At 38.4% G+C, this 53428-nt stretch overlaps 1 protein-coding gene across 1 annotated transcript; it reads right to left on the bottom strand.

Moving 5' to 3' along the window:
• Window positions 1–19206: 19206 nt before the first annotated feature.
• LOC130732138 (uncharacterized) lies at window positions 19207–23572 on the bottom strand. The gene is made up of 7 exons (XM_057584249.1): window positions 23389–23572; window positions 22374–22460; window positions 21065–21319; window positions 20821–20985; window positions 20104–20157; window positions 19812–19955; window positions 19207–19660 (listed from the first exon to the last, which is right to left on the bottom strand). The coding sequence occupies exons 1-7, from the start codon at window positions 23545–23547 to the stop codon at window positions 19274–19276; spliced, it is 1251 nt and encodes a 416-aa protein (XP_057440232.1). The 5' UTR covers window positions 23548–23572; the 3' UTR covers window positions 19207–19273.
• Window positions 23573–53428: the final 29856 nt, after the last annotated feature.

Genomic DNA, 53428 nt, shown 5'->3' on the forward strand with positions numbered 1-53428 from the left:
GGTTCGAATATTGAAAAGATAGACTGGAAAGTTTCTTTCTGGGTTTCGATGCAGATCTCTGGGATATTATTGTGGATGGCTACGAGCGTCCAGTTGATGCAGATGGCAAGAAGATCCCAAGGTCAGAGATGACTGCAGATCAAAAGAAGCTGTACTCACAACATCAAAAGCAAGAGCAATTCTTCTAAGTGCTATTTCCTATGAGGAGTACCAGAAGATTACAGATCGTGAGTTTGCTAAAGGCATTTTTGATTCTCTGAAGATGTCTCATGAAGGAAACAAGAAAGTCAAAGAATCAAAGGCATTGTCTTTGATCCAAAAGTATGAATCCTTCATCATGGAGCCAAATGAGTCCATTGAAGAAATGTTCTCCAGATTTCAACTGCTTGTAGCTGGCATACGTCCTCTCAACAAGAGCTACACAACAAAAGATCATGTCATAAGGGTCATCAGTGTCTTCCTGAAAGTTGGATGCTTTGGTGACTTCAATAGAGCTCACGAGAGACGTTGAGAATATGAGTTTAGAAGAACTCATCAGCATTTTGAAATGCCATGAGCTGAAGCGCTCAGAGATGCAAGATCTGAGGAAAAAGTCCATAGCCTTGAAATCCAAATCTGAAAAGGCTAAGGTTGAGAAGTCAAAGGCTCTTCAAGCTGAAGAAGAAGAATCTGAAGAAGCATCAGAAGATTCTGATGAAGATGAGCTGACTCTGATCTCCAAGAGACTCAACCGCATCTGGAAGCACAGGCAGAGCAAGTTCAAAGGCTCTGGAAAGGCAAAAGGCAAGTATGAGTCCTCAGGCCAGAAGAAGTCTTCAATCAGGGAAGTCACATGCTTTGAGTGCAAAGAATCGGGGCACTACAAAAGTGATTGTCCAAAGTTGAAGAAAGACAAGAAGCCAAAGAAGCACTTCAAGACCAAGAAGAGTCTGATGGTGACATTCGATGAATCAGAGTCAGAGGATGTTGACTCTGATGGTGAAGTCCAAGGACTCATGGCCATTGTCAAAGACAAAGGAGCAGAGTCAAAGGAAGCTGTTGACTCTGACTCAGAATCAGAAGGAGATCCAGACTCTGACGATGAAAATGAGGTATTTGCTTCTTTCTCTACCTCTGAACTGAAACATGCTTTGTCTGATATCATGGATAAGTATAACTCTTTATTGTCTAAGCATAAGAAGCTGAAAAAGACCTTATCTGCTGGTTCTAAAACTCCTTCTGAACATGAGAAAATCATATCTGATTTGAAAAATGATAACCATGCTTTAGTTAATTCTAACTCTGTGCTTAAGAATCAAATTGCTAAGTTAGAAGAAGTTATTGCCTGCGATGCCTCTGATAGTAAGCATGAATCTAAGTATGAAAAATCTTTTCAAAGATTCCTGGCTAAAAGCGTAGATAGAAGCTTAATGGCTTCAATGATCTATGGCGTAAGCAGAAATGGAATGCATGGCATTGGCTATTCTAAACCAATTAGAAATGAGCCTTTTGTGTCTAAAGCTAAATCCTTGTATGAATGCTTTGTTCCCTCTGGTACCATATTGCCTGATCCTGTACCTGCTAAAGTTGCTAAAAACCCTCTTAAAAAGGGATCTTTCTCTATGACTAAATATCATGCAAATATTCCTTTAAAATATTATGTTGAGACACCCAAGGTGATCAGAACCTCTGGGGTAACTAACAAAAGAGGACCCAGAAAGTGGGTACCTAAGGACAAGATTATCTATGTTGCAGATATCCTTGATAGCTCCACTGAAACACCAATCATGGTATCTGGACAGTGGATGCTCGCGTCACATGACGGGAGAAAAGCGTATGTTCCGAGAGCTGAAACTTAAGCCTGGAGGCGAAGTTGGCTTCGGAGGAAATGAAAAGGGTAAAATTATTGGTACTGGTACTATTTGTGTAGATAGTAGTCCATGCATTGATAATGTTTTATTGGTAGACGGCTTAACACATAACTTATTGTCTATAAGTCAATTAGCTGACAAGGGTTATGATGTTATATTCAATCAAAAGTCCTGCCGGGCTGTAAGTCAGATCGATGGCTCTGTTCTGTTTAACAGCAAGAGGAAGAACAACATTTATAAGATCAGATTATCTGAGTTGGAGGCTCAGAATGTGAAGTGCCTTCTGTCTGTTAATGAAGAGCAGTGGGTATGGCATAGACGGTTAGGGCATGCCAGTATGAGAAAGATTTCTCAGCTGAGCAAGCTAAACCTTGTCAGGGGCTTACCCAATCTGAAGTTCGCTTCAGACGCTCTTTGTGAAGCATGTCAGAAAGGCAAATTCACAAAAATCCCTTTCAAGGCAAAGAATGTTGTCTCAACCTCAAGGCCGTTAGAACTTCTGCATATCGACCTGTTTGGACCAGTGAAAACTGAGTCTATAGGTGGCAAGAGATATGGGATGATTATCGTTGATGACTATAGCCGCTGGACATGGGTAAAGTTTCTAACCCGCAAGGATGAGTCTCATGCTGTGTTCTCTACCTTCATTGCTCAAGTGCAAAACGAGAAGGCTTGTAGAATTGTGCGTGTCAGAAGTGACCATGGTGGAGAGTTTGAAAATGACAAGTTTGAGAGTCTGTTTGATTCCTATGGAATTGCACATGATTTCTCTTGTCCCAGAACTCCTCAACAAAATGGTGTTGTTGAGAGGAAGAACAGAACTCTTCAGGAGATGGCTAGAACCATGCTCCAAGAAACTGGCATGGCTAAGCACTTTTGGGCAGAGGCAGTAAATACAGCATGTTACATTCAGAACAGAATCTCTGTGAGACCAATTCTGAATAAGACTCCTTATGAATTGTGGAAGAACATAAAACCCAACATTTCTTATTTTCATCCTTTTGGCTGTGTTTGTTATGTTCTCAATACTAAGGATAGATTGCATAAATTTGATGCTAAGTCTTCTAAGTGTCTATTACTTGGTTATTCTGATAGATCTAAAGGTTTTAGATTTTATAATACTGATGCTAAGACTATTGAAGAATCTATTCATGTTAGATTTGATGATAAGCTTGACTCTGACCAGTCAAAGCTAGTTGAAAAGTTTGCAGATTTAAGCATTAATGTTTCTGACAAAGGCAAAGCTCCAGAGGAAGTTGAGCTAGAGGAAGATGAACCAGAGGAAGAAGCTGGTCCCTCTAACTCACAAACTCTGAAGAAGAGCAGAATCACTGCAGCTCATCCTAAGGAATTGATTCTGGGCAACAAAGATGAACCAGTCAGAACCAGATCTGCCTTCAGACCCTCTGAAGAGACCTTGCTGAGTCTGAAAGGATTGGTGTCCTTAATTGAACCCAAGTCCATAGATGAAGCTCTTCAGGACAAGGATTGGATTCTGGCCATGGAAGAAGAATTGAATCAATTCTCCAAGAACGATGTTTGGAGCTTAGTGAAGAAGCCTGAGAATGTCCATGTTATTGGAACGAAATGGGTATTCAGAAACAAGCTAAATGAGAAAGGAGATGTAGTCAGAAACAAGGCAAGGCTAGTTGCTGAAGGCTACAGCCAGCAGGAAGGAATAGACTACACTGAAACATTTGCTCCAGTAGCAAGACTGGAGGCAATCAGACTATTGATTTCTTTCTCAGTAAATCACAACATAATTCTACATCAGATGGACGTAAAGAGTGCCTTCCTAAATGGTTATATCTCAGAGGAAGTCTATGTTCATCAACCCCCAGGTTTTGAAGATGAAAAGAAACCAGACCATGTGTTCAAATTGAAGAAATCACTCTACGGTCTGAAGCAAGCTCCCAGAGCATGGTATGAGAGACTTAGCTCATTCCTTCTGGAGAATGAGTTTGTAAGGGGTAAAGTAGATACAACTCTCTTTTGCAAGACTTATAAAGATGATATCTTAATTGTGCAAATTTATGTTGATGATATTATATTTGGTTCTGCTAATCAATCTCTATGCAAAGAATTTTCTGAGATGATGCAGGCTGAATTTGAGATGAGTATGATGGGAGAATTAAAGTACTTTCTGGGAATACAAGTTGATCAAACACCAGAAGGAACATATATCCATCAGAGCAAGTACACTAAAGAACTTCTGAAGAAGTTCAATATGCTGGAATCTACAGTGGCCAAGACTCCAATGCATCCAACATGCATTCTGGAAAAAGAAGATAAAAGTGGTAAAGTATGTCAGAAGCTCTATCGTGGCATGATAGGTTCACTTCTATACTTAACTGCATCTAGGCCAGACATATTATTTAGTGTTCATTTATGTGCTCGTTTCCAATCAGATCCAAGGGAAACTCACTTAACTGCTGTAAAGAGGATCCTAAGGTATCTGAAAGGCACCACTAACCTTGGCTTGATGTATAAGAAAACATCAGAGTATAAGCTTTCAGGTTATTGTGATGCTGATTATGCTGGAGATAGAACAGAGAGAAAAAGTACTTCTGGAAATTGTCAATTTCTGGGAAGCAATCTAGTCTCATGGGCAAGCAAGAGGCAATCAACCATTGCACTATCAACTGCAGAGGCAGAATATATCTCAGCAGCAATATGCAGCACTCAGATGCTCTGGATGAAACATCAGCTGGAGGATTATCAGATCCTTGAGAGCAATATCCCAATCTATTGTGATAACACTGCTGCAATCTCATTGAGTAAGAATCCTATCTTGCATTCAAGGGCAAAGCACATTGAGGTAAAGTATCATTTTATTAGAGATTATGTACAGAAGGGCGTACTTCTTCTGAAGTTTGTTGATACTGACCATCAATGGGCAGATATCTTTACAAAGCCCTTAGCTGAAGATAGATTTAATTTTATTCTGAAAAATCTAAACATGGACTTTTGTCCAGAGTGAAGATGGATCAGAACCTCTGACTATGATACTTCTTGATCAGAAGATGTCTAGTCCAGAAGGTAACTCAATCAGAGTGTGTGTGCCCACTGGTACTGACTCTGAAGCTGAGAAAATAACACGTGCGTCAGAATTTCTGATGCATAGTTCCTTGTGCCCGTGTGACAGTCTGTTATGATTGCGTGTAGATATGCTTATCTCCTGTGTGTGATTGTGTATTTTACTGTTACTATCTATCTTTAATTTTCAACCGTTGATCTTAAAGTGCTTTTTGAATCAACAACGGTTATTTGATAAAACCCACTATACACACACGTTCTCTCTCACTTCCGGTTTTCACTCTCGCACTCTCTGCTTTTCAAAACCGCCTCCTTCTTGATTTCTCTCTCGATCTCTCTTCATCCTTCAAACTTCATCTTCTACCTCAAACCCTCAACCTCTTCAAAATGGTGAGACAAACCAGACGATCTACTGCAGATGCACCTCAGTTCCCTCACATGGTAGTCGGTTTGGCAACGGGTCAACGAGGCTCTGAGAACCCGGCACAAGAACAAGTTCAAGCTCAAGAGCAGGTTGTTCCTATTGCAGAACGGGGCTGTGCCGTTCACTGTGTATTTCCTCCTGAGGAACTCCAAGTCCTGGCAGAATGGAGATTCAACCTCGACAACTTGGCTGCAAATGGGTTTGATCTTCGTCCTGAAGTCCAAACTCAAGGTTGGGGAAACTACTTCAATCGACTTCGAGGACCGGTGTATGAGAAATTGGTAAAGGAATTCTGGAAGCACGCAGACTGCGATGACACTCAGGTGGTCTCTCACATTCTTGGCAGGAAGATCATCATCACTGAGAAGTCATTCGTGAATCTGCTAGGAGCAGACACTGCTTATGGGTATCGGTTCCAACTGACGGAATCCAAGCTGAAACCCAGCACCAAGGACATCGTCAACAAGGCCCTGTACACCACCTTCAAACCGGGCAAGACGAGTTACAAGGTGATGGACCTTCACCCCAAACTGAGAATCTGGCACAAGATCCTACTCAACTGCATCAATCAGAGACCGAAGGGTAGTTCTCTAGATTACATCAACTTCAACCAGAAGGCGATGCTGTTTTTCATTCAAGACAAGGAGAAGATTTGCCTTCCCTACTTCCTGTTCTCCTATTTGAAGGAATGCATCCGGAAGTCTCGCACCACCGCCTCCATCAAGTCTGCAATCAAATATATCCCTTTTGGGAGACTGCTCTCAGACTTTCTCATTGAAAGCAACTTGGTGCAAGATTTGATCAATGCTGGTTGCACAGAGGACTTGAGCACAATTGTCAGTGATGTCTTCACTGCCAACTCTCTGAAGAAAATGGGCTTAATCCAGAAGAAGATTGCTCCTGCTCATGAAGACACATCTTCTGAGGTCAGAGGAAGAAGAATGCCTCTGAATGACTACCCTCTGTGGACTCAAGCAGACCATCCTGACGCCATCAGATGCTATGTTGAAGACCTCAGGGCTCAAGGATTCGAGATTGACCTTGATGATTTTGTCAGCAGACTTCCACCAGCACCAGAGTGTCCTTCTCCTCCCAAGAAGAAAACCAAGAGGAAGATGGTTCTGGAAGAATCCTCAGAGGAATCTGATGTCCCTCTGGTCAAGAAACCGAAGAGCAAGCCTGCTGATGATGATGGTGATGATAGTGAGGATGGTCCTCCAAAGAAGAAGCAGAAGAAGGTCAGAATTGTGGTGAAGCCTACTCGGGTGGAACCAGCTGCTGCAGAGGTCAGAAGGACTGAAGCTCCTGCCAGAGTGACTCGATCATCAGCACATACAAGTAAGCCTGCACTTGCTTCTGATGATGATTTGAACTTATTTGATGCACTTCCTATTTCTGCCTTACTTCAACACTCCTCAAATCCCCTCACTCCTATTCCTGAATCCCAGCCAGCCGCACAAACCACCACTCCACCACATTCCCCAAGATCTTCCTTCTTTCAACCTTCTCCTACTGAAGCACCTCTCTGGAATTTGCTTCAGACCCAAACCTCTAGGTCAGAAGATCTAACCTCTCTCCTTACCATTCCATACGACCCATTACCTTCTGAACCCATCATCCATGACCAACCCGAGCCCAACCAAACAGAACCACAACCCAGAACGTCTGATCACTCTGCTCCCAGAGCATCAGCACGTCCTGCTGCCAGAACCACGGATACAGACTCTTCCACAGCCTTCACCCCTGTATCCTTCCCAATCAATGTCATTGACTCTCCTCCCTCCAATACCTCTGAATCAATTAGAAAATTCATGGAGGTTAGGAAAGAAAAGGTATCTGCCTTGGAAGAATATTACCTTACCTGTCCAAGCCCTAGGCAATATCCTGGCCCTAGACCTGAACGTCTAGTTGACCCAGATGAACCTATCTTGGCCAATCCTATCCAAGAGGCAGACCCCTTAGTTCAACAAGCTCATCCTGTCCCTGACCAACAAGAGCCCATTCAACCAGACCCTGAACCTGAACAATCAGTGTCTAACCAATCCTCGGTTAGATCACCTCACCCTCTGGTTGAAACTTCAGACCCTCACCGTGGAACCTCTGAACCCAATGCTCCCATAATTAACATTGGTTCTCCACAAGTGGCCTCTGAAGCTCATAGCAGCAATCACCCAGCCTCTCCTAAAACCAACCTCTCCATCATTCCCTATACTCACCTCCAACCCACATCTCTCTCTGAGTGCATCAATATTTTCTATCATGTAGCCTCCTTGAGGCTCCGCAATGTGCACGGTCAGACTGATCTCAGTGAGAATGCTGAACATGTGGCTGATGAGTGGAACAATTTGAGCACTTGGCTAGTGGCTCAGTTTCCAATCATGTTGCAGCTCCTGCATGCAGAGGGAAGTCAGAGGATTGAGGCTGCCAAGCAAAGGTTTGCTAGACGGGTGGCTCTTCATGAACTAGAACAGAGAAATAAGCTTCTTGAAGCTATTGAAGAAGCCAAACGAAAGAAAGAGCAAGCAGAAGAAGCTGCACGTCAAGCAGCAGCTCAGGCTGAACAAGCCAGACTTGAGGCAGAGCGTCTTGAAGCTGAGGCTGAGGCAGAGCGACTTGCACCAGTTATGTTTACTCCTGCTACTTCTGCTTCCATTCCAGAACCTCAAGCTGCTCAGAACGTTCCTTCCAGCTCTACTCAGACAAGCTCATCCAGACTCGACCTCATGGAACAACGTCTTGACACTCATGAATCCATGCTGATTGAGATGAAGCAAATGATGATGGAACTTCTGCGACGCACTGACAAACCTTAGTCTTAGGATCTCTTCTTTTTCTTCTTTCGTTTCCTTTGTTTTCCTTTTTGTTAAACTCTGTTTCCTTTTTTATTTACTTATTTTCATTTGTTCGTTTGTGATTCTATCTGCATATATCTATATATATTTGTGTCACATATGTTTGCAAAACTTGTTTTATTCATAATTGTTCTATGTTCACATCATAATTCTTTCCATCATACATTATTCCCTACATCTAGAATGAAGGATCCTTCCTCATTCTTCTGCATTCTTGGCGCTGCTCCACTCTTTCCTTCTCCAGACGATCCAGTGTATACTCTATGTTGCCGAGTTTGATGCTCAGCTCATCTCTCTCTAGACTATCTTCTGTCATCTTGAGTCTCTTTTCCACAGTCTCCTTCTCTTCCAGCAGATTCAGCTCCCGCTGGCAAAGCTCCTGAATCTCCTCCACGAAGCAGAGGAACTCCTTCAGATCTTTCTCCATCTCTAGACCAAGATCTTCTTCCAGCAGTGTCTTCGTCAGCTCTTGTATGGTCTTTGTACCATCGGGATGCCTAATATTGAGGAACATATCTTCCTCAAAAGCCTTCCTTCTGAGCTCTTCTAATGTCGTTCTGTATGATGCCATTTTTTTTTCTTACTGAAAATTATTCGAGGTGTGAAGCTTACCTTTCTCTCCAACGTTTTTTATAGGCTTCACTTTCTCTCTGAAAGTTAATGCTCCTACAGTTTCTCGAGGTTAAGTTCTTGGTAACTGACCCTTCTATTTACTCACTTGACCGGTGGTAAACGTTCATCCCTTGCATTAACTCTTCTATTTATTTTCGCCTAACTCTGATTCTTGCATCATTTTCATTTTCTTTCAACTTAGACCTTCTCTAAGGGGGAGTACCTTGTACTTCAAGCTAAGTTTTTCACACCCCAAGCTTTTTGCTTATGACAAAAAGGGGGAGTACACCCAGTTTTTGATGTGTAAGATGTGTTAGTGTGACTTATTTTTCTTTTGGATAATTTAAGAGTTCCACCTTCATGACCATAGATGTGTCACTGGGCAAATACAAGGAATACATTTCACTTCTTCTGAAGTGATTCTAAGTTGACTCTGATACCCAAGACTCTGATACCTTGTCCATGACTCTGATCAATTATGCGCTCTGATTATTCGTTTTTCATCTATGTCATAAGCTTTTCACTCTGAACTCTTATATGTTTTAGCTCAGAATCTAGACTTTACTAACGTTTTCATCAAGTATTAGATTCAGGGGGAGCTAAGCTCAGAATCAAGCAGTGACTTGAATTCAGAATGAGCAAGATAAACTATTCACATCAGGATAAGTCTTATTCTATATCTCTAAACTCTGAGTGAATTCAGTTTAATGTTTAAGAATTGTTCATCAAAAATCTTAGTTTTGTCATCATCAAAAAGGGGGAGATTGTAAGATCAAGTTTTGATCTAGTAGTACAACTCTATGTTTTGATGATTACAAGTTAACCTTTTGATATGAACAATTGTGGTACTCTAACGTGTTTTTCTGAGTGTGCTATTTACAGGCTCTGACCTCAACTCAATCTCACACAAATCAGAAGCACTGTGTATAAAGGGTAACCCAAGCAACGCTTTCGCATTCACCATGTTCAGTATGAACAGTGGAAAAGCTTCAGAAGTTCTGAAGCTACACAAACTCTGATGTGGACTCAGTCGCTAGAAGCTCTGAAGATCCAGAAGTTCTGATAGCCAAGAAACACTGAAGGTTCAGATGTTCTGATGGTGTAGAAGACTCTGAAGATCCAGAAGCTGAATAGTGGAAACTCTGATGTCCAGAAGCAAGAAACTCTGAAGGCCATGTTCTTCCCTCTGAGTTCAGAATCAGAAGATACAATGGTCAGAGGATCTGTGCTTTCCCTCTGACTCTGATCAACCGGCTTCACAAGTTCCAATATGAAGTATTCCCCTGATCAGAAGTCTCCTAGGTTAAAAGGTCAAGTCGCTATCCAAGTACAAAAGCAAGTGTACCTTCCTGACGACCTACCTAACGTTCTCAGCCACAGCAGAAGCTGGATTTTCCAGAACTGCCCTCCAACGGTAGCATTTCCCATGCAACGCTCAACCCTAATCCTTGGAGTATATATAGAGGCTGAAGATTGAAAGAAGCGGCAAGAAGAATAGCAAGAAGCAATACACACGCGCAAGACATATTCAAAAATATTCTAAGCTTTCTTTCATCTTGTAATTTATTTAGTTTACACTCAGCTTATTTAGAAGCAAACCCTTGTAAACACCAACCTCAAACAGTTGTTTGATTTTCCTTAAGGGACCGGGTAGGTCAGTATCCTTAAGAAGACTAAGAGAGTGAATCTTAGTGGTAGTTCCTTTAGGAGATCAAGGTTGATCGGATCCTAGAGAAGACTAAGAGAGTGAATCTTAGTGTGAGCTAAGTCAGTGTAATTGTTAGTCACTTGTAGGTTTCAAGTGCAGTTGTAACTCTTACCTGATTAGTGGATTGCCTTCATTCTAAGAAGGAAGAAATCACCTTAACGGGTGGACTGGAGTAGCTTGAGTGATTTATCAAGTGAACCAGGATAAAATCCTTGTGTGCTTTTCTATCTCTTATCTTTAGCATTTAAGTTCTCGAAAGATTTGTCAAAATCTTTAAGGTGGTAGTTTTGTACTGAAAACGTTATTCAAACCCCCCCTTTCTACCGTTTTTCATACCTTCAACCGTTAATGGTGCGGTTATGCGTTAAAGCTATTGAATCTTGAGCTTTGCTAGATATGAAATTTTAACTTTTTGTGGTAAGATTTGGTGGGTTAAGCTTGGGAAATGCTATTAATGAGTGTGGCGGGGGCTTCCTTTGGTAATTTGAAAAAATGCATTGGTCAAAAGAAGGTTGCTCTGAAAGATTTAAGCTCATGGACCAACCTTAACAGGTGCTGGCCGAAATTAATGGGGTGGAAGGAACAGGAGCTAGATAAACTTTTGGAGTTGGAGGTAATTAAATGTTGTCAACATCAAGGGAAGATCAGTTAAAATACGGTGATAGAAATACTACAAATTTTTCAGAGGAAAGTTCCCAACGATGCAAATGTAATACCATGAAGTGTCTCGTGATCATGTTCAAATCCTCTCTTCTCCATTCACTAAAGAGGAGGCGGTGCAGCTCTCTTTCGAATGCTTCCAACCAAGGCACATGGGAAAGATGATTTACCGACCTTATTTCATTAGGAGATTTAGAATGTTAATGGTGAGGGTGTCACTATTCTATACGTTCATGTGCTTTTTTGTATCCCCAAGTTTTAGAATATTAACTGTGAGGGTGGCACCCGCACAGAGAGGGAGTGGGGAGTGCCTCCTTGCCCCCGCATGCCGCATCCCTCATTTGTCCCCATCCGCATCTGCAATCTAGGTGGAGAGGTGGATTTTTACCACAACCTCGTTCCCCACCTCTGTAGGTCCCCGTGAGGACTCCGAACATGCCGTTATAATTTTTCAAAAATAAATTAAATATATAAATACTTACATGTTTGCAATAAATTTAAAAATCATAAGGGATAGTGCAGCTACACCAAATTTAATACAAATATGTAATTGTTATGAATATTTGGATGCCCATCAGAGTTAGGAGTCCATGGGCCAGGCCCACATGTATACTTGTTCAACACTCTAAACCTAATAGTATAAATACAAGGGAGTCTGCACCTAGCAGAGCATCCTCATCACATTATTCTATATCTCTTGTTCCTCTATTCTCCTCTCTTATTTACTTGCTTACTCTTTATTCATAACACGTTATCAGCACGATAGTCTCTCCATAAAATTCTCAATTCCTAAGTGAAAGAGTAAGTACCACTTCCAGAGTAAGTACCACATCCATGTGGAAGGTTATAATTTTACAATTTTTCTTCTTCTTTTTTCTTCTCCTTCTTCTTCGAATCATTTATCTATGAGTCAAAAGAATAAGCATGAATCCTGAAGATTCATAGCCTTACAGTCCATAAGCACTGTATTATTTTGCATGAATCAGAAAGATTCATAGCTTTACAGTCCAGAAGCACTGTAATTGAATTATTTTGCATGAATCAGAAAGATTCATAGACTTACAGTCCAGAAGCACTGTAATTGAATTATTTTGCATGAATCAAGAAGATTCATAGCCTTACAGTCCAGAAGCACTGTAATTGAATTATTTTGCATGAATCAGGAAGATTCATAGCCTTACAGTCCAGAAGCACTGTAATTGAATTATTTTGCATGAATCAAGAAGATTCATAGCCTTACAGTCCAGAAGCACTGTAATTGAATTATTTTGCATGAATCAGGAAGATTCATAGCCTTACAGTCCAGAAGCACTGTAATTGAATTATTTTGCATGAATCAGGAAGATTCATAGCCTTACAGTCCAGAAGCACTGTAATTGAATTATTTATGCATGAATCAGGAAGATTCATGGCTTACTCTGTACTGTAATTGAATTATTTATGCATGAATCAGGAAGGTTCATGACTTACTCTATATTGTAATTGAATTATTTATGCATGAATCAGGAAGATTCATAACCATACAGTCCTGAAGTACTGGAATGAAATCATTATAAGCCTACGTAGAAAATCACTTTTACGATGATTGGTCATAAGTCATGATAATTATTTATCTTATGCTCTTTTCCTAAATCAATCACCCTATTGATTAACCTTATTATCTATTTTCCAAATTAAATAAATTAAAAAGCAATCATATATATATTCTTCTAAAGGTTACCGTGTGGCTGTTTTATATGTGTGGTGCAAATCAATTTTTTCTAAAATTGTGCTATTTATTTGAAGCAAATTGGATATTGATTTAAAAACCAGTTTCGTAACAATCTTTGAAAATATTGTTTCCATGATGATTAGATTGTGATACCAAGTAACAAATTGAATACATATTTCATCATTATCATCAAAACAGTTTCGGAATATATGTGCCTAACCAATAACAAATCAATTTCAGTTATTAAAAGATAGATTTTTTTATTCCAATATATGCTGAATATATATATATTTTTTCATTATAATAATTTCATTTTTCTTGTTATTCATAGTTAAAAAAGTCCAACCTAGCAAAGCTTGAATTCATGGCTCTAGATATCACTGGAGTTCCTTCTTTTATCATAAAGGAATATTTAAACAAACTTGGCTATTTCAAATAAACAAAAGAAGAAGATCATATAGTCATTTGTCAATATCTACATTATAGTTCTTGAAGAACTATATCGCTATCATTATAAATGATCAAGTTGATTGAAAGATATGTGTCTATCATGTAAGCTACAGAAGTAGCTATATTAAGGAAGGATTGAGATATTCCCTGAAGTGAATATTTCAACAAACATGACAAAAGTTGTGATCATTTAGATCAATGCATGGTTAAATATCCCTGAAGAACATCCAATGACATATATGGTATTGTTTCACGAAATGAAACTTTTGTGGTGGCTCTCTAGAAGATGCCTATGAAATTTCAAAGTAATATTTTAAAATGGATCATTGACACTATTGAACAGATCCATAGATCAATAATATTATATTTTTGCAAGAAACAACTCAGATGCAGTTGCAATCATAGAAGTGGTATTTGAATCAATGGTTAATGTGACCATGATAATGACTCCCCATATCGAAAGTCTTCTTGACACAATGTAGTGGTCATGCGACGTGTCCTATTGACACGGTGATGAAGCGAATTGCAGTGCAATTGCTAATAGTTTGTTGAGGGGGAGCATAATAATATGGTTGTGACTCACACTTAGGGGGAGAATGTTGAGAATTGAAGTGTGAGTTAGAGTCTCACATTGGCGCATGATCTCATGCTTTGTGCTCCATTTATCTTCCCCTAAATTGGTATCAAAGTATAGAAAGATAAGGAGCAATATAAACACTGTTGTTGATCAGTAGTAATTTAGACATGTGAAGATGTCAAACTCATTAAGCTTTTCCATGCGATAAATATGAGTTAAAGGAAAATATTAGATGCAATGTTCATCTTGTGACACAATTGTCATGTATACATATTCCTTATTAATTTGAAAGTCTTTGAAGACTTTATTTACATCTTATTGATGTAACGATAAACTATGAGTTGAAAATATCAAAATCCTTGAAGGATTTAAAATGCCAGAAATTTTTACTTCAAACATTGAAGTATTATTTTGAATGATAAAGTTCTATATATGGAACAAATTGAATGTGATTGGCATGCATGGCCGGTTAAACCATCCCGAGTCTTATGATGCGAAAGTATATGAATTCATATGAGTACCCATCGAAGAACCTAAAGATTCTTCAATATAATGAATTCTTATATCTTGTTCTCATTACCAATTAATAATTGGTAAAATATATGGGTTTGAATCCCGCATACTCTTGAGTATATTAGATGCGATACATGTGCACGTATTCACTCTTTTTATGGGTCATTTAAGTATTTCATAAATTTATCGATGCATCGGCTAAATGACCAAATATATGTCATCAACTCTCAATATTGATAGAGTGAAAATTCCAACCTTGATCAAGTTGGTAAATGACACGATTTTGAATATCTAGTTGCACATGTTCGTATTCAAATGATCTAGCTGAGTTGTTAAGTTAAATGCCTCCTATTTATAGCTAGACAGTTACATATGAGAACAAATATCCTTATTTATGGATATGTGATTTTGCAATTAGCAGCATTGACACGCATCAAGCCAACAATTCATTAGAATTCTCCCCATTGCAATCGGTTCATGGTCAGGAACCTAATATCTCTCATCTAAGAATTTTCTATGTGCGTTATATATTTTGAATTGCTCCACCACAACGCACTAAGGTGGGACCACAAGGAAAGCTGAGATTATGTAATCAATTTGAGCCATTACCGATAGATATTTCATATCTTCCTTGTTGTTTCTCAGCATTAGGGGGAGAGGAAATTAAGCAGCTCTGAAAATTTGTAAAGAATGCATATGTATACTCGCACTATGAACCATAAGTTCAAAAGATGCATTCTCTGACCTAAAAGGAATTATTAAATTCCTTATTTGCTGCAAATACCCTTCTCTAACTTAATATCCCAGTTGAAAAATTTATTATTAGACTAAGGCATGTCTAAAACTTGGTTCAAAAAGATATATCCTAGAGAAGGAAGATGGTCTTGTTGAGGAGGCAAACTATCTTGGAAAGTGTAAAGACTACAAAAATGTTTATTCCTCCTGAAGAGGTCAGGTACCTGTAATTATTTATTTAAGAGATCTCATATGATTATGTCTCTACAAGTTAACACAAGGAACCAAGAACATGAAGAATTGTCGATATGGTGAAGTAGCGATCAATATTAGAAATATGTGCGAGAATCTTGAACCCGAAAATGAATGGGTGTGATTGGCCATAAATAGAAAGAAGCAATTCATTTGCTGAATTTAAGGGTCTTTGGACCTCATATCTATACCCTAAAGGTATAAAGACGATAAGGCTTAAAGAGTCTTTGTAGTAAAGTGAAATAATGTTGTCATATTTAAGACAAACAAGTGACAATCGTGGTGGATACTTGGAGTTACAACTTATTGGTATGGCTCACTTGAGATTAATATCTCTATAAAACTCCTTGAAGATTGTAAGATGCCTAAAGCACACAATTCATGTTCTCAACAATGAACAAATTACTAGATTGAGGCAATCTAGATGATTATTTTCTTAAGGACGGTCACAAAATGATCCAACAAACTCATGCATATTTATGATGAGATATGAGACTGTTTATGTCATAATTAATGTTTATGACAATGATTTATTGAGACTCTAGAAGAGCTCACAAAAGCTGTAGATTTGCTAAAGAAAGAATTTGAGATAAAAGAGTTGAGAATGAAACTTTTGTCTAGCCTTATCAATTGAGTATCTAAAGGATGAGGTATTTATGTACCAAAGGACTTATATTGCAAAGGTACTAAACGGATTCTATATGGACAAATCATGTCCACTGTATACTCTATTGATTTTAAGGTCATTAAATGTAAATAAAGATCATTTTAGACCTTGAGAAAAGAATGAAGAATTACTTGATCCTGAAGTACCATATCTTAGTGCTATCAAAGCATTATTGTATCTTGCTAGTCATACTCGACTTGATATATCATTTGCTATTAACTTATTAGCAAGATATAGTTCTTCACCTACACAAAGACATTGGTATGGAAAACAAGTGTTTCGTTATCTTAAAGGCACATTAGATATGAGTTTATTTTTTCCCTTTATGTCCAAGCTTAATCTAATTGGTTATGCAGATGCTGGATATTTGTCTAAATATCTCAAACAGGTTACTTGTTTACATGTGGAGGAACAACCATTTCATGGAGATCTGTGAAAGAAACTATGATAGCCACCTCAGCTAACCTTGCAGGAATATTAGCATTACATGAGGCAAGACGAGAATACGTTTGGCTGAGATTCGTGATTCAATGCGTACTTGATATTGGTGATTTGTCCTCTTGAAAGATGCCGCCAACAACTATATATGAAGATAATACTACATGCACTACTCAATCAAAAGAAGGATACATCATGGGAGATGGACAAAGCAAATATCATCGGAGCTTTTCTTCACTCATGATCTACAAAATAATGGTGACATAGACATCCAACAAATTCGTTCAAGTGATAATTTGGCAGACTTATTTACGAAGACTCTTCCAACTACAACATATGAAAAGCTTGTGCAGAATGTGGGAGTTCGTCGGCTTAAAGATTTCAATTAAAATGCATTGTACTCTTTTTTCCTTAACCATGTTTTTTCCCATTGGGTTTTTCATGGTAGGGTTTTTAATGAGGCAATGTACAAAGACGAACTATAGAATGATGTACTCTTTTTCCTTCACTAGGTTTTTATCCCACACTGGGTTTTTCCTAGTAAGGTTTTAATGAGGCACATTCTTAAGGGATGGTCATCCAAGGGGGAGTGTTATGAATATTTGGATGCCCATCAGAGTTAGGAGTCCATGGGCCAGGCTCACATGTATACTTGTTCAACACTCTAAACCTAATAGTATAAATACAAGGGAGTCTGCACCTAGCAGAGCATCCTCATCACATTATTCTATATCTCTTGTTCCTCTATTCTCCTCTCTTATTTACTTGCTTACTCTTTATTCATAACAGTAATAAATTTCAAATGACATTAAATGAAATTCATCACAAAACAACATGTGAAGTCTATAAAATAGGCAAATCAAAATATAAAGTTCATCGTTCAACTCATTTAAAATGTGAAGTCTAGTACTTAAAATATTTCCTTAAGCATTCAACTCAACCAAAAAATGTGAAGCTTTCATTATAAGCAATTCTATAATCATATTGAGGATGACTCTATTGACTCCAGGAGTAAGTTAAAAAACCTACTCCCAATCTGGACCATTGATTTTATTATAAAATAAAGGGTGAGATGAGATTTGAACCTTATAGTCTCTCATGTGACCCCTTGCTAGTTTCCTTCTTCATTGTTTCCTGAAAACGTTGAGCCTCACCAATTCACCGTTTTCTCATTTGCTCGTTCACCAATTGTCGAATCCTGAAGCAATCCATCTTTGCTCTACCTCAATCTGAAGCCTCACCTATTCACCGATCTACCTCAACCGTAACTATGTTGGGATTTATACTTAGGATCATGACAATTTCATTTTATACATATAGGTTTTCCTACAATAAAAAAATGTAATTAAGTTCTTCCCACCCTTGTTCTTCGATATAATTTCAAGCTAATGGTTCATTTCCTCTGTACGTTTAATTTTTTAGCCATATTTCCGTCAATTTGTATTCAAATATGATAACAAGAATTTGATCCCCTTTATCAATTAAATCAATTGGAGAAATCATAGCTTGGAGCCTCACACTGTGCTAACTAGACCAGTTCATGTTTTGTGAAGATTAACGAGAGCCCCATATTCGATTGTTGTGTTCCATGTTGACTGTGTTCTCGCAAACTTGGGGAAGATTAATTGAAGGAATCACGTGAGGTGTAATTAACTATTAATCAGCTAGGGGTTGTTCCATTAGGATCTGATGAGGATGCCATTCAGAGGTTTGTTGACCACCTCATTGCTAACCATCCGAGACTTTACGGAGATCCTTAGCGGGGTTGCTAGTTTAGGCTGTTCTTTCAAGGCTTTCTCCTGCTTTTCCTGGTTTTTTTGCGGGTTTTTTTGCTGGAGGTGTCGTTTCCCTTTTGGCTTTCTAGGTTGTTTTTGTTGGGGTTGTGGTGTTTTGGGGCTTTTTGTGTCGCTTTGCGTCCTCTAGGGGTCTTTTTGCTGCTGATGCATCCACAGGTTGTTTGTAATCTCTGTTTGAGTGTAGCTCTCAAACTTTTGCTAATATGCTAATATATTTTCTCCTTTCTAAAAAAATAATTAACTATTAATCATAACCTCTAGTTTTTTATAAAATGGATGGTTAGGATTATGAGTAACTTTGGAGAGTTACTCTTGGAGTAAATGGAGTCATCCTCATATTTATATTTGCAAAAATATTATTATACGTTCACTTACACATACGAGATGAGACCCCCACAGGACAAGGAAAGTGATCATCATCCCCTTGGCTGAATTTTTATCGAAGGAGTTTTCATCTCCATATCACCCTAACCCGGAGGAAAATTTCTCGAGGCCAAAGCCCCAAGCGAGGAAATCCCCATGAGGATCTCATCTTTAAGTAGAAATTTTCATTCATAGTTTCTCTAAGAGAAATTACAACAAAAAATTAATCCAAAATTATTGTATTATTATTATTATTATAAAATATTAATACTATTCAACTATTAACCCAATGAGAAAAAAGATGATGCACCGACAGTGTAAAGTTTTTTTTCACCATCAACCAATCAGATTGTAATGATCTGCCACGTCAATTAATGAAATTAAATAAAAAAAAACAGATTTTCTCACATTCTTGAAATCTGATTAGTTGACTGTGTAAAACAACTTTAACCGTCAGTGCATAGAAATTAAACTCTAATGCAATTACACAACCACTTACCGGTGTTTAATGGATAGTTATATTCATTCACATTAATATTAATATCTTTACTAAAAACATTACAAAGAGCATTTACCTTTTATTTTTAATCAATAAAAAATATTTTTATATAATTTTATTTTAAGGAAATTCAAGGACAATAGGGAGGCGCTTGTCCCGGGCCTCCAAAATACAAGATAGGTTCTTGTCCATATTTAGCCTCATTTAAGATATTGTAGCAATAGGGTTCTGGAGCGTTTGTGTTTACATGACTAGGGTACTTAAGTTGTTGTGAGTAATCCTTAATTCTCAAATTGCGCATGAAGCATGCGCTCCCCCAACGATTTTCTGCACTCTCTCCGCTCCCCATAGCGGTTCTTGTGTGTGGTCTTTTCTTTACCATCGGACTGTACACTTGTCCACCCCACTCAACCGCTATTGCACTATGGCTCAACCCAGCAGCACCGAATAATTTCGCAGGCCAATAACCCACAGGCGTATTGTGGCCCACTCTAAGCCACCAATTTCCTGAGTCATCCTGAATTTGGCCACCAATAAATAATAGTTAATATAATAGTTGATGTTAAAATATAATCGTGATAAATTAATTAATTTTTAGAGAAGTACAAAACATGTTTAAAACAATTTATAGCATATGAATAAGTATAAAAAAAATACATGAGCATTACCCAAAACATTCCAATGTTGATCTCATATTGTTGACCGCGTTTGGATGAAATATGGGCTAAGGCAGCACCAAGACTTACTTGCCCTGTTTGCACAAATCCAGGGCAAGTAACATCAAAGCAACCTGTTGACTTGTATGAATCCGTCTGCACAACACAAATTATCAAACCAAAAATCAATGTTAGTTTGATTTCATCCTCCAAAATTTGTAGGTTAAAAATTAAGCAATAATATTATTTAAGAAGAAAGACCATTAAGAAAAATGAATAATGCTTCAATTAATAAAGTACTTACAGTCCAATAAGCAAACAATCGAGTGGCTTTATCACCATACAACTTTGGATTCACCTAGACCGTAATATACAGAGAGAATTTGTTAAGTGCGTGATCATTTGTAATACTTCACATTAATTTAGTGTGTGTCCTTAAGGCACATCAGGTGATAATTAAAGTGTTTATCGTAAAAGATAGGAATACTAAATTGTAATTGTTCAACCATACATGAGTGGTTGATATAAAAAAGGGTAGTGGTCGCATTACTTTATAAAACTATTCATAGTGAAATCTAATGATTAAGATTCATCTCTAATGATTGCAAGTCCACTCACCTAATACGTACGTTAGAAATCACATGACATTATGTTTTAACCTTGACCATTTATAGTTCAATCAAATGGTTAAGATTTACTGCTTTCATCTCTCATAATATACACTTTCCTCACTTGCTATGTTACACCACACACACACACACACACACACATATGATGTATCTCATGAGAATAAATTACGACAATTAGATCTAATCATGAACGATCTAGATTAAAATAAATTAATAGTCATGTGGTCACTTAAAAAAACCATGTGACTTTTTAAAACAAATTAATAGTCATACACATTATATATGCAAAATCATATATTGGTAGGAATATATAAAAGGTGTTGTTAACTTTTGTTGTTGTTGAAATTAAGGTATGGTTGATTTGGAATTGTAAGTAGTGAGTGTAAACTAACCACCCAGCCTGCTTCAACACTTTGCAAAAACTGAGGACCATTGTTAGCCAAAAGCCAAATTTGAGCAGTGGTGTAATCATTTGGTAGATCAACACTTGGATTCCAAACGTTAATATCTGCTTCTGCACCTATGTAATTGTATCCCACTGTAAAAAGATATGTTTGCTGCATGCCATATCACAATTAGTTCGCTACATTAAATCAAAATATATCTCGTGTGTATAATTATAAAGTATGTATGTACCGAGCGATTTTCTGGAATGTATGTGTTGGAGCCATTGAATTCATGGGAATTAGAGTTTGTGGTGTTTGTTGAATTTATGAAATGTATTGGGGGTTTTCGACCAAAGAGTTCCAAAGAAGTTGCTCTTAGTAAGTCCTCTTTTCGAATTCGGCGAATGGGAACAGTTCCTTCTGGACAGCTTCCACTTTTCTGCCATGTTTGGAACACTTGAAATGTGCTAGAGTTATGGGAATCTAGAAGGAAATCAGGGACTTTCTGCATGGTTCATTAGTCAATGATGCACAATCTGTCAGTTTAAGATGAATATTGAGATGAAATTAAATAATAACAGTGACATTTTTTTATGAATTCTAAGGTTCCACCAGCACTATGATCCTTTGGTCAAAAGTTGAATAATTATTTGAAAATTACGTGTGCATACTAAAAGGTAATAAATTCAATACAACCAATTTCTTGTCTAGTCACTACAGTCAATGCTTCTCGATAGTTTGATAAAAATCTAACGATTTAAATTTAAAAAACATGTTTTAGATGTAATTTGTTAAGCTCGAAAGCTAAACCTAATATTATGGTTGAAATCTCATAATTTCAATGACAGCACCCATGATTAACTCCCCTTAACCCGAATGTCCTAAAAGTACACTAAATCATTTAGTGACCCATGCTGACCAAGAAACCAATTTAAAGTTACAGATGAACTTAGCTATAAACTTTATTATTTTATTCTAAAAACATATGGAGCTTTTAAGGACACAAACAAGTCTAACATTTTTATTCCTCTTGTAAGAAGAAAAACAAGTCTAACATTTAAGACACTATCACACAATGTTGACATTTGTGACATGAAGTTAATTATAAATGCATGTGTTGCAACTTTTCCAGCATGAAATGAAAGCAAATTTAATGAATTGAGTAATTTATGCCTTTTAACATATTTGTAATTTTAAGGCAAAACTAAAGTTTTATTAGAAGAGTTTAATTGACATGTATCATAAGTGTAAAACAGTTTTACACTGATAATTAACTAATCACAGTGTGTCATGTAGGTAGAAAATAATTATTATTTAAAATAAAATGAAGATATATTTTATGATTTGAAGAATTTAATTAATTGACTATGTAAAATTTATTTATATATAGCTAGAATGGCTATGTTTGGAATTTCCAAAATATTATAATTTTTTAACAAGTTTTTTTTGTGTGCCCATAATTTACAACTCTTATTGAATATAAGCATAGAAATGAATCACCTTTTACTAAAAATTGTTACCACATGGACACCACACTTTTTACAATCATAGTTACGCACCTGAATGGTGTGGTACTTCAATGCAGGATGGTTGAAAGCATGTTGTTTGTAAATGTTGATGCAGTCAATAATATCTCCATCTTCACTCTGAAAAAAGAAAAATAAAGTAAGGTTTATATTCAAGTATAACAATTTGAATTCAATTTATCGATAACATTTTTATTATTAAAAGTTGAATCATTTTTTTTTATCAAAAAGTGAATCATATTTATATCTTCAATATATTAAATACCATTTGGTTAAATATTTCACATTAATAATTTAGATTTAAATTGGAAACCATTGAATATCTTTTGGTGCATATTACAATGTTAAGAGAACGGAAAAACTATTTTTTTCAACAAAAAAAAGACCGTGACAAAGATAATATAGGCTCCTTAAAATTAAATACTTTTACTTTGGAGTTTTCTAAGTCATTCACAAGTATGATTTAACCTCATTCTTGTGCACCAATATATGATCATTTCTGTATATAAATAAAAGTTATGAAGCTCTTTACTCACTTCATAAATTTTATTAGTCCGGATAAGATTGATTTGAATCACACCTATGTGTGATTTAAAAAACCCAATTTTATTTTATGTAAACTTTAACACAAACACATTCTAAGAGATTATTAAAAGATAGTATTTTCCAAAAATACTGCAAAATTTATTAAAACATTATAAAAAAAATTACAACTGAAAATTTTACTATTGAATTGTTTACTCAATTATATGAGGATTTAATTTTTGTTCGATAAAATATTTTTTATAATTATAAAAATATAATTTCTCACTCCATAGGCTTGACTTTCAGAAAAATGAATTTTATTTTTTATTTTTTTAAACGAAATAAATGATAAGTTATCTTCAATATTTTTTTAAAATATTTAAAACATTTAATCTTGAAATATTTACTCAATATTTGTTTTTTTAAAAGAAACAAATTATTTGAGGACTTTGAAAAGAGTGAGAAAAATGCAAAATCTGAAATCATAACAATTATAAAAAGGTCGGGGTGCGGAGTTGAATACCTTAATTGTTTTTACCGCAGGTTTGTTAAGGAGCTTCAGTTTGGCTTCAATTTCTCTTTCTAAAGATGATGATGCTCTTCCTTCAACTTTGAATTTTAATTGGTTACAAGAGGAAAACAACGCGCAAAGCAACACAAATACAACCTTAAAAATTCTCATTCTCTGAACCCTTCAACTCTCACTCACTAAACTGAGAGTCATGCAAAAGGAAAAATAACATTAAGCTTTATACAAGATACTTGCACAAAGAAATGGCATGGAAACTAGTGGATGTTTTTAATGCATTTATTATAGAATTTATAATTTTGTGTATATAAATATTTATATATTATTTTATTGGTCATATCTATTTATTTATTTATTAATTAATAATAGCAAGTTTGACTCTATTATAGCACTTGTAAATCATTTTTTATATTATTTTTAATACATAACTTAATACTCTTTCCGTTTCATATTAAATGTTCGCTTAGACAAAACAATTAGTTCCTTTATATATGTATGTCCACATAAAATTTAAATGGAACACTAGTTAATGTTTTCCCATAAATAGAGTATTATGTTTTTAAAAGTCAAATTATTAATTACATTTATTAATATCTATTTTTTTAAAATTTATGGGAATGTAATATGAAACGAAAAAAGTACTTCCTCGTTCCTATTTAACTGTCCACTTTGAGTGGAGGCACACATAATAATGGTGTGATTAATTTTGTTAATTTTTAGAAAAAGTGAGGATTATTTTTCTATTTTACCCTTTAAAGTATGTGTTATCTCTCCTCATTTATTGTACTGAAAAGGGCATTTGTTGTAAAAACATCATTTAAGGCTCTCTTGAAATGTTAAGTGGACAGTTAAATAAGAACAAAAAAAATTCTTCAAAGTTGACAGTTAAATATGAACAGAGGGAGTAATAATGTGTATGCATAAGGCGTACCACCATTCTCTCATTCTCTGAACCCTTCAACTCTCACTCACTAATAATGTTTATGCTCCCAAGGAGGGTATTTGGAATCAACGAAAAAACATATGAATATTAAGTAGAGTAATGTCTTCCTTACGATCTGAATATTAAAATGAGTTTTATTGTTAAAATGAACCTCATAAATGAAGAAAAAATTAATTTTTTTAAAGAAGAAGAAATTGGGTCAGTTATAAACCATGAGTCAAATAAAGTAGGATATCAGTAACAAACTTTAATTGACGACAAGGCAAATAAAGTAGAATATAAGTTACAAAGATAACTCTTTTATTAGATATTTGTGACTTCATAATCATGATAATATTTTGATCACGGTAATTAAATTGTGCTGACTTACATCATAAAACATTCTTATTTTTCATGTTTTTTACGTCTTCCATATAATAATGACTTCACTTAGTGTTTGAAAATGTGAAGAGTTTCAAAAAAGAAATTGTGAAGGTTTTTTTAAATATGTGAAGTGATTAATTACTTATGTATTTAAGGAAACAAACTGAGTCCCCGAATGATAGCTCAAGTGGTAAGATCTGGAGGACATATGAGTTGGAGAGAGGAAAGTTCGGAGATCGATCCCTAGAGGGTGTAATTTATCTTTTTGATGTACAAAAAAAACAGAACAGAAAAGATTGGCGAACATAAAAACAGTAGAATCCACTATTGGACACTAACAATCTTACATTTATGATGGTTTTAGAACGCCGAAAAGTGTGTGGGCAATCTAAAACCGTTAGAAAAGTGACGTGTCTCATAGTAGTCGGTACTGTTTTTATGTCTATGAATCATTAAAATTCTGGCACATGCGGACATATGTTCTACCAGATGTCTAAGACATCTTACCAGATGTCTAAGACATCTTGTATAACATAACACACAATATAATGTTCAGTTAAGTAAGTTTAAGAACATAAAAAGCAAACAAGACACTGAAGATTGTTAGCCCAGTTCGGTGCAATGTCACCTACGTCTGGAGGGTTTTCACCTGAGAAAGATAATTCACTATTATAGAGGCAATTGTCCACTTCTTTGTTTTAGTCTTTGAATGTCTTGCAAGATAGGGGCAATTGTCCACTAATTATTTTCAATTTTCCTATCAAACAAAGGGAATGAAAGTAAACCATACGAAAGGGATGTGGACTGAGAGGGCCTGCTTCCACCAGATGCTTGCCCAAAACCCTCAAATAGCATGGCGGGATTGATTGTGTTTGGGTACCTGGCGACTATCAGGGCAATGAAGAGATATTCGTCTGATACGTGGTCCCATGCCAGCTATTAGATTCTTTCCCCTTTTGTCTTATTTGCATAGAGATTTGTGCCTCGTTTGTGAGGCCCAAATGTAAGAATATTCTAGATAAGGACCACACCCACTATAAAAGGGGGTCATCACCTTGTACTAGACACCTTTTTGATCATTAATGAGAATATTTCCTTATTTTACATCCCCTTTCTATCTATGCTCTGCTAGGGTTTACTAAGAATATTCCTTTATCTTTTAAGTATACTTTAGTACGGAAGAGTGGGCCTGGATTTGAATGGTAATTGGGAAGAAGAGCCTCGTGTGGTGAAACATGGAATCAAATCTTTCTTTGAGCAGAAATTTAAATGCCATTATTGGAATCCTCCGAAACTAGATGGGGTACCATTTGATCAGTTAACAGTAAAGACAATTCTCTTTTGATAGCTCATGTGGATAGTGTTGAACTGAAGGAAGCGGTCTGGGCCTGCGATGGGGATAAAAGCCCGGGCCCGGATGGTTATAACTTTAAATTCGTGAAGTCTTTTTGGCATCTTTTGTCTGCAGATGTTCACAGGATGGTAAATGAATTTTTTCAAAATGGGTGCTGGCCCCGTGGCTGCAATTCTTCTTTCATAGTTCTGCTCCCAAAGAAATCAGTTCCATCCGGTTTAAATGATTACAGGCCCATTTCGTTGGTTGGCTGCACTTATAAGATCATCTCTAAAATTCTTGCCAACCGAATCAAACAAGTGCTGCCCCGTGTGATTCATGACAGTCAATTTGCCTTTCTCCCGGGCAGGGGCTTGCTGGACAGTGTTCTTATAGCAAATGAATGGGCCCATGATGCTAAGTGCAAGAAGGTGAAATCTATGGCCTTCAAGGTGGATTTTGAAAAGGCGTACGATTCAGTCTGTTGGGATTTTTTATTTTACATGATGCGGAGACTAAACTTTAGTCTCAAATGGATATCACTAGTACAAAGTTGTCTTGAATCTTCTAGAGTTTATGTACTTGTTAATGGAAGCCTGACCGACAAATTTAGCATGGAATTGGGTCTGCGCCAAGGTGACCCAATGGCTCCATTTCTCTTCTTGATAGTGGCTGAAGGTTTGAACGGTTTGCTGCGACAAGCAGTAAATTTGAACCTGTTTTTTGGTTATCGATTTGGAAATTCTGAAGGGGAGATGGTCTCAATTTTACAATACGCTGATGACACCTTGTTTATCGGGGAAGCTACACGCCTGTTGAAAGAGTTTTTACCACATTACTCTTGAATCTCTTTCAAGACTCAATTGTAGTATAGTAAAGGGTTTTGTCGTATCCACAAGGAGGTGTAATACTTATGTCGTTCAATAGCTAACAAACTCAAATGATGGTTAACAAAGATTGATTGTTTCGGTAACCAAAAAAACATGTAAGTTAACAAAACGATATAAAAGAGGTTTGAAATCAAGAGGAGACAATTGTTGGAATTGGTGTTCACCGATTGACTCAAATGCATTCTAAGATTTCCTACATAAACCATGTACTATGATTAGTTTCATCACATCATATCTTATCTTACTACACGGTCTCCCTGTGCGAAGATTATCGTCCTACTATATTAACCCTCAATCTCTTGATTGATTAATAAAGCAAGAAGCATTAAGCATGGATGTTGGTTTGACTAATGATCTAATCCTATCTCTAGATCTTAGATTCATTAGATGATATTTACCTAGGTAAGATCCGATTAGCTAGTTCTCACTATACTTATCAAATCTATGTTCATGTTCTAGGTGATCAAGCCAAAACAAGCATTAAGAACAAGGTAAAATCATTGAAACATTTCATAGAAACAAGATTCATATATAGAAATCAAAGTGGATACATCAAAGCCCAAAGGCTACAACCAATCCCAACAAAAAGAACTTAGCTATCCATTTTCATGGATGCTTAAAGGCTTACAAGAAGAAACTAGGAAGAGATGACGATCTCGTGCCGACGTCGGCGTGTCTCCAGTTCGGCGGACGGCGCAAGGACCTTAGACTTCCTTCTCCTCTTCTTTCCTGCGTGTTTCCTATTTTTGGGTTGTGTTCTTTCTGTTCTGATTTTCCACTCCCCTTCAAAGTGTGTGTTTGGGCCTTTTATAGAAGATTGCTGTCGAGATTGCTCCAAGTTCGCTTCAAGCATCTTCAGGATAGCTTTCTTCGTGAGGAAGAATTCTTCACCGCCTTACTTCCTTCCTTTTCCGCTTCAAGCAAACTTCAAGCACTCTCCAGAGAAAAAGAACATCTTACTGTAAAATGATTGCTTGAAGCAATCTTGGAGCAGTAAGCAATATCCCTTATGTAATTCCTTTGCTTCAAGCAAGCTTCAAGCTTCAGGAAATCTTTACTTCTGTTAGTCCTTTGCTTCAAGCAAGCTTCAAGCTACAGGCAATCTTTACTTCTGTATTTCCCCTGCTTCAAGCAAGCTTCAAGCATCAAGGAATCAATGCTTTCCTACACAAAATATGGGGATTAAACTAGTATTTGACATAAAATCTAACCTAAAACTAGATTTATAATAAACTACTAAAATGAGGGTTAAATGATATATAAATGAAGCACACACGTCAGATAAGTGCCCAAAATAAGAGTGAAAAGTACGTAAAATTGACACTTATCAACGCCGGAATGTTTTTACTGTAAAATCAATTCTGCGTTGCTTTGAACTTTCCTCCGGTTTGAAGGTAAATTTCAATAAAAGCAAATTGGTGGGAATCTCTGTGGAGGACCGAGAGCTTCAGGTCATGGCTAATATTCTGAATTGTCGAATTTTGGATCTCCCCTATAGCTATTTGGGTCTTCCCGTTGGCGGTAATCCTAGAAGGATTTATTTTTGGGATCCTGTGATTGCTAAACTGAAATGCAGGCTTTCAAATTGGCGCAGTAAGAACTTATCCTTTGGTGGCAGAATCAGTTTAATTAATAGCACTTTGTCCGGTATTCCACTGTATTTCTTATCATTCTTTAAGATGCCCGAAGGTGTGATTAAGACGTGTACTCAGTTAATGAGAAATTTCCTTTGGGGGGGGGGGGATATGACGAACATCACAAGATGGCATGGATTCGATGGGACATAGTGTGCAAGCCGAAGTCTCAAGGGGGGTTGGGCATCCGAAACTTAAGCCTTTTTAACAAGGCTTTGTTGGGAAAGTGGAGATGGCGTTTAATGTCTGAATCTGAAAGTCTTTGGTGCAAGGTTCTTCACTCGAAATATAATTTTTTTGCAGGTAATCTGTCTGATGCAAGGTCGGGTAGAGCTTCATCTTGGTGGAAGGACATTGTTATTTCCTATTGTGATCCTCATGATTCGTGCTGGTTTGATGAGGCCATTTCACGACAAATCAGAGCTGGTAATTCAGTAAGATTTTGGCATGACTCTTGGCTAGGTGATGATTCTCTTGTGGCCCGGTACAGTAGACTTTTCTTGATTTCTGCTCAACCGAATCATCTGGTTAATCAAATGGGATATTGGGAGGATGACTGATGGGTTTGGAATCTGCATTGGGAGCGCCGCCTTGAGCCTTCTGAAGAAATTTTGCTCTCAGATCTTCTCCTTCTCTTAGCACAATTTTCGCCCACTCGTAATTTTGTTGATTCTTGGAGATGGGATGGCGCTGAGGAGTATTCTGTCAAGGCAGCGTATGATTGGCAACACAGATGGGATTTCTCAGAACCTGATATGGTCTTTAACATAATTTGGAAGCTCCCTATTCCTTCAAATATCAAAGCATTCACTTGGAGATTTTTCTGGGATAGATTACAAACTAAAGCCAATCTTAGGAGAAGGGGTATACCACTTGAGGGCAATGCTGTTTTGTGTTCCTTCTGTGCTTTGGAAGAGGAGAATTTATCTCATTTATTCTTCTCTTGTCCATTTTCTTCATCAGTTTGGAATGTCTGTTACACTTGGCTGGGCTTGACACTTGATTTGACTGTAGATAGCAGGTCTCATTTTCTGCAGCACACAAATGGATGTTCGAATTCTAAACAGAGGGCAGGGGCTTGGGCTGTTTGGTGTGCTATTATTTGGTCAATTTGGCTTCATCGGAACGAATCAACCTTCCGCGGGGATCAAGCTGATGTGGAGTCCGTTGTTGTCATGATACAACGTCGTTCCTTTAGTTGGTTATCTGTGCTTGTGAAAGAGTTTTGCAATTCTTTCTTCGAATAGGTTAATGACCCAGGAGAATGTCTCAGGCAATTATAAGCCTTGAACTACTGGGTCCTTTTATGTAGGAACTGTTGGGGGGATCTTTGTATTTTAATCCCTTGCTGGTTTTTCATTTATTTCCTCTATGATGTTCCCTGTACAGCGTTTGACACCTCTGGTGCAGCATCAATGAAATTTAGCCTTTTCAAAAAAAACGGAAGAGGATGGGTGCGCAATTTCTTAAAGTAAGACTATGGTTTCTATGCTTTGTTGTTTCCCATATTTTTTTTTTTTTTTTTGGGTCAAAGTTTCCCATATTAAATAGACACTAATGAGTAATGACTATTGTTTTGGGCCAAACATTAGGTAGGTTCTTGCTGACTTGCTCCTAGTGCAATTTTAATGGGCTTGCTACTGTTGGGCTAGTTCATAATATGGTCTCATGTAAAAAATCAAATTACAAATGAGAGTTTCGACAAAAAAAAAGTTACAAAGTTATTGACCAAAAACAAAAGTTACAAAGCTATTAAAATTGAATTAGATGAAGTTATTTATATTAAACATAAAATAAATTAAATCAAATTTATTATATTAAAAATAAATATAGTGAATATTATTTATATATTCGTTGTTGATTTAAATATTTTATACTACTATTTTGAATTGTAAATTTTTTTTTGTTAGGAAAGAAAGACGTAAAAAATAAACTATACTAAAACATCTTTTGATACAACAAAGCGATCACTTTAGAAGGTGGAAGCCTCCAAATTCGAAATGATAATTCATCCCTTGTTGCATCACAAGACAGAGCATCAACAACTATATTACATCCCATAAGAACATGAGAACGTGTTACCTTCCACTCCCAACTAAACATGACACGAATGCGGAGAAGTCGCATATTGATTCTAAAATGTAGTAACATCAACATTAATTGTAAGCACCTAAACGACGTCCCTGTGGCCAGAAAAACACACAACCTCCTTGTGCCCTAAATCTCAAACATGCTTTAAAGTTTTAACCATTCTTCACCGCTAGAAGTTTCACCAGAAAAGGAGTACCAAACCCAACAAAAAAACATATGGTAAATTTAGTTTAATGTCTATTTTTACATATTTGGTTAGTTTAGTTGAATATTTAATTTTATATTAAAATTTAAATTTAAATTAGGTGGAAATAAAAAATATAGATATGAGGTATTGTGAAACTCAATTAAATGTAAAATAAGAATTTGTTATTAAAACAAAATCTGTATTTTCTTTTTGCACATCGGAAAAATAAATTACACCCTCTAAGGATTGATCCTTGGACCTCTACCATCCAACTTACATGTCTTCTAGCTCTTACCACTTGAGCTATCATTTGGAGACAAAACAAAATCCATATTAGTTATTTATGAATTGCTTATCACTACAAAAAAAAGTGGGCAAATTGCAGCGGTTTTCGCAGCAAATTGTGGCAGTTTAAACGACCACAATTGATTGTAACGACGATGTTGGGTTATGACCTAATATCTGTCGCCACACTATATAGTGGTGGTTTGCTGGAACCACGGTAAATAAACCGTCACAATTTTCCTTTTTTTAATGTATATCCTATGTGACATTTTAGACTAACATTAAGTAATGCTCAATAACCCAAAATAAAAACTGAGGATGAAAATTTTCTTAGCATGACTTATCCCTTTACTCAATGAAAATGAGGAAATAAATTCACAGAGGTAGAATCAGATGCCAGCTGATTAACGACAATAATGCACAAGTGATTACGTAGATTACAATCAAAACCAAGCATGTATTCTAAATGCAGACAAAAGTGGTGGCTTTGTTGACATGTACGATAGGAAAGGGAGAAAAGCAAAAGAGAGGATGTTGAAAAGCCAAACAAATACCACAAAGCCATTTTCCCACTGGCCGATTAGCCTTCAAGCCCGGAACATATCTGAAACCTTATCTCCAACATTTCCATCATTGCCAATTTCTACGCTCATGGCCATCATCAATTCATCATCACAATTCAATCAAATAGGTTACATAGTAGTACACTACTTCATTCATTAAGCAAGTTGTTGAGATTCGATTCTCAACTTTTGTAAGTAAATAAACAAAATATTAATCCGTCTTTTACTACTTAATGAATTGATAATAGAAAGCGGATGATTAGTCTCACAGTTACATCGGGTAAAAAAAAGCACCATTATGAATCTTAATCCTCCTTTAGAATCGAATACCCAATCATGCGAAATTATTTTGGCTAGTGCACTACTCTATCCAACGTGGCACCGTTAATTCATTGACATCTATGAATCTTACTAAATAAAAGGAATCAATGTAAACATGGCCCTTATACTTTAATTTCTTCCCCAACTTGCTATGATAAGACCAAAATATTATATTGGAGAACCTGCATCAATGCCATTCATGTAGGACATTGATCCTTTGATTTTAAGCTATCCTGCATTCTATACTTTCTCTCTAGTTCTTTTCGGTGTCTAATCTAGGACTCCATTTTGGGAAAGAGATCCTGTTGTCTGGTCCAATCCATATTATTCCCAATCATATACTTTGGTTTAAGCAGTGCTTTTGATTGTGTACTGTGCTTAAGTCAATGTCTATATATCTAATCGGGCAAAAGGCTTGTCTGTTTAGAGGCTTACACGACAGATATTTAACTTTATGATATAAATATTTAGTTCAATTAATTAGTTAAGATTGTTTTATGTCCTAAAGTCTATGAAAAAACAAAGTTCATAATTCATATAGCTGATGGTTAATCGCTAATTAGTTCAATTTCTCAATCATGATTCATTGAATTTATTGATTCGTCTGTGGCGCATATCAATCATGTCCTACCAAGTATATTGACATATTGCATTTTTCTTTTAACACTATACATAACATTTGATTCAAAGTTTAACTTATATGCACTTTTTTTAAAAGCAAAAACAATTCCATTGATTAAAAGCAAAGGTTCTTGAATACAACCCATTAGGGAGAACTCATATTACAGCCCTGTTTTGTAAGGAATTCTGCAAATGCATTTCCTTCCCTATACACATGCACAACCCTTAATCCATTCTAGAATATATGTCTGTCTTGACTTAATTCATTTGTTTCTCCTAATCCAAGTGAGTCAACCTGCATGCATCAGTCGTATTGGCTTACTTTTACCCCTCTAATTGGTATCTAATGCTCAGTTTTTTTCCATTTTTTCATTTTTTTATACATTGAAAAGATAAACTACAACCCTCCCGAGTTGATCCATGAACCTCCTCCTCCCCAACTTATATGTTCGGTTCTTACCACTTAAGCTAATTTTCATCTTCTCTTTAATATGTAGTAGACTATTGCCTTAGTTTGTTTTAATTGGTAGCTTTTTACCTCACACCTTGTGTGAAATCTATTACTTTCATCAATGCATATTGGTCTAAAACAAATTGGTGAGAAAAGCTTAGTAGGTAATTTGGCGTTATGTTTTCTGGCATATTTGACTAAGTTGCAATATATTATGTTTTACCACTTCTTGAACATCATATTCCTATTTGGTGTTATGATTTATTGACACATTATTTTTTCTCCATTATCTCATTTTTACTCTCTTTTTATTTTTATATTTCATTTTTATTCCTATCATCTCACCCACAATATATACCTCACATTTCTTCTTTTTTTCTTCTACTTATATCTCAACGTGGAAGTGCGCTTTATTAGTAAACAAAATTGTTGTTACTTTTGGTTGTCTTGCATTTTGTCAAAAACAAACTGGTGTCGAAGCAGATGTTGTGACATCTGCCCGCGTGTAGCACAAGACATTAGTCCCTTACTTGGTGTGTTTATGTGTGCCCTAGTGAATCTCGTGAAGATTTGTTTTGTGGTTACTTACGGTTTAAGTAGTTGTATCTTGATTATTTATTGTGGGCTGGTTTATTTGTTGAAACAATCTCTGATTGAAAATTTGTTTCTATTGTTTTAATGGTGATTTGATTTGTAACGCAATCATAATCTTGGAAGATTGTGTTTTGATTTGATGTTGTTGGACTGCTTGCTTCAGCCTCTGAAAACTCTAGTGTGGCTGTTGAAGCATATAAATAGGAAGACCTAAAACGTGAAGACTGACTGAAAGACAGAGAGAAAAGATCAAGTGTTTTAGGATTGTTATTTGTCTTAGTCCATGTTTCGTTGTGAACAAACCTTGCTCACTGATTCTATAAAGCAAGGTTGTGTTCTGTGTTTGTTGAGTGTTAAACTCTGATTGTTGTTGTTCTTACCAATCACTGTGGCAGTGATTGAGAGAAAGTGAGAGAGACTCTCATACTTAGGGGGAGATACTAAGTAGAAATACACTAGGTAGATTAGGAACAGAACTATGAGTTGTGGTGTTCATGAGTGTCTGTAGTTCCTATGTCTTGAGATAGTGGATTTTGTTTCTTTGGGTGAAAACCCTCCAGACGTAGGTGAAGTTTCACCGAACTGGGTTAACAACTTTTGTGTTGTGTTTTGTTTCTTTTATGCTTTTGTTGTTTACTGTTAATATATTGTCGAGCATGTTGTTCCAACATCACGTAGAACATCTGCCATACGGAAACTAGAATTTCAAAAACTTTATTGTATACACTCCTAGAAAGATTTTAGAAAATTTGGCTGGTAAGAACTTTAAGACTATCTAAGAACTAAATTCAACTAACAAAAGAAAAATTTGGAGCAAATAATATCATTTTCTGCATACCCCATTCCTCCAGAGTTTAGTTTCTATATATATATATATATATATATATATGGTATAAGCATGGAACCAGTTGAAAAAAGGGATATTTTGTTGGACGAGTTCAAAAAACCTATAGAATCGCTCTTCGATATTTTTTCTATTTTGGCCTTGGTAGTTTCTGAAGAACCATTCTCTTTGAGGAGTCCATTCCTCGGAATAGAAATCTTTTCTAAGAGATTCTTTATCAATAGTGAACTCTATGTTGATTGCTCCAAAGAAATTTGGGGTTTCAATGGAGGAGTAAGTTTGGGATAAAGTAGATCTCTGGTCATCATTATCCATTCGCAGGTGCCTCTTCAGAGGAAGGTTTATTGAAAAGCCTCCAAGTTGCCCTTCAAATACTACAAAATAATTCAAAAGACAATCAAGCATCTTCTTCAAAGGACCCTTTGCAGAAAAAAGAAAAGCATCGGATACCCTCTCAATCAGAATCTGACGCCAGTTTTGTCCCAGACAGCCTGGAAGACAGTGAAGAAGATCTCCTTTGATTTTCATCTCAATAATTGTATTTTTTACTGTAGCAAAGTTGAATTTTTTACTGTAGCAAAGTTGACTTTTCACTGTAGTTAGTACCGAATAGTTCCTGTCGATAACCAGAACTATTCAAACAATGTTTGTATTTTTCCTATAAATAGAGAGCCCCTCTTATGTTAGAGGGCACACTTTAGACGGAGAGAGATAGTCAGATCCTAGAGAGATAAACTGTAAGTCTTATCTCTTCTTGCTTTCTCTTTTCAATTCGTTTCAGTTTTTCAATCTGTTTCTGTAATTTCAAGTACTTTTCAGTTTTCAATAATATCAATCTTATGCAATCTTGTTTAATGGACGGCTAAGCCTCCTGCTTTATTTTATTCTGTCAATGGAAGGTTGCGCCTCCTTTTAATTTATTTACTTACTGCGCTTTTTATTATTCCAGTCAATCTTTATATTCTACAGTCTGGCTGCATCCTACTTCTCTTACTAGCTTTAATTCTAACCCCTTAAATCTGCTTCCGAACCCCTCTTGGTACCACAGCCTGGTTAGTTGTCATGTTAATTGTCATATAAGGGAAGAGTTGAGTCTATCATGAAGGGGCTTTATGAGGTTGCTGATCTGTGGGCAGAAATCAGCAACGTAATTGAGGCAACCCAAAAACCTTTGTAATTGAGTTTTATCATTAATTTGATCAGGGAATTTGTCTGTAAATTCAATGGCACGATTGATAGGAATTATAGTTCCTTGGTGGATATTGTGTCCAAGGAATCTGATTCTAGTTTGGAAGAGACTAATCTTTGATCTGGAAACAGCAAGACCATTTTTCTTGATAATGGAAATGAAAATGCTGATATGTTTGAAATGTTGATCAATGGATTGGGAGAAGACCAGAACATCATCAATGTAGACAATTGTAAATTTTGAATAAGGATTAAAAATATCATTCATGATCTTTTGAAATTCGGAAGGGGCGTTATATATATATATATATATAACTAGATTCCTGAAATTTTGGGAATGATCAATAAGTGGCATGATCGTCACTCAACATTGACGTGAACTACGATGGTTGCTCCAATGCCTTCTCTTCCTAGCGTTTGGTCTCAACTAGATGGGGACGTGGTGAAAGTCGATTTTGACACTTCACTTTTTTCTATAGGCTGGTAGGCGTACGATTCGTTGCTCGTTATGGTGATGGTATGGTTTTGGCTTCAGTGACATCTACCCCGATGGAGGCTCTCCCTTTAGTGATTGTGGAGGCATTGAGCTTGCGATGTGCTCTTAGGCCCCGTTTGGAAACACAGTTTAATTAAGCGCTTATGGTATAAGCGCTTATGACATAAGCGCTTATTATTCATAAGATATTTTAAATTTTTTATTGAAATAAATCGAAAATAAGCTATCCTGAATAGCTTATGAAAATAAGTTCAAAACAGCTTATGGTAGATCATAAGCTGTCTGCATAAGCTCTCCCAAACACTGACATAAGAGTTTATGCTATCAGATAAGCTCAAATAAGCTCTTCCAAACGGGGCCTAAGTCCATCCATAGATTTGGGTTTTTGTTATGTTTGTTTTGAGCTAAACTAATTGCCTCCAGCTTCTTGAGAGGTGAATGCGAACATTTAGGGGAGCATCCTACCTTGACTCTAACATTGGCGATTTTCATACTTTAATTAGTTTATGTTTTTGATTTTGCAGTTTTTTTCGTTTGTGTGTCGGAGTGGTAATATTGTTGTCGATAGTCTGGCAAATTAAACTGTCTTTTTCTTCAAGTTTTAGGATCTGTATTGAAGAGGTTTTGGACGGAATTCTTCCATTAATACATCATGATGTAATGTCTTATGTGTTTTCTTCTTCTTAATTATGCAGATTGTTTAAAAAAAATCGCTTTTTACTTTGTTTGGTTGGAGGGAAGGGAAAGGAAAAGGAAAGAAAACACGGAAATCGAGGAATGAATTTGTTTCATTTTTCCTCGATTTAGTCCAAAATCATTCCTCAATTTCCGTATTTTCTTTCATTTTTCCTTCCTCTCCCTCCAACCAAACATAGTTAGTGTTTGCGCTAGATCCTCCAAGGCTTAAAGCTAAGCCCAATTAACTTAATTGCTATCGCATACCTCAATATATTGAATTTTATTAAAATTATAAACTAATTTGGTTTGGATCCCTTCCAACATATTGAGTTTCTTTTTTCACTTTTTGGTGTATGGATCCTTTAATTAATTTGTACACAATAGGACTTGTCTTAATTCGGTATTGCTGCTTACTTTGTTGCTTTTTGAAACTCTTTTTAGACTAGTGTTTACACTGATTTTTGGTAAACAAATATCCTCTTAGTTCGACTAAAGGAAGTTTAGATTCAGGGCCCTATTGAGAAAACGCTTTGCCAAAGTGTTGTGTGTGGTTAGGTGTTTTTCGACAACAACAAGCAAATCAGGAAACACTGGATTTCATTAAACACGGATCAATTACAAGGAAGTCAAATAAATCAAAATAACATGAAAACTACAAGAAACGTAGAATTCGACAAGAAACTGCACAGAGGAACTGGAAATTGACAAGCTTAATGCAAGAAAACTAAAATGCTGGTTCTGCAACGTACTCCTCCATCATCACGTCTTGCTCCTTGAGCCTCATTGACGCGGACATTAGAGCTTTCTGGTGAGTTTTTCAGAGTTTGAGTTGGGAACCTCTTTCCTGACGCTGCTTCTTCTATTTATAGTGTTCTCCTTTTCTCCACGTTCTTGGCGGTTTTTCTTCAATGTGTATGGGCTTAGTGGGTTTGAATTTTGGCGCCTTACCCCACGTTCAACCGGAGATTCTGAGCACGTGATTTTAATTGCCACGTGGGTGGTCTTGAGTCGTGGGTAACCGTTGCCATTCGTGGCATCGTGGGTACACGCACGTGCTCGTAATTGCCCATCACTCGGTAACTGCCTCTTCCGTTAAGTTTATCGAAGTTTCTTCATCTGCTGAGTTTGTCGACATGTGGCCTTCACTAACTTGCCCTTGGGGGACGCCACGTGCTGAGCCACCAGTTTTACCATAGTCCTTTCTGTCGAGCAACCGCCGTCGAGAATCGTGGTGTTAATGATTTTAGCTCAACAGTTGCCCCCCAAAAATGTTGGTTGTCGACTGCCTTAGCTGGAAGACACCAAGCGTTTTTTATCGCGTCCGTTCAATCCCATCAATTCAAATGTTTTGCGCCCTTGACCGTCCGATCCTTAAGTCCAATCAGTGGCCATAACGTCTGATGACTTTCCACTAGCTGACAGTTATAGCCTTTTTAGGGCCATGATTTCGTCTATGCCAAAAAGCTGGGTAATGACATGATTTAATTAATAAAATAATCACTTGGACTTCAAACTTTATAAACTGAGGCATAATGCGGCTTTAGGTCCGTTTGCATTTCTTCTTATAAATTCCCCATTGACATTCCTTTTCAAGCTTTACGCTCTTCACAACATAAAGCTTGCAGCTTTCTTCTTCCTGAGTTCTCCCTTCGTCTTCCTCAACTTTCTTCAGAACAACCATCATTTTCTTCAATGGCTTCCAACCCTGAGCAGACCACCCCTGAGTAGACCATTCCGTTGGCCACTGAGCTCAAGCTGGATGAATCCAAGCGTGTGGCAATCCCAGAACCCCCCAACGAAGCAGAGAAGAGAGCTATCTGGAAATCCCAGGTACTCATTCCTTTCTCTGTTAATGGTACTTTACGCGCCATTTTGGGTCCTTTAAAAGTAGTGAAGCGTGATAGGCCCAATAGTCTTCCTGAGGAACATGAGTCATTTCACCCTAGTGTTAGGGGAGAGGAGCTTATTTTGGCTTTCCAACCTTCTTACCGCATGTCATTCCTTAATGACCCAAAATGGGCTTTTCGTTCAGCTCCTCCTAACCTTCTGCCAATGACAAAGCCTATCTCAAATGGTTAGATAGGGTTGAGGAGCACAAGAGACAACACTGGAAAAATGTTGGGATTCTCGATTTGATTCAGCTGTCGAGATCCCAAATTTCGTATAACCCTGCCATGATATTGAGCGCGCTTTACTTTTGGGAGAGGTCTACTAATTGCCTTCACGTTCCCTTTGGCATGATTACCCCAACCCTCCTGGATGTTGCTGCCATCACTGGATTATGGCCCATTGGTGATTATTATCACTCCGTGCTTGCGGCTGTTAAACCCATCTCGATTCCTACTGATAACATCTCGTTTAGCCGATTTATCAAGGACCATTATGTCGAGAGTGGTGAGGTATCTGATGCTGAACATGTCGCGTTCTTGTTGTATTGGCTTTCAGCCTATGTTTTTTGTACCAAGTCTTTGCGTATACCTGCCAAGCTTTTACCTTTAGCCAATTTGCTCCACGAGGGTCGACAACTTGCCATGGCTAGGCTTGTTCTTGGTAACCTTAATCAGATGCTGAATGAAGCTGTCGAGGATATTCGGAATGCCAAAACCGTTTCTTTGAATGCGGCTGGACCTCTCTGGTTATTCCAACTTTGGTTGAACGCAGTCTTCGAATCTCTACTGCCGGCACAAGACGATCCCCCAGCTGTTTCTAACACCAGGATTGATGCTCACAGGCTCGAGACCCTGACCCCGACTTATGATGCGTCGAGCTTTGAGGCCGATTTCAGAAAGTATTTTACCATGTTTCTTGAGTTGAAGCATTATCGTTCCAGTTTTTCCCCTTATAGCAAGGCTGTTCGTGGCCCTTTCTGGCTGAGAAATTCTTACCCCAACGTGTGTGATCCTGCGTTGCCCAAGGAACATCATGTTATGCTCTGGAGGACCATCCTTTCGCCTAGGGTTTTAACTGTAGGCTTTGCTAGCAGTGACTATACTTTGTGTGGCTACAATCCTCAATTGGTTTCTCGACAGTTTGGGCTTAGCCAGGCTCTGCCCAACACCTTGTTCGACAAGAGCCTTGTTTTATACCCCGGGGCTATCAAGAAGGCTTCTGCTTTTGACACTACTGTCCATTTTTATAACAAGAAACTCCTCAACTTGAGCCCCTTCAACTATGCTCCTTCGTACTATGCCACTAATGCTTTCAAAGCCTGGTGGTCTGAGTATTGGGCCCAGATTTCGAAGCCCCTCGTAGATTGTCTTCAATGCATGACAGATGCTTTTCTTTTGCAGAAGCAGGATCTCAAAAAGGCCAAAGGTATGCACCTGGCAGAAATCCGATCCTTTCAAGAGTTCTTCGGTGTGGTATATTATCCAACTCACCTTCGAGATACAGTTGCGAAAGCGGCTCAAGTATTACGGCAAAAATGGGAATCCAAAGCCAAAAAATCCAAGTTAGTTATTCCTCCTGGTGAGAAAGGTCTATCTTTTGTTATTCGAAAAACTGGTTTTAGGTTCCCATCTTTGCCTACGAGTAGGTTTGCATTGGCCTTTCCACCGGTCTTGCCCAAATGGGTTGACCATGTAAATATAAATGTATTGGCCAATCAAGCTCTTCCTCCTCGAAAGCGAGTGACTTGGACTAAATACCACTTATGGAACTTTACGTATCATGTGCCCGTCGAAATCTTCAACCACATATCGCTGAACATGCGTATTGGTCAAGGTAATATTTCGACTTGGCCTTGTCTTTGCTATTTTACTTCTTAACTTTTCTTTCCATTTGCAGCTGAAGTCATTACTAAGCCGGCTCCTCAAGTTATTTCTCCGGTGGCCCATTCCTCTAAAGACATGCCAGTTGTGGTTGAGGATGATGATGATGATGATGAGGACGATAATGTCAGCCTTGCTTACAAGCTCAAGGTATTTTCCTTTTAGCTTTTCCTTTTATTCTTGGCCTTTTGGAATATTGACTAATATTTTGCTTCGACAGGGTCGAAAAAGGAAGGCTAAACCTGCTGCTTCGGCCAGCCAGAAGAGGGCCAAGGGGGCTGGTGCTTCCACAACCAGCAAGGCTTCTGAGTTGGTGTCTGATGCTCAGCCTGAACTCGATGGCAAAGAAGGTGGTGGCGACGCCGCTGCTCAGGTATGTTTCTTATTCAATAGTACCTTGCGACATTTTACTTTGTGATTTCTCAGTCAGATCGCGTTTTTCTTTTTTCCTCAGGCTGATGCCCATGAGCATTCCATTTCCAATCCTCCGTCCCGTGAAAATTCTCCAGCTCCCAACCCTGCAAAATCCAAAACTGGGGGCGTCGAGAAGCCTCCTAAAGCTGCATCCTCAGCTAAAAAGACCTCGACATCTTAGGGAAGGAGGAGGAGTAGGAGCAAATCTGGTCACAAATCTCCTCATCGTTCCAAGAGCTCCACCAACTCGAGCCCTTCCAAAGGGTCTGCCCACCAGGTAATCATCCATCTTTATAACTTTTTCGCGTTCTGGCGGTTCCTTGGATGTGCGTCTTATTTTGCCAACGAGGCCGCTAAGGAGGCCTAGGCTGATTTTTCTCTAATTTTCTCTTGTAGGAGACTCAAGGTGCAACTTCTCCCATCCGTGAGACAGATACTCTTCCTGACAAGGATGTTAGTCCCATGCCTCCTCCCAAGTCGACTGCCACTGTGCAACTTTCGCCTCAGGCTAAAGGTGGCTCTTCATCTCATGTGTCTAGTGAGAAGCTTGATACTTTATTTGAGGAAGATCCACTGGCGGCTTTGGATGGCTTTCTCGATGGCACTTTGGATTGGGATTCTCCGCCCCGTCAAGCTGATGTTACTACTGAGACTGCCCAATCCAGTGGAATTGCCAATCTTCCGCAGATTGAAGAGAGCATGGATCGACTGAAGGCTATCATCTTCGACAGTGGATTCCTCGACCAGATTCGAGCTGATTCTCAAACGAGTCATGCTGCCAAGGAATTGCTTGTCTTCCTGCTTGGTCAACAACTTGATTCTCGCCAAACTGCTACTTTGGCCAACCATCAATCCTTTTTGATGGATGTCTTAGCCACTTTTCATCAAGCCAAGGACGTGGGTCAAGCTGTTAGCCTCAAGGAAGCCAAAGTCTCTTCTGGTAAAGCTCAGGTTGCTGAAGGTATGAAAAACGGTAGAAAGGGGGGGTTTGAATAACGTTTTCAGTACAAAACTTCCACCTTAAAGATTTTGGCAAATCTTTCGAGAACTCAAGTGCAAAAGATAAGAGATAAAAAAACACACAAGGATTTTATCCTGGTTCACTTGATAAATCACTCAAGCTACTCCAGTCCACCCGTTAAGGTGATTTCTTCCTTCTTAGAATGAAGGCAATCCACTAATCAGGTAAGAGTTACAACTGCACTTGAAACCTACAAGTGACTAACAATTACACTGACTTAGCTCACACTAAGATTCACTCTCTTAGTCTTCTTTAGGATCCGATCAACCTTGATCTCCTAAAGGAACTACCACTAAGATTCACTCTCTTAGTCTTCTTAAGGATACTGACCTACCCGGTCCCTTAAGGAAAATCAAACAACTGTTTGAGGTTGGTGTTTACAAAGGTTTGCTTCTAAATAAGCTGAGTGTAAACTAAATAAATTACAAGATGAAAGAAAGCTTAGAATATTTTTGAATATGTCTTGCGCGTGTGTATTGCTTCTTGCTAGTTTCTTCTAGCCGCTTCTTTCAATCTTCAGCCTTTATATATACTCCAAGGATTAGGGTTGAGCGTTGCATGGGAAATGCTACCGTTGGAGGGCAGTTCTGGAAAATCCAGCTTCTGCTGTGGCTGAGAACGTTAGGTAGGTCGTCAGGAAGGTACACTTGCTTTTGTACTTGGATAGCGACTTGACCTTTTAACCTAGGAGACTTCTGATCAGAGGAATACTTCAGATTGGAACTTGTGAAGCCGGTTGATCAGAGTCAGAGGGAAAGCACAGATCCTCTGACCATTGTATCTTCTGATTCTGAACTCAGAGGGAAGAACATGGCCTTCAGAGTTTCTTGCTTCTGGACTTCAGAGTTTCCACTATTCAGCTTCTGGATCTTCAGAGTCTTCTACACCATCAGAACATCTGAACCTTCAGTGTTTCTTGGTTATCAGAACTTCTGGATCTTCAGAGCTTCTAGCGACTGAGTCCACATCAGAGTTTGTACAGCTTCAGAACTTCTGAAGCTTTTCCACTGTTCATACTGAACATGGTGAATGCGAAAGCGTTGCTTGGGTCACTCTTTATACACAGTGCTTCTGATTTGTGTGAGATTGAGTTGAGGTCAGAGCCTGTAAATAGCACACTCAGAAAAACACGTTAGAGTACCACAATTGTTCATATCAAAAGGTTAACTTGTAATCATCAAAACATAGAGTTGTACTACTAGATCAAAACTTGATCTTACAATCTCCCCCTTTTTGATGATGACAAAACTAAGATTTTTGATGAACAATTCTTAAACATTAAACTGAATTCACTCGGAGTTGAGAGATATAGAATAATACGTAGGGAAGGCAGATCAGGATAAGTATTATTTTGCTCATTCTGAATTATTCTGAGCTTAGCTCCCCCTGAATCTAATACTTGATGAAAACGTTAGTAAAGTCTAGATTCTGAGCTAAAAAATATAAGAGTTCAGAGTGAGAAACTTATGACATAGATGAAAAACGAATAATCAGAGCGCATAAGTGATCAGAGTCAGGGACAAGGTATCAGAGTCTTGGGTATCAGAGCCAACTTATAATCACTTCAGAAGAAGTGAAATGTATTCCTTGTATTTGCCCAGTGACACATCTATGGTCATGAAGGTGGAACTCTTAAATTCTCCAAAAGAAAAATAAATCACACTAACACATCTTACACATCAAAAACTGGGTTTACTCCCCCTTTTTGTCATAAGCAAAAAGCTTGGGGTGTGAAAAACTTAGCTTGAAGTACAAGGTACTCCCCCTTAGAGAAGGTCTAAGTTTAAAGAAAATGAAAACGAAGTAAGAATCAGAGTTAGGCGAAAATAAATAGAAGAGTTAATGCAAGGGATGAACGTTTACCACCGGTCAAGTGAGTAAATAGAAGGGTCAGTTACCAAGAACTTAACCTCGAGAAACTGTAAGAGCATTAACTTTCAGAGAGAAAGTGAAGCCTATAAAAAGCGTTGGAAAGAAAGGTAAGCTTCACACCTCGAATAATTGTCAGTAAGAAAAAATGGCATCATACAGAATGGCATTTGAAGAGCTCAGAAGGAAGGCTTTTGAGGAAGATATGTTCCTCAATATTAGGCATCCCGATGGTACAAAGACCATACAAGAGCTGACGAAGACACTGCTGGAAGAAGATCTTGGTCCAGAGATGGAGAAAGATCTGAAGGAGTTCCTCTGCTTCGTGGAGGAGATTCAGGAGCTTTGCCAGCTGGAGCTGAATCTGCTGGAAGAGAAGGAGACTGTGGAAAAGAGACTCAAGACGACAGAAGATAGTCTAGAGAGAGATGAGCTGAGCATCAAACTCGGCAACATAGAGTATACACTGGATCGTCTGGAGAAGGAAAGAGTGGAGCAGCGCCAAGAATGCAGAAGAATGAGGAAGGATCCTCCATTCTAGATGTAGGGAATAATGTATGATGTAAAGAATTATGATGTAAACATAGAACAATTATGAATAAAACGAGTTGAGCAAACATATTTGGCATAAGTATATAGTTATGTATGCATATATAATCACAAACGAACAAAAGAGAATAAATAAATAAAAGGAAACAGAGTTTAACAAAAGGAAAACAAAGTTAACGAAAAAGAAGAAAAAGAAGAGATCCTAAAAACTAAGGTTTGTCAGTGCGTCTCAGAAGTTCCATCATCATTTGCTTCATCTCAATCAGCATGGATTCATGAGTGTCAAGACATTGTTCCATGATGTTGAGTCTGGATGAGCTTGTCTGAGTAGAGCTGGAAGGAACATTCTGAGCAGCTTGAGGTTCTGGAATGGAAGCAGAAGCAGCAGGAGTAAACACAACTGGTGCAAGTCGCTCTGCCTCAGCCTCAGCTTCAAGACGCTCTGCCTCAAGTCTGGCTTGTTCAGCCTGAGCTGCTGCTTGACGTGCAGCTTCTTCTGCTTGTTCTTTCTTTCGCTTGGCTTCTTCAATAGCTTCAAGAAGCTTATTTCTCTGTTCTAGTTCGTGAAGAGCCACCCTCCTAGCAAGCCTTTGCTTTGCAGCCTCAATGCTCTGACTGCCCTCTGCATGCAGGAGCTGCATCATAATTGGAACTTGAGCCACTAGCCAAGTGCTCAGATTGTTCCACTCATCAGCCACATTTTCAGCATTCTCACTGAGATCAGTCTGACCGTGCACATTGCGGAGCCTCAAAGAGGCTTCATGATAGAAAATATTGATGCACTCAGAGAGAGATGTGGGTTGAAGGTGAGTATAGGGAATTATGGAGAGGTTAGGTTCAGGAGAGGCTGGGTGATTGCTGCTATGGGCTTCAGAGGCACCTTGTGGAGAACCAATGTGAATCATGGGAGCATTGGGTTCAGAGGTTCCAAGGTGTGGGTCTGAAGTTTCAACCAGAGGGTGAGGTGATCTAACCGAGGATTGGTTAGACACTGATTGTTCAGGTTCAGGGTCTGGTTGAATGGGCTCTTGTTGGTCAGGGACAGGATGAGCTTGTTGAACTAAGGGGTCTGCCTCTTGGATAGGATTGGCCAAGATAGGTTCATCTGGGTCAACTAGACGTTCAGGTCTAGGGCCAGGATATCTCCTAGGGCTTGGACAGGTAAGGTAATACTCTTCCAAGGCAGATACCTTTTCTTTTCTAACCTCCATGAATTTTCTAATTGATTCAGAGGTATTGGAGGGAGGAGAGTCAATGACATTGGTTGGGAAGGATACAGGTGTGAAGGCTGATGAAGAGTCTGTATCCGTGGTTCTGACAGCAGGACGTGCTGATGCTCTGGGAGCAGAGTGATCAGACGTTCTGGGTTGTGGTTCTGTTTGGTTGGGTTCGGGTTGGTCTTGGACTATTGGTTCAGAAGATAATGGGTCGTATGGAATGGTAAGGAGAGAGGTTGGATCTTCTAACCTAGAGGTTGGGTTCTGAAGCAGATTCCAGAGTGATGCTTCGGAAGGAGAAGGTTGAAAGAAGGAGGATCTTGGAGAATGTGGTGGAGAGGTGGTTTGTTCGGCTGGCTGGGATTCAGGAATAGGAGTGAGGGGATTTGAGGAGTGTTGAAGCAAGGCAGAAATAGGGAGTGCATCAAATAAATTCAAATCATCATCAGAAGCAAGTGCAGGCTTACTTGTATGTGCTGATGATCGAGTCACTCTGGCAGGAGGTTCAGTCCTTCTGACCACTGCAGCAGCTGGTTCCACCCGAGTAGGCTTCACCACGATTCTGACCTTCTTCTGCTTCTTCTTTGGAGGACCATCCTCACTATCATCATCATCACCATCATCAGGCTTTCTCTTTGTCTTCTTGACCAGAGGGACATCAGAGTCTTCAGAGGATTCTTCCAGAACCATCTTCCTCTGAGCTTTCTTCTTTGGAGGAGAAGAATACTCTGGAGCTGGCGGTAGTCTGCTGATGAAATCATCAAGGTCAATTTCGAAACCTTGAGCCCTGAGGTCTTCAACATAGCATCTGATGGCTTCAGGATGGTCTGCTTGAGTCCACAGAGGGTAGTCATTCAGAGGCATTCTTCTTCCTCTGATCTCAGAAGATGAGTCTTCATGAGCAGGAGCAATCTTCTTCTGGATTAAGCCCATCTTCTTCAAGGAGTTTGCAGTGAAGACATCACTGACAATTGTGCTCAAATCCTCTGTGCAACCAGCATCGATCAAATCTTGCACCAAGTTGCTTTCAATGAGAAAGTCTGAGAGCAGCCTCCCAAAAGGGATATATTTGATTGCAGACTTGATGGAGGCGGTGGTGCGAGACTTCCGGATGCATTCCTTTAAGTAGGAGAACAGGAAGTAGGGAAGGCAGATCTTCTCCTTGTTCTGAATGAAGAACAGCATCGCCTTCTGGTTGAAGTTGATGTAGTCTGGAGAACTGCCCTTCGGTCTCTGGTTTATACAGTTGAGCAGGATCTTGTGCCAGATTCTGAGTTTGGGGTGAAGATCCATCACCTTGTAACTCGTCTTGCCCGGTTTGAAGGTGGTGTACAGAGCCTGGTTGACTATGTCCTTGGTGCTGGGTTTCAGCTTCGATTCCGTCAGTTGGAACCGATACCCATAAGCAGTTTCTGCTCCTAGCAGATTCACGAATGACTTCTCCGTGATGATGATCTTCCTGCCAAGAATGTGAGAGACCACCTGAGTGTCATCGCAGTCTGCGTGCTTCCAGAATTCCTTTACCAATTTCTCATACACCGGTCCTCGAAGTCGATTGAAATAGTTTCCCCAACCTTGAGCTTGGACTTCAGGACGAAGATCAAACCCATTTGCAGCCAAGTTATCGAGGTTGAATCTCCATTCTGCCAGGACTTGGAGTTCCTCAGGAGCAAATACGCAGTGAACGGCACAGCCCCGTTCTGCAATAGGAACAATCTGCTCTTGAACTTGAGCTTGTTCTTGTGCCGGGTTCTCAGAGCCCCTTTGACCCGTTGCCAAACCAACTTCCATGTGAGGGAACTGAGGTGCATCTGCAGTATATCTTCTGGTTTGTCTCACCATTTTGAAGAGGTTGAAGGTTTGAGGTAGAAGATGAAGTTTGAAGGATGAAGAGAGATCGAGAGAGAAATCAAGAAAGAGGCGGTTTTGAAAAGCAGAGAGTGCGAGAGTGAAAACCGGAAGTGAACGAGAACGTGTGTGTATAGTGGGTTTTATCAAATAACCGTTGTTGATTCAAAACGCACTTTAAGATCAACGGTTGAAAATTAAAGATTGATAGTAACAGTAAAATACACGATCACACACAGGAGATAAGCATATCTACACGCACTCATAACAGACTGTCACATGGGCACAAGGAACTATGCATCAGAAATTCTGACACACGTGTTGTTGTCTCAGCTTCAGAGTCAGCACCAGTGGGCACACACACTCTGATTGAGTTACCTTCTGGACTAGACATCTTCTGATCAAGAAGTATCATAGTCAGAGGTTCTGATCCATCTTCACTCTGGACAAAAGTCCATGTTTAGATTTTTCAGAATAAAATTAAATCTATCTTCAGCTAAGGGCTTTGTAAAGATATCTGCCCATTGATGGTCAGTATCAACAAACTTCAGAAGAAGTACGCCCTTCTGCACATAATCTCTAATGAAGTGATACTTTACCTCAATGTGCTTTGCCCTTGAATGCAAGATAGGATTCTTGCTCAACGAGATTGCAGCAGTGTTATCACAATAAATTGGGATATTGCTCTCAAGGATCTGATAATCCTCCAGCTGATGTTTCATCCAGAGCATCTGAGTGCTGCATATTGCTGCTGAGATATATTCTGCCTCTGCAGTTGATAGTGCAATGGTTGATTGCCTCTTGCTTGCCCATGAGACTAGATTGCTTCCCAGAAATTGACAATTTCCAGAAGTACTTTTTCTCTCTGTTCTATCTCCAGCATAATCAGCATCACAATAACCTGAAAGCTTATACTCTGATGTTTTCTTATACATCAAGCCAAGGTTAGTGGTGCCTTTCAAATACCTTAGGATCCTCTTAACAGCAGTTAAGTGGGTTTCCCTTGGATCTGATTGGAAACGAGCACATAAGTGAACACTAAATAATATGTCTGGCCTAGATGCAGTTAAGTATAGAAGTGAACCTATCATTCCACGATAGAGCTTCTGACATACTTTACCACTTTTATCTTCTTTCTCCAAAATGCATGTAGGATGCATTGGAGTCTTGGCCACTGTAGATTCCAGCATATTGAACTTCTTCAGAAGTTCTTTAGTGTACTTGCTCTGATGGATATATGTTCCTTCTGGTGTTTGATCAACTTGTATTCCCAGAAAGTACTTTAATTCTCCCATCATACTCATCTCAAATTCAGCCTGCATCATCTCAGAAAATTCTTTGCATAGAGATTGATTAGCAGAACCAAATATAATATCATCAACATAAATTTGCACAATTAAGATATCATCTTTATAAGTCTTGCAAAAAAGAGTTGTATCTACTTTACCCCTTACAAACTCATTCTCCAGAAGGAATGAGCTAAGTCTCTCATACCATGCTCTGGGAGCTTGCTTCAGACCGTAGAGTGATTTCTTCAATTTGAACACATGGTCTGGTTTCTTTTCATCTTCAAAACCTGGGGGTTGATGAACATAGACTTCCTCTGAGATATAACCATTTAGGAAGACACTCTTTACGTCCATCTGATGTAGAACTATGTTGTGATTTACTGAGAAGGAGATCAACAGTCTAATTGCCTCCAGTCTTGCTACCGGAGCAAATGTTTCAGTGTAGTCTATTCCTTCCTGCTGGCTGTAGCCTTGAGCAACTAGCCTTGCCTTGTTTCTGACTACTTCTCCTTTCTCATTTAGCTTGTTTCTGAATACCCATTTCGTTCCAATAACATGGACACTCTCAGGCTTCTTCACTAAGCTCCAAACATCGTTCTTGGAGAATTGATTCAGTTCTTCTTCCATGGCCAGAATCCAATCCTTGTCCTGAAGAGCTTCATCTATGGACTTGGGTTCAATTAAGGACACCAATCCTTTCAGACTCAGCAAGGTCTCTTCAGAGGGTCTGAAGGCAGATCTGGTTCTGACTGGTTCATCTTTGTTGCCCAGAATCAATTCCTTAGGGTGAGCTACAGTGATTCTGCTCTTCTTCAGAGTTTGTGAGTTAGAGGGACCAGCTTCTTCCTCTGGTTCATCTTCCTCTGGCTCAACTTCCTCTGGAGCTTTGCCTTTGTCAGAAACATTAATGCTTAAATCTGCAAACTTTTCAACTAGCTTTGACTGGTCAGAGTCAAGCTTATCATCAAATCTAACATGAATAGATTCTTCAATAGTCTTAGCATCAGTATTATAAAATCTAAAACCTTTAGATCTATCAGAATAACCAAGTAATAGACACTTAGAAGACTTAGCATCAAATTTATGCAATCTATCCTTAGTATTGAGAACATAACAAACACAGCCAAAAGGATGAAAATAAGAAATGTTGGGTTTTATGTTCTTCCACAATTCATAAGGAGTCTTATTCAGAATTGGTCTCACAGAGATTCTGTTCTGAATGTAACATGTTGTATTTACTGCCTCTGCCCAAAAGTGCTTAGCCATGCCAGTTTCTTGGAGCATGGTTCTAGCCATCTCCTGAAGAGTTCTGTTCTTCCTCTCAACAACACCATTTTGTTGAGGAGTTCTGGGACAAGAGAAATCATGTGCAATTCCATAGGAATCAAACAGACTCTCAAACTTGTCATTCTCAAACTCTCCACCATGGTCACTTCTGACACGCACAATCCTACAAGCCTTCTCGTTTTGCACTTGAGCAATGAAGGTAGAGAACACAGCATGAGACTCATCCTTGCGGGTTAGAAACTTTACCCATGTCCAGCGGCTATAGTCATCAACGATAACCATCCCATATCTCTTGCCACCTATAGACTCAGTTTTCACTGGTCCAAAAAGGTCGATATGCAGAAGTTCCAACGGCCTTGAGGTTGAGACAACATTCTTTGCCTTGAAAGGGACTTTTGTGAATTTGCCTTTCTGACATGCTTCACAAAGAGCGTCTGAAGCGAACTTCAGATTGGGTAAGCCCCTGACAAGGTTTAGCTTGCTCAGCTGAGAAATCTTTCTCATACTGGCATGCCCTAACCGTCTATGCCATACCCACTGCTCTTCATTAACAGACAGAAGGCACTTCACATTCTGAGCCTCCAACTCAGATAATCTGATCTTATAAATGTTGTTCTTCCTCTTGCTGTTAAACAGAATAGAGCCATCGATCTGACTTACAGCCCGGCAGGACTTTTGATTGAATATAACATCATAACCCTTGTCAGCTAATTGACTTATAGACAATAAGTTATGTGTTAAACCGTCTACCAATAAAACATTATCAATGCATGGACTACTATCTACACAAATAGTACCAGTACCAACAATTTTACCCTTTTCATTTCCTCCGAAGCCAACTTCGCCTCCAGGCTTAAGTTTCAGCTCTCGGAACATACGCTTTTCTCCCGTCATGTGACGCGAGCATCCACTGTCCAGATACCATGATTGGTGTTTCAGTGGAGCTATCAAGGATATCTGCAACATAGATGATCTTGTCCTTAGGTACCCACTTTCTGGGTCCTCTTTTGTTAGTTACCCCAGAGGTTCTGATCACCTTGGGTGTCTCAACATAATATTTTAAAGGAATATTTGCATGATATTTAGTCATAGAGAAAGATCCCTTTTTAAGAGGATGTTTAGCAACTTTAGCAGGTACAGGATCAGGCAATATGGTACCAGAGGGAACAAAGCATTCATACAAGGATTTAGCTTTAGACACAAAAGGCTCATTTCTAATTGGTTTAGAATAGCCAATGCCATGCATTCCATTTCTGCTTACGCCATAGATCATTGAAGCCATCAAGCTTCTATCTACGCTTTTAGCCAGGAATCTTTGAAAAGATTTTTCATACTTAGATTCATGCTTACTATCAGAGGCATCGCAGGCAATAACTTCTTCTAACTTAGCAATTTGATTCTTAAGCACAGAGTTAGAATTAACTAAAGCATGGTTATCATTTTTCAAATCAGATATGATTTTCTCATGTTCAGAAGGAGTTTTAGAAACAGCAGATAAGTTCTTTTTCAGCTTCTTATGCTTAGACAACAAAGAGTTATACTTATCCATGATATCAGACAAAGCATGTTTCAGTTCAGAGGTTGAGAAAGAAGCGAATACCTCATTTTCATCGTCAGAGTCTGGATCTCCTTCTGATTCTGAGTCAGAGTCAACAGCTTCCTTTGACTCTGCTCCTTTGTCTTTGACAATGGCCATGAGTCCTTGGACTTCACCATCAGAGTCAACATCCTCTGACTCTGATTCATCGAATGTCACCATCAGACTCTTCTTGGTCTTGAAGTGCTTCTTTGGCTTCTTGTCTTTCTTCAACTTTGGACAATCACTTTTGTAGTGCCCAGATTCTTTGCACTCAAAGCATGTGACTTCCCTGATTGAAGACTTCTTCTGGCCTGAGGACTCATACTTGCCTTTTGCCTTTCCAGAGCCTTTGAACTTGCTCTGCCTGTGCTTCCAGATGCGGTTGAGTCTCTTGGAGATCAGAGTCAGCTCATCTTCATCAGAATCTTCTGATGCTTCTTCAGATTCTTCTTCTTCAGCTTGAAGAGCCTTTGACTTCTCAACCTTAGCCTTTTCAGATTTGGATTTCAAGGCTATGGACTTTTTCCTCAGATCTTGCATCTCTGAGCGCTTCAGCTCATGGCATTTCAAAATGCTGATGAGTTCTTCTAAACTCATATTCTCAACGTCTCTCGTGAGCTCTATTGAAGTCACCAAAGGCATCCAGCTTTCAGGAAGACACCTGATGACCCTTATGACATGATCTTTTGTTGTGTAGCTCTTGTTGAGAGGTCGTATGCCAGCTACAAGCAATTGAAATCTGGAGAACATTTCTTCAATGGACTCATTTGGCTCCATGATGAAGGATTCATACTTTTGGATCAAAGACAATGTCTCTGATTCTTTGACTTTCTTGTTTCCTTCATGAGACATCTTCAGAGAATCAAAAATGCCTTTAGCAAACTCACGATCTGTAATCTTCTGGTACTCTTCATAGGAAATAGCACTTAGAAGAATTGCTCTTGCTTTGTGATGTTGTGAGTACAGCTTCTTTTGATCTGCAGTCATCTCTGACCTTGGGATCTTCTTGCCATCTGCATCAACTGGACGCTCATAGCCATCCACAATAATATCCCAGAGATCTGCATCGAAACCCAGAAAGAAACTTTCCAGTCTATCTTTCCAATATTCGAACCTTTGACCATCGAACATAGGAGGCTTTGCGTTGTAACCATCTCTTTGAGTTTCACTGGTGGTGGCAGCCATTGTTTTTCACACCGGCCCGGATCACTGAACACTGTTAGGTGTGGTAATCAGAACTTGCGCTCTGATACCAATTGAAGGTATGAAAAACGGTAGAAAGGGGGGTTTGAATAACGTTTTCAGTACAAAACTTCCACCTTAAAGATTTTGGCAAATCTTTCGAGAACTCAAGTGCAAAAGATAAGAGATAAAAAACACACAAGGATTTATCCTGGTTCACTTGATAAATCACTCAAGCTACTCCAGTCCACCCGTTAAGGTGATTCTTCCTTCTTAGAATGAAGGCAATCCACTAATCAGGTAAGAGTTACAACTGCACTTGAAACCTACAAGTGACTAACAATTACACTGACTTAGCTCACACTAGATTCACTCTCTTAGTCTTCTCTAGGATCCGATCAACCTTGATCTCCTAAAGGAACTACCACTAAGATTCACTCTCTTAGTCTTCTTAAGGATACTGACCTACCCGGTCCTTAAGGAAAATCAAACACTGTTTGAGGTTGGTGTTTACAAAGGTTTGCTTC

The sequence above is a fragment of the Lotus japonicus genome, chromosome 1 (genome assembly GCF_012489685.1).
Source record: "Lotus japonicus ecotype B-129 chromosome 1, LjGifu_v1.2".
Lineage (NCBI taxonomy): Eukaryota > Viridiplantae > Streptophyta > Magnoliopsida > Fabales > Fabaceae > Lotus > Lotus japonicus.

Excerpts from the sequence above, each read along its gene's own strand:
- LOC130732138 (XM_057584249.1), bottom strand. The coding sequence starts at position 23,547 with ATGAGAATTTTTAAGGTTGTATTTGTGTTGCTTTGCGCGTTGTTTTCC. Across the intron at positions 21,320-22,373 it reads TGAAGTACCACACCATTCAG|AAAGTCCCTGATTTCCTTCT; the intron begins GTGCGTAACTAT and ends TGAACCATGCAG. Across the intron at positions 20,158-20,820 it reads GTGTTGAAGCAGGCTGGGTG|GTGAATCCAAAGTTGTATGG; the intron begins GTTAGTTTACAC and ends ATTACGGTCTAG.